This window comes from Pongo abelii, chromosome X (assembly GCF_028885655.2).
Source record: "Pongo abelii isolate AG06213 chromosome X, NHGRI_mPonAbe1-v2.0_pri, whole genome shotgun sequence".
In the NCBI taxonomy this organism is placed as follows: Eukaryota; Metazoa; Chordata; class Mammalia; order Primates; family Hominidae; genus Pongo; species Pongo abelii.
The window spans coordinates 89301481-89373569 of record NC_072008.2 but is presented as its reverse complement, the minus strand read 5'-3'; the positions used below and the strand labels follow the sequence as shown (position 1 = coordinate 89373569).

The 72089-nt window shown below is 35.4% G+C and overlaps 1 protein-coding gene across 6 annotated transcripts; it reads right to left on the bottom strand.

Annotated features, from left to right (window-relative positions):
• Positions 1 to 21502: 21502 nt before the first annotated feature.
• On the bottom strand, positions 21503 to 71197 carry CYLC1 (cylicin 1). Of its 6 annotated transcripts, none has more exons than XM_054544782.1 (7): positions 71126 to 71174; positions 60939 to 60992; positions 60096 to 60132; positions 38875 to 38915; positions 37209 to 37327; positions 34183 to 35910; positions 27264 to 27642 (listed from the first exon to the last, which is right to left on the bottom strand). In XM_054544782.1, the coding sequence occupies exons 2-7, from the start codon at positions 60970 to 60972 to the stop codon at positions 27565 to 27567; spliced, it is 2037 nt and encodes a 678-aa protein (XP_054400757.1). In that variant the 5' UTR covers positions 60973 to 60992; positions 71126 to 71174; the 3' UTR covers positions 27264 to 27564. The 6 variants fall into 6 exon arrangements, with proteins under 6 accessions (XP_054400760.1, XP_054400759.1, XP_054400757.1 ...); XM_054544780.1 differs by having other exon boundaries at positions 71129 to 71152; XM_054544785.2 differs by lacking the exons at positions 27264 to 27642; positions 60096 to 60132 and adding an exon at positions 21503 to 21651 and having other exon boundaries at positions 71129 to 71197.
• Between the last annotated feature and the right edge of the window lie 892 nt (positions 71198 to 72089).

Genomic DNA, 72089 nt, shown 5'->3' with positions numbered 1-72089 from the left:
TTAATTTGATGTGATCCCATTAGGTCTAGTTTCTTTCTTCTACATATGGATATTCTATTTTTCCAGTACCATTTATTGATGAGACTGTTTTCCCCAGTGTATGTTCCTGGCACCTTTGTCAAATGTGAGTTAACTGTAAGTGCATGGGTTTGTTTCTGGGCTCTCTATTCTGTTCCACTGTTCTATGTGTCTGTTTTTATGCCAGTTCCATACTGCTTTGATTACTATAGCTCTGTAGTATAATTTGAAGTCGGGTAATGTGATTCCTCTAGTTTTGTTCTTTTTCTTTCAGATAACTTTGTCTATTCTGGGTCTTTTGAGATTCCGTATAATTTTAGGATAGTTTTCTTCTATTTCTGTGAATAATGTCTTTGGTATTTTGATAGGGTTTACATTGAATCTGTCTATTCCTTTGAGTGGTATGGATATTTTAACAATATTGATTCTTCCAATCCATGAACATAAAATATATATATATATATTTTCATTTTTAGATGTCCTGTTCAATTTATTTCATCAGTGTTTTATAGTTTCTATTATAAAGATCTTTCACTTTTTTGGTTAAGTTAATTCCTAATGTATTTGATTTTATGTGTGGCTATTGTAAATGTGATTATATTTTTATTTCATTTTCAGATTGCTCACTGTTGGTATATAGAAATGGTACTGATTTTTGTATGTTGATTTTGTATCCTGCAACTTTCCTTAATTTGTTTATCACTTCTAATAGTTTTTTGTGGAGTTTTTAGGTTTTTCAAAATATATCATCTGCAAATGGATAATTCTCCTTCTTCCATTTCAGTTTGGATCCTCTTTCTTTCTCTTGTCTCATTGCTCTAGCTAGGACTTCCAGTACTATGTTGAATAACAATGGTTGAAAATGGGAATCTTTGTAGTGTTCCAGAACTTAGAGGAAAGCCTTTCAGTTTTTTCTCCATCCAGTATGATACTAGCTGTGGGTCTGTCTTATAGGGCTTCTATTATATTGATGTATGTTTCTTCTACCCCCAGTTTTCTTAGGGTTTTTATCATGAAATTATGTTGAATTTTATCAAGCACCTTTTCAGCACGAATTGAAATGATCATATAATTTTCATCATTCTGTTGATACACTGTATTACAGTGATAAATTTGCAAATGTTGAACTATTCATTTCAAAGTGTTGAAGTCAGTTTGCTAGTATTTTGCTGAAGATGTTTGCATCAATGCTCATCAGGTATATTGGCCTATAGGTTTCTTTTTTTGAGATGTCTTTGATGGTTTTGTTGTCAGAATAATACTGGTCTTGTAGAATGAGAATACTTGGCAGTATTCCCTCCTCCTCTATTTTTTGAAATACTTTAAGTAGGATTGGTATTAATTTTTCTTTAAATGTCTGGTAGAATTCAGCAGTAAAGCCATGAGTCCCTGAGCTTTTCTTTAGTAGTAGACTTTTTTATTACAGCTTTTTACCTTGTTATTTATTTATCTGTTCAGGTTTTTTGTTTCTTCCTGGGTCAATCTTAGTAGGTTGTATGCATCTAGGAATGTTTCACTTCTAGATTTTCTAATTGACTGGCATATAGTTGCTCATAGTAGCCACTAATGAGCCTTTGAATTTCTGCAGTAGCAGTTGTGATGTCTGCCTTTTCATTTCTGATTTTATTTTCTTTCTTTCTTTCTTAGTTGTCTGGCTAAAGTTTTGTCAATTTTGTTTAACTTTTCAATAAAACAAGTTTTTCCTCATTGATCTTTGATATTGTTTATTTTCATTTTAGTTTCATTTATTTCTGCTTTGATTTTCATTTTTTAAATAATTTTACTATATATAATGATATATATTATACATAGTATATAGCATATATATATATATATATATAACATTTTCTTTATCCATTTGTTGATTGATGGGCATTTGTACTGGTTCCCTATTTTTCAAATTGTGAATTGTGCCACTATAAACATATATGTGCAATTTATTTATTTATTTTTTTTGTATAATGACATTTGTTCCTCTGAGTAGATACCCAGTAGTGGGATTGCTGGATCAAATAGCTTTCCTCCACTTTCCTGGTGACCTGTGTGATGCAGCAGACGCAGCCATAATCCTCCTGGGAACATAACTCCAGTGGCCTTAAAACCACTTAAAACCACACCCCATCCTATACAGCAGTGGCAGCAAGCCCTGTCTCAAGAGAGTTTGAGTTTAGACGTACCTAACCCTGCCCCCACCTGATGTTCTTTCTCTACTTGCACTTGTAGCCAAAGACAAAGGCATGCACCAGTGAATAAAATGTATATTTTGCAGTCGTGGGGCAGAATGTTCTGTAAATATCTGTTTAGTCAATTTGTTCTAGAGTATAGTTGAAATCCACTTTTTCTTTGTTGACTTTCTGGCCTGATGACCTTTCTAGTGCTGTCAGTGAAGTATTGAATTTCCCCACTATTATTGTGTTGCTATCTACCTTATTTCTTACATCTAGTAGTAATTGTTTTATAAATTTGGGAGCTCCCCTCTCAGGTGCATATATATTAAGATTGTAATATTTTCCTATTGGACAAGACCTTTTTTCATTATATAATGTCTCTCTTTGTTTTAACTGCTGTTGCTTTAAAGTTTGTTTTGTCTGACATAGAAATAGCTACTCCTGCTCATTTTTGGCATCCATTTGTATAGAATGTCTTTTTTCACCCCTTTGTCTTAAGTTTGTGTGAGTCTTAATGTGTTAAGTGAGTCTCTTTAAGGCAGCAGACACTTGGTTGGTCAATTCTGCAATTCTGTATCTTTTAAATGGAGCATTTAGGCCATTTACATTCAATGCTAGTATTGAGATGTGAGGCACTGCTTCATTCATCATGCTATTTGTTGCCTGAATACCTTGCTTTTAAAATTTATTTATTGTATTTATGTTTTATACATCCTGTGAGATTCATGCTTTAAAGGGTTCTTTTTTGATGTATTTTCAGGATTTGTTTCAAGATTTAGAGCTCCATTTAGCAGTTCTTGTAGTGCTGGCTTGGTAGTGCCAAGTTCTCTCAGCATTTGTTTTCTGAAATAGACTGTATCTTTCCGTCATTTATGAAGCTTAGTTTTGCTAGATAAAAAATTTTTGCCTGATAATTGTTTTGTATAATGAGGCTAAAGATAGAGCCCGAATACCTTCTAGCATGTAGGGTTTCCGCTGAGAAATATGCTGTTAATCTTATAGGTTTTCCTTTATAGGTTACCTGGTGCTTTCGCCTCACAGCTTTTAATATTCTCTCCTTCGTTTTGACTTCAGATAAGCTGATTACTATGTTCTTAGGTGATGATATTTTGCAATGAATTTCCCAGTTGTTCTTTGAGCTTCTTGTGTCTGGATGTCTAGATCCAAATACAAGCAAGGCTAAGAAAGCTTTTCTCAATTATTCCCCCAAATATGTTTTCCAAGCTTTTGGATTACTCTTCTTCCTCAGGGATGCCAATTATTTTTAGTTTGGTTGTTTGATATAATTCCAAACTTCTTGAAGGCTTTGTTTATTTTTAATTTTTTTTGGCTTTGTTTGATTGAATTATTTGAAAAACCTTGTCTTCCAGCTCTGAGGTTCTTTCTTCTTCTTCAATTCTATTGCAGAGATGTTCCAGGCATTCTGCATTTTTTTGCGTGTGTCCTTTATTTTTTTCTTTGTCTTTGTTGGATTGGGTTATTTGAAAAACCTTGTTTTCAAGCTCTGAGAATTTTTCTTCTGCTTCTTCAATTCTATTGCTGAGAGATTCCATACATTCTGCATTTCTTTGTGTGTCCTTTAAGCTACCTATTCCACTGACGATTTCTCTTCTCATATCTTGTATCTTTTTTTTTATTTCCTTATGTTGGACTTCACCTTTTTCTAGTGCCTTCTTGATTTGCTTAATAATCAACCTTCTGATTTCCTTTTCTGGCAATTCAGGGATTTCTTCTTGATTTGTATCCATTGCTGGTGAGCTAGTGTGATATTTTGGGGGCATTAAAAAACCTTGTTTTGTCATATAACTAGAATTGTTTTTCTGTTTCCTTCTCATTTGGGTAGGCTATGTCAGAGGCAAGATCTGGGGCTCAAAGCTGCTGTTCAGATTCTTTTGCCCAACGAGGTGCTTCCTTGATGTAGTATTCTTTTTCTTTTTCTAAGGATGTGGCTTCCCGAGAGCCAAATTGTAGTGATTGGTATTTGTCTTCTTGATCTAGCCACCCAGCAGGGCTACCAGGCTTTGGGCTGGTACTGGGGGCTGTCTGCATAGAGTTCTGTGATGCGAACCATCTTCAGATCTCTCAGCCACGGATACCAGCACTTGTTTTGGTCGAGGTGGCAGGGGAGTGAAAAGGACTCTGAGGATCCTTAGTTGTAGTTGTTTAGTGCAGTAGTTTTGTGCTGGTTGGTCTACTGGCAGCAGGTGGTACTTTCAAGAGAGCATCAGCTTTGGTAGTATAGGGGAGGATCAGGCAGTGGGTAGGTCCCTAGAACTTCCAAGAGGAAGTTACTTTTTTCTTTATCTATCAGGGTAGGTAGAGAAGGACCATCAAATAGGGTCAGTGTTAGGCATGTCTGTGCCCAGACTCTTTGGTGGGGCTTGCTGCCACTGTTGTGGGGGATGGATTTGTGTTTCCCAGGTCAATGGAGTTATGTTTTCAAGAGGATTATGGCTGCATCTGCTGTGCCATGCAGGTTGTCAAGAAAGTGGAAGAAACCCAGCAGTTACAGTCTTCACCAAACTCCCATGCAACCCAAAAGGCTGGTCTCACTTTAACTTTTCTCCCCCCGACATCACCAAGTTTGTTACCAGACAGTGGGTGAGCAGGGCTGAGAACTTGCTCCAGGTTACCAGCATCCCAGCTAAGAAAACAAGCAGTGCTTTAGCATCTCCCTGCCTGTCAAGTCTGCACACTGGATTGATGCCTTCCCACAAGTTCTGGCCAGGAAACTTCGTGTTTGGTTGAAATTGTTACAACGTCTAGCTCTAGGTTTCCTTCTCCCTGTGGTCTTTTTCCAGTTTTTCTGGCAGCCCTCCCCAAGGACCTCTGTGAGAGAAGTAAGAAATGACTTCCTTGGGGACCCAGAGATCCCACAGGGCTTTTGCTGATTTTCCTCTACCCCTATATTTCACTCGGCTCTATAAATTGTCTCAGCTTTAGGTAAGGTCAAATCCTTTTCCCATGATTTGGACATTCAAGTTCCTTAGTAAGGATGTGTATTCGGGAGTGGATGATCCCTTTTTCCCACCTTCACAGTTTGGGCAATTACAGTATTTGGGCTGTCTCCCACATCCTGCAGGAGCGATCCACTTCCATCAAAGGGTCTGTGGATTCTTTTGGCTTTACTAGTATATTCCTGCAGTAGTTCTTAGAGCAAAAGTTCATGATGTGAGTCCCCACACTCTGTTCTGATTGTCCAAGTTGGAGCTGTAGTTTAGTCCTGTCTCCTATTTGCCATTTTTCCTCAGCTTTCTCACCACTGAAAGTTTATACTGTTAATCTTTCTCCCCATCTTCCCCAAATGGCTTATTAATTTTTGCCAGGGTAGTTGTACATTGGAGAAAATAAAATAATCAAGGCTTTTGAGTGACTACTGAATCCTATTTATGAACTGACACTAATTCCAGGAGACCTAAAACATCACTGTGGTTTACTGGTTAAAGTTGGGAATTTATGGATGTCAGGTGATAAACGGAGTTTTAGCTCAGGTTTATCTCATGATGATACCAGTGGGTGTCTGACTCCATCCTGTAGTTTTCTAATTTCTGAAATTCATAATTGAAGTAGACACATATAGAAGCTGGAAGAACCCCCACACTTGTTCTGTGACTTGTAGCATGTTGGCTGTTTTGGTGGAAAAAGCCAAGTGGAAGCCATTAGATCTGCCTCTACCTGGGTAAATTATAAACAAAAAGCAATATTTCATTCCTAGAGGGATTTTAGCAATTAGTGCCAGCACCGATTAATTAAAAAATGCAGGGTTGGGTGATTCCCACCACATCCCCATTCAACTTTCCTGTTTTGTTTGTGAAGAATACATGTGGATCTTGGAGAATAACAGTGGACTGTTGTAAGCATAACCAACTAGTGACACTAATTGCAACTACTATACCAGAAGTAGTTTTATTTATTGAGAAAATTAATACATCCCTGGTACTGGGTTATCAGCTACTGATCTGGCAAATGCCTTTTCTCTACATTGGTCCATAAAGCCCACGAAAATCAGTCTGTTTTCAGGTGACAAGGTAGGCAACACAGCTTCACTGTCTTATCTCAGGTGTTTATCAATTTTTCTATCCTAACATTATTCTTTAGTTTTCAGGGATCTTTATTTCCTTTCCCCTCCCCAAGTTATCACACTGGTCTGTCACAGAGACATTTTGCTGATTAGACTTAGGGAGTAAGAAGTAGCAACTACTCTAGACTTATTGGGAAGACATTTGTGTGTCAGAGCGTGAAAAATAAATCTGACTAAAATTCAGAGGCATTCCACCTCAGTGAATTTTCTAGGAGTCCAGTAATGTTGAACCTATGGAGATATTCCTTTTAAAGAGAAAGAGAAGTTGTTGCATCCAGCCTTTTCTACAACAAGAAGAGGCACAAAATCTAGTTGGCTTTTTTTTTTTTTATTCTTAAGGCAACATATGCCACATTTACTGATCTATTTACTGAGTAAACTAAAACCTCCTAGTTTAAAGTGAGGCCCAGTTTAAAAGAAGGTTCTACAACAGATCAAGCCTGTTGTGCCAGCTGTTCTGCCACTGGGGCCATATGATCAGGCAGATACAATGTTGCTTGCACAGTGTCATTAACCTATATAGGTGCTGTTTGGAGCCTTTGGAAGACCCCTACAGATGGATTATAGCACAGGACTTTAGGATTTTGAAGCCAGGCCATGCTGTCATCTTACAATAACTACCTTCCTTTAGAGCAACAGTTGTTGGCCTGCTACTGGACCTTTGTAGAAACTGAATGCTTAACCATGGACCACCATGTTACCAAGGGATCTGAGCTACAATCACAAACTGAGTGTTACATAATCCACCAAGCTATAAAGTTGAGTGTACCCAGCAACACTGCATCATCAATGGAAGTGTTGTACACATAATCAGGCCCAAGCATGCCCTTAAGGCACAAGTAAGTTACATAAAGAAGTGACCCACATTCCCATCGTTTCCAATCCTGCTACACAGTCGTCATTCTCCCATTCTGCACCTATTGCCTTATGGGGAGTTACCAGTCATTTGACAGAAGAAGAAAATACTAGGGGCTCTTTTACAGATAGTTCTGGTAGATAAGCATGCACCACCAGGAAGTAGACAGCTGCAACATGACAGACCACTTCTGGGACATACCTGAAGGACAGTGGTAAAAGGGAAATTCTTTCTATGAGAAGAATTTGGAGCAGTGCACCTGGTTGTTCACTTTGCTTGGAAGGAGAGAATGGCCAAATGTACAATTGTATACTGATTCATAAGTTTTGGCCAATGGTTTGGTTAAGGACTTGGAAGGAATATGATTGGAAAAATGGTGACAAAGAAATTTGGGGAAAAGGTATATGGATAGACCTCTCTGAGTGAGCAAAAAATGCGAAGATATTTACATTCTATGTGAATGCTCACCAAAGGGTAATCTAAGCAAAGAAAAATTTGAATAATCGAGTAGATAGGATGACCTGTTCATTGGATGCTAGTTAACATCTTTCTTCAGCCAACTCTGTCATCATCCAATGGGCTCATAAATAAAGTGACCATGGTGGCACATATGGAGGTTATACATGAGCTCAGAGTTATAGATTTCCACTCACCAAGGTGAACGTGGCTATAACCATCACTGATTGCCCAATCTGCCAGTGTCAGAGACCAAATTAAGCCCCCAATGTGACACTATTTTCTAGGAAATCAGGCAGATACTGGTGTCAGTTTGATTACATTGCACATCTTTCATCATGGAAGAACCAGTGCTTTATTCTTACTGGATTAGACAGTTACTATAGATACATATTTGACTTCCTTGCATGCAATGCTTTTGTCAAAACTACAACCTGTGGACTTACAAAATGCATTATTCACTGTCATGATATTCTACAGAGTATTCCGTTTTAACTGGGAACTCACTTCACAGCAAAAGTTGTGCAGCAATGGGCCCATGTTCATGGAATTCACTGGTGTCACCATGTTCTACACCATCCTGAATTAGCTATCTTGATAGACCAGTAAACAATCTTTTGAAGACTCAGTTACATTGTGTGCTAGATGAAAATACCTTGCAGGGCTAGGGCAAGGTTCTCCAGAAGGCTATATGTGTTCTGAGTCAGTGTCTAGTATACAGCGCTGTTTCTTCAATAGTCAGGATTCATGAGTCCAGAAATCAAGGGGTGGGAATAAGAGTGGTACCACTCACTATTACCCCTAGTAACTCACTAGCAAAAAATTTTTGCTTCCTTTTCTTGTGACTTTATGCTCTACTGGTCTACAGATCTAATTCCAAGAGGAAAGAATGCTTCCACTAGGAGACATGACAATGATTCCATTGAATTGGCAGTTAAGACTGTCAACTGGCCACTTTGCGCTCTTCATGCTTCTGAATTAACAGGCAAAAAAGGCTCCAGTGTTGGCTGCAGTCATTGATCCTGACTGCCAAGGAGGTATTTGACTACTACTTTACAATAGAAGTAAGAAAAAGTATGACTGAAATATAGGAGATCTCTTAGGGCATCTCTTAGTATTACAATGCCTTATGATTAAACTCAATGAAAACCACAACTACCCAATCAAGGCAGGACTACTAATGACCTAGACCCTACAGGAATTAAAATTTGGTTCACGAGACACATAACCATAATCACCTGAGGTGTTTGCTGAAGGCAAGCAAATACAGAATGGGTAGTTTAAAAAAGTTATAAATACCAACAATGACCACACAACCAGTTATTGAAAAAGAAACTTTAATTGTAATGAATCTTTCCTCCTTATTTTACTATGAATACATTTGCATGTGTATATATCTATATTTTCTTATTTCCTTACACTCTTATTGTCTCACCATGTAATATTAAGATGTATTCATTTTATATCATAGGGTGCAAGTATTATTAATTTTACATGAAGAAGAATAAAAATCACTAAACAACTTTCTTTCCTTTCTGGGGAATGAGTTAGTGTATTTTTGGTTGTACACAAGATGGTTGTTTGATATTAGGAAGAATTATGACATTTATTTGGAGATTATGGTTTATGAAGATGGGTAGGTGTGCCAAGATGACGAGAAGTAGACTTGCAATAGTTAGTTATATGTATCAACTTGAGTGGGTTCCAGGGTGTGTTTCCGAGTGTGCTTCTGAGGGTGCTTCTGGATGAGATTAGCATTTAAATGGGTAAATTCAGTAATGTTTTCTCCCAAATGTGGTTGGGCATCAACCAATAATTTAGAAATTAAATAGTACAAATGGCAAAGGAAAAAGGAATTGGTCCATTTGCTTTCTGCCTTACTTCTTGAGCTAGAACATTTCATCTTCTCCTGACTTTGAACTGAGATTTCCATCATTAGCTTCCCTAGTTCTGAGGATTTTAGACTTGGTCTCTAGTTTCTAAAGGGCAGATCATGGGATTTTTTAGCCTCCATAATATGGTGTACCAATTCCTCATAATAATTTCTCTGTATATCTCTCTGTTTCTCTCTATATATATCTCATATATCATATATAGCAATCATAAATATCAATTATATATAATAAACCATATATATTATATGTATATAAATAATACACACATACATATGATATATTCAGCCTATTGTTTCTGTTTCTCTGCAGAACCTCCATTAATAGAATCACACTAATTAGATTCCTGTATATATTCTTTCTAGAGTTTGGTTTACAAATACAGCACATATAAATACACATCCCTAGGTCCCTTATATTTATGATATAAAACTATCATATTATACACATTGCTATGCACTTTAATTTTTTCATGTTAACAGTTTTCTCATTCTTAGTTATAACTGCATTGCATTTCATTGTCTTTGTGTACCATAATATTAAGCCAGTAGGCTATTGGTGGTTATTTGAATTGTTTATGACCGCTTCTGATAACATTTTAACTAATAAATGTTCCCTGCCATTATTTTGTCTGTGAATATATCTGTAGAACAAATATAAGAAGTAGCTTTGCTGAACCAAAAAAAAAAGGGCATGTGCAATTTGAACGTATGTTGACAAACTACCCTTTTTGGGGGTTATGCCAATTTATATGCCCACCAGCAGTGTATAAGAGTGCCTACTTTTCCACAGCCTTACCAATGGAATCTGTTGTCAAACTTAAGATTTTTATTAAAATGGTACTTTTTAAAATTGCATTTTGCTGTTATTTTAAATTGTTCTTCCTCATAAGTAACAAGTTTACATGTTATAGGGATGTTTACATTTTATTTTTGTAGGTGGTCTTTTCATGTCTTATGCTTATATTTTATTGTGTTATTGGACTTTTATAAAGACCCATGCTTGGAACATTCTCCAAGGTAGACTATAAGCTGGGGCACAAAAAAGTGTCAACAAAGTTTTACAAAAATGAAATCAAATAAGGTATTTTCTCAGATCAAAGTTGAATAAAACCAGAAGTTAGTATCAAGATAAACACTGGAAAATATGCAAATACATGAAAACTAAACAACATGCTCCTGAATGACCATTGAGTCATTCAAGAAATTAAGAAGAAAAGTAAAAAAAATAAAAAGAGTAAAATATAAAAATTAAAACACAACATACCAAAACCTGTGGGATAAAGCAGATGCAGTGCTAAAAGGGAAGTTTATAGCATTAAGTGCCTACATAAAAAAAGTAGAAAGACTACAAATTAACAATCTAATGACACACCTCAAAGAACTAGAAAAGGGAGAAGAAACCAAACCCCAAATTAGAAGATGAGAAATAACCAAATCAGAGCAGAACTAAATGAAACAGAGACTGAAAAAGAATACAAAGAATCAATGAAAGCAAAAGTTTAGTGGTGACAAAATCTCTCAGCATTTGCTTGTCTGTAAAGGATTTTATTTCTCTTTCACTTATGAAGAGAATTTAAAATAGCTGTTTTGAGGAAATGCAAAGAAATTCAAGATAACAAAAGAATTCATAATTCTATCAGATGAATTTAACAAAGATTAAAATAATTAAAGAAAATCAAGCAGAAATTCTGGAGCTGAAAATTGAAATTGGCATAATGAAAAATGCCTCAGAGTCCCTTAATAACAGAATTGATCAAGCAGAAGAAAGAAACAGTGAGCTGGAAGAAAGGCTGTTTGAAAATATGCAGCCAGAGGAGACAAAAAAAAAAAAAAAAAACAATGAAGCACACATATGGAATCTAGAAAATATCCTCAAAAGGGCAAAGTTAAGAATTATTGACCTTGAAGGAGAGGTAGAGAAAAAGATAGGTGTAGAAAGTGTATTCCAAGAGAGAAGAACACAGAACTTCCAAAACCTAGAGAAAAATATTGATATCCAACTACAAGAAGGTTGTAAAATACTAAACCAATTTAACCAAAGACTACCTCAAGACATTTAATACTCAAACTTCCAGAGATCAGGAATGAAGAAAAAAATCGTAAAAGCAGCAAGAGAAAAGAAACAAATAGCATCCAATGGATATCCAAAATGTCTAGCAGAAGTCTTTTCAGTGGAAGCCTTACAGGTCAGGAGAGAGTGGCATGACATATTTAAAGTGCTGAAGAAAAAAAAAGACCCTAGAATAGTACATCTGGCAAAACTATTCTTCAAACCTGAAGGTGAAATAAAGACTTTTTCAGACAAACAAAAGCTGAGAGATTTCTTAAACACCAGACCTGTCCTACTTATAATGTGAGAACTTTAATTAGAAAGAACAGGACATTAATGAGCAATAAGTAATTACCTGAAGGTATAAAACTCACCGGTAATAGTAAGTACACAGAAAATCACAGGACATTATAACACTGTAACTGTGGTGTGTAAATTACTTTTGTGCAAAGTAGAAAGACTAAATAACCATACAAAAATAATAACTACAACAACTTTTCAAGACATACTACAATAAGATACAAATAGAAACAACAAAAAGATGAAAAGCAGGAGGATGATTTTAAGGTATAGCATTTTTATTAGTTTTCTTTGTGGTTGTTTGTTGGCTTGTTTATGCAAACAGTGTTAAGCTGTTATCAGGTTAAAATAATGGGTTTTAAGATAGTATTTACAAACTTCAAGGTACCATAAAACCAGAAAATACACAATAAATACAGAAATAATAAAAAGCAAGAAACTAAATTATATCACCACAGAAAATCACCTTCACTAAAGAAAGTAAAAAAGGAATAAAAAGAAGGAAGACAAGATCACAAAACAACCAGAAAACAAAGAAAAAAAATGTCAACAGTAAGTCCTTACTTGTCAATAGTAACATTGAATGTAATTGTCTAAACTCTCCAATCAAAAGACATAGAATGCTGAATGGATAAAAATACAAAACTCATTAACCTGTTGCCTACAATAAACACACTTTACCTACAAAGATACACATAAACTATAATAAAGGTATTGAAAAAGCTATTTTATGCCAATGGAAAGCAGAAAAGAACAGGAGTAGCTATATTAATATCAGAGAAAATCGATTTCAAGACAGAAACTATAAGGATAGACAAAAATGTCACTAATGATAAAGGGGTCAATTCAGCAAGAGAGTATAACAATTTTAAATATACATGCACCCAACACTACAGCAACCAGACATATGGAGCAAATATTAAAGATACAGATACAGATAGGTCCCAATACAATAATAGCTGGAGACTTCAACACCCCACTTTTAGCACCGGACACATATTCCAGACAGAAAATCAAAAAGAATCATCAGAGTTAATTTGTCCTGTAGACCAAATGGATCAAATAAATATTTAAAGAGAATTGTAACCAACAGCTGCAGAATACACATTGTTTTTTCTTAGCACATAGATTATTATCAAAGATATACCATATGTTAAGCTACAGAACAAGTCTTAAAGTATTAAAACAAATTATAATAACATCAAGCATCTTCTCTGATGTTTGCTGACCACAGTGGAGTAAAACTAAAAATCAATTACAAGAGGAATTTTGGAAAGTAAACAAACACATGAAAATTAAACAATATGCTCCTGAAAGACTAGTAGGTCAATGAATAAACTTAAGAAGACAATTGAAAAACTGCTTGAAAAAAATAATGGAAACACCACATACCAAAACCTAGGGGATACTGCAAAAGCAGTACTAAGACATAAGGGTATGGCTATAATTGCCTACATGAAAAAAAGAAGAAAATTTTCAAATAAAAATATTTAATGGTACATCTTAAAGAACTAGAAAAGCAAGAGCAAAGCAAAACTAAAATAAATAGAAGAAAATAAATAAAATAATGGCATTTTAAAATGACCACTTAATTCACTGTTTACAGTTCCTATTTGATGACTAATGATATTAAAATATGTCCAATTAAAAAAAAAAAAAGATTAGAGAAAAAAATAAATGAATTTGAAATGAATAAAATAGAAAACATCAATGAAACTAAAAGTTTTTTGAAAAGTTAAACAAAATTTTAAAAACTTTATCTAAGCTAAGTAAGAAAAAAGAGAGAAGAGTCAAATAAATAAAACCAGAGATGAAAAAGGAGATATTTCAACTGCCACTGCAGAAATTCAATGAGGCATTAGTGGCCACTATGTGCAACAATATGCCAATAAATTGGAAAATCTGAAGAAACTGGAAAAATTCCTAGACACGTACAACCTACCAAGATTGAACCAGAAAGAAATCCAAAACCTGAATAGACCAATAACAAGTAATGAGATAGAAACCATAACAAAAAGTCTCTCTGTAAAGAAAAGCCTGGGGCCCAGTGGCTTCACTGCTGAATTCTACAAAACAAAGAAGAACTAATACTGACCCTACTCAACCTATTCCAAAAAAACAAAGGAGAAAGGGATACTTCCAAACTCATTCTACGAGGCCACTATTATTCTGAAACCACAGCCATACAAAGACAAAAAAAAATCTAGTGGGCAATATCTCTAATGAATACTGTTGTAAATATCTTGAACACAATACCAGCAAAACAAATTCAATAATACGCTAAAAAGTTCATTCACCATGAAGAAGTAGGATTTATCCCTGGGATGCAAGGATGGTTTCACATATGCAAATCAATCAATGTGATAAATCACATCAAGAGAATAAAGAACAAAAACCATATGATCATTTAAATGGATACTGAATAAAGCATTTAATCAAATCCAACATCCCTTCATGACAAAAACCATCAAAAAACTGGGTTAGAAGGAATATATCTCAACATAATAAAGGCCATATATCACAGACCCACATCTAGTGTCATGAATGGAAAAAAAGTGGAAGGCTTTCCTCTAAGATCTGGAAAACGACAAGGACACCCACTTTCACTACTGTTATTCAACATAGTACTGGAAGTCATAGCCAGAACAATTAGACACGAGTAAGAAATAAAGGATATCCAAATTGGAAAGGAAAAAGTCAAATCATCCTTGTTTGCAGATGATATATATTTTTTATTATTTGGAGAAACCTAAAAAGACTCCACGAAAAATTACTAGAAGTGATAAATTCACAAAAATTGCAGGATACAAAATCAACATACACAAATCACTAGCAGTTCTATATGCCAACAAACAACAAGCTGAAAAAGAAATAAAAATGTAACCCCACTTGCAATACCACACATCAAATTAAATACCTAGGAATTAACCAAAAAGTAAAAGATCTCTATAATGAAAACTCTAGGACACTGATGAAGGAAACTGAGGAGAATCAAATCATGTTAAAAAGCTCCTGCACAGCAAAGGAAACAAACAACATAGTAATGGGAAAACCTACAGAATGGGAGAAAATACTTGCAAACTACCCATCTGACAAGGGATTAATAAGCAGAATATATAAGAAGCTCAACATAATACTAGAAGTCCTGGTAAGAGCAACCAGCCAAGGACAGTAAATAAAAGGCATCCAAAAAGGAAAAGAAGAAGAAATTATTCATGTTTGCAGAAGATATGATTCTATAACTAGAAAATCCCATAGTCTCTGTCCAAAGGCTTTTTGATTGGATAAATAACTCAGCAACATTTCAGGATTCAAAATAATCAGGTCAAGCACCAAAGGAGTGACAACAAAGCCTGACAACAGTTTGCCTCCCAGAGAGAAGTAGCACAGTTGGTTTGGGTTTGCGTCGCCACAGTTTCCGAGTTAAAACTACAAGCCATTCCGCCTTGCAAACCTTACACGGCCTCTCATTTCATTGTGAGTGTATCCACTGGTGGCCCGAGCCGATTTTTTCAGCTGCCCCAAGAACTGGGATCCAAGACTTCATGAAAAAGGCCCAAGCACAGTATTCACTCTACAAATCCTCTACCTAAGATGGTGAGTGCCAGTGCAGTTTTGTACAAAGTCTCAATTTCCCATCACTCAGGGTAAAGTGCTGGTGCAGCCAGAGGACCTGCCCCAGCAAGATTTTTCTCAAGAGCAAGACGCCATCAGCCCCGGCAGGCTGAAGCAGATTCTCGTCCCTTCTAGAGAGCAGCAAATAGAAGAAGGGAAGCCATTCTTGCCGCATGCTCCTCGTGGCAGGTATGGCCAGGCCCTCAAGAGGAGCAGGGACAGTGGGTGCCTGGAAACGACCTGCCCCTTGAGGGAAACTAGGCCTCGTTTGTATTTTGTGGTGTTAGTTAGGAAATTATTTATTTATTTACAAGACAAGGTTTTAACTTCACGCAGACAAGGTGGGAAATGCAGTCCCTATCCCTTCCAAAGCACAGAGCAAAGAAACGAGCGTGTTTAAATCGTAAGTCTACACGCTGGTGTTTAAGTCATTAAAAAGAAGATATTTGAAGAGAAAAAAAATCAATGTAGAAACATCAGTGGCGTTCCTACACGCAAACAAACATCCAAACTAAGAGCCAAATCAAGAATGCAGTCTAATTCACAATAGGCATAAAAAGAATAAAATACCTAGGAATACAACTGACCAGGTAGGGAAAGATCTGTAAAATGAGAATTACAAAATACAACTCAAAGAAATCAAATATTACACAAACAAATGGAGAAACTTTTCATATTCATGAATAAGAAGAATCAATATTGTTAAAATGTCCATACTGCCCAAAACCATTTACAGATTCAATGCTATTCCTATGAAAGTACCAATTACATTCTTCATAGAATTAAAAAAAATATTTTAAAATTCATGTGGAACCAAAAAACAGCTCAAGTAGCCAAGGGAATCCTAAACAAAAAGAACAAATCTGGAGGCATCATATTACCTGACTTCAAGCTATCATGCAAGGCTAAGTAACCAAAACAGCATGGTACTGGTATAAAAACAGAAGCATAGACCAATGAACAGAACTGAGAGTCCAGAAATAATCCTACACACCTACAATCATGTGATCTTTCTCAAAGTTGACGAGAACAAGCAGTGGGAAAAGGACTCCCTATTCAATAAATGGTTCTCAGATAACTGACTAGCCACATGCAGAAGATTGAAACTGAACTCCTTCCTACACCATATACAAAAATCAACTCAAGATGTATTAAAGATTTACATGTAAAATGTAAAAGTACAAAATTTCTGAAAGATAACCTAGTAAATGCAATTTTGAATATAGGAACTGTTAAAGATTTCACCGATGAAGATATCAAAGGCAATTGCAACAAAAACAGAAATTGACAGATATGACCTAATTAAGGAGCTTTTGCACAGCAAAAGACGCTGTCAACAGAGTAAACAGACAACCTACAGAACAGGAACAAATATTTGCAAACTATGCATCCAACAAAAGTCTAACATCCAGAATCTATAAGGAACTTAAATTTACGAGCAAAAACAAACAGCCCCATTAAAAAGTGGGCAAAAGACTTGAGCAGACATTTCTTTAAAGAAGACATACATGCGGCTGACAATAATATGAATAAATGCTCAATAGCACTAGTCATTAGAGTAATGCAAATTCAAACCACAAAGAGATATCATCTCACACCAGCCAGAATAGCCATTATTAAAAAGTCAATAAATAACAGATGCTGGCGAGGGTGCAGAGAAAAGGAATGGTTTTACACTACTTGGGGGGGCGGTGTAAATTTGTTCAGCCTTTGTGGAAAGTATTGCTGTGATTTCTCAAAGAACTCAAAACAGAACTACCTTTCAAATCAGCATTCCAATTATTGGGTATATACCCATAGGAATATAAATCATTCTACCATAAATACACATGCATGCCTATGTTAATCACAGCACTATTCACACTAGCAAAGATATGAAATAAAACTAAATGTCCATCAGCTGTAGACTGCGTATAAAACATGTGGTAATATACACCATGGAACACTACACAGCCATACAAAAGAAAGAGATCATGTTCTTTGCAGCAAGATGGTGGAGCTGGAGGCCATTATTATAAGTGAATTAAATGAAAGCAGAAAACTAAATCCTGCATGTTCTCACTTATAAGTGGGAGATAAACATCAAGTATATATGGACCCAAAGAAGGCAACAACAGGCATTGGGGACTACTTAAGAGTGGAGGGTGGGGGGAGAATGAGGACTGAAAAACTACCTATCAGACACTGTGCTCATTATTTGTTGATATGGTTTGGCTATGTCCCCACCCAAATCTCATCTTGAATTGTAGCTCCCATAATTCCCACATGTCATGAGAAGCACCTGGTTGGAGGTAATTGAATTATGGGGCAGGTCCTTCTCATACTGTTCTTGTGATAGTGAATAAGTCTCATGAGATCTGTTGGTTTTATATATTGGAGTTCCCCTGCACAAAGCTCTCTTACCTGCCACCACGTAAGACATGTCTTTGTTCTTCCTTCGTCTTTGGCCATTATTGTGAGGTTTCCCTAGCCATGTGAAACTGTGAGTCCATTAAACCTCTTTCCTTTATAAATTACCCAGTCTTGGATATGTCTTTATTAGCAATGTGAGAATAGACTAATACAGTAAATTGGTACCAGGAGTGTGATGCTGCTGTAAAGATACCCAAAAGTGGAATATGGTCACTCTGGGATCATGTGTGAGTAGGACTAGAGGGTATAAGTAAGCTTCATGAGCAGGTACCACAGACCTCCATATCGTCTATTGTGCTGGCTCCAGCATCCTTCTTCAGCTTGCACCTATGGCCATCCGAAGGAGGAAAAAAATGCCTGAGCTTGGTTTATAAATATTTTGGCTGAGTATGTGGGTTCTAGCTGAAAATGAACAGCACCTGCATTACAGCCAAACTCAGGGGTATCCTTGAGGAAGAATAGCATCTGACCAGGGTATTAAACTGTAAAGGAGGTACGGAAGTGGGCCCATGACCATGAAGTACACAGTCATGCTACATACTGCACCACTGAGAAGCAGCCAACTTCACAGAGAGCTTGAATGGCCTACTGAAGTCACAGTGATGAAGTATTAGCTCGGATGCAACACTCTGCAAGAAGGAGTGCTGTCCGTGAGATGCAGTATAAGAATTAAAACAGATATTTCTATATGGTGTTTTATCCTCAGTAGGAAAAACACATATGCCGAAAGGGATAGAATCAAGAGTGGCCCCACTTGCCACCACTCTCAAAATAACTCACTGGGAGTCCATGTGCTTCTTGTCACAGCAGCTCTGGGCTATACAGAGTTATAAGTCCTTATCCCAAAAGGGGGACATAAAGCTTTCCAAGAGACATACAAGAGTCCCATGGAAGGACAAGTTACAGCTGTTGCTAGGGATCTTTGGACTCCTTATACCTAGAAACCAGATGTTGAAAAGAATCACCATTTTGAGAAGGCTAATTTAATCTGATAAGCAGAGGGGAGGTGGAGTTGCTTTTTCCAATGTGGAAAGGAAAGGATATTGGTGGAAGCTACATGATCCATTTGAGCTTCTCTTTGAATCCCTTGCCCAATTTTAACTGTGAATGGAACCCGAGAAGGTTACAATTACTAAGGGTTCAGATCCTTCAGAAATGAAATTTCAGATTATAACACCAGGTAAGACACATAGGAGAATGAGAGGAATTTAAGATGAACAATGTAGGAGACCAGACCGGACCAATTGTGGCCCTAAGATCGACTGGAAGGATAAGGACTGTGGTTTTTCCTCTACCCTTCCTCTTTTAAGTTTTCCCTAAGGAGGAGAAGATCATAGAACTTTTGAGGAGTGAATATGGATAAAGAAATGGATTTGTGCTGTGATGGTTAAGGGAAGTTGCTGCTCAGATCTCACTTCAGGGGAGATTTTTCTGAGGAGTAGCGTCAGCTGACAGCCTCTGCTCATTTGGGATTCACCAGTATTCAAGCTGCAGCTACACTCCCACTGGACTTCTCCCAGACAATGATTAAGCACTGTGACAGCACTAAGGCCTGGCTATTTCTGCCCAACACAGATTCCTCTAAAGAGCAGTCTTTGCTCTGGGCTCCCCATTGGCCTGGCTGAGATTTTCCCTGAGCTGCAATACAGCTGAGGCTCTTTTGTTTCCTTTCTCCTTTCATAGATGCCAGCTTGCATGGCAGTCTACAGTCTCTTCTTACCTGCTTCGGCTCTCTCTCCTTTTACCTTTCACAAGTGTTTCACTGAATACGTCTTTTATACTTGTAATTATGTCTTTGCTTTTGATTCCTGGAGGATCCCTGATGTTCCAAGAGAGAAGACTGGGCAGCATTCAAGGTGTCGAGGGGAAGGGGTGGTGAAGAGTGTAGTTGCCATTTACCAAATGATTTAGAAATATTGTAGTATTTTATCAACCATTATGGCTCATTCAATGTGTACTGGCTGAATATTAGTATTAGGTCTAAACTTCATCTGTTTCTCTAACCTGTCATTTCTCCAAATACCACTCCTTTGTTATAGGTAACCACTTTTATTATTTTATTTTTTATCCTACCAGAGTCTCTTTATGCAAATATAGGCAAATGCAATTATATGTCAGCTCTTCCCTTCTTTTAAAAACACTATAAATAACATAGCATATCCTCTCTTTTGCATATTGATTTTTTTCACTTAAATTTATATTGAAGCTCTTTCTAGGTCACTACATAGAGAGCTTTCTTATTCTTTTTCACATTCACAAGGCATTCCATTGTGTTGAAGAACTGTCATACATTCAGCAAATCATTTATTGAGGGCTAATTGGATTGTTTCTAAACTTTTCTTATAACTTTTTAAAGTATATATCATATAGACATATGTAAAGTTATTAAATGGCTTAGAAAAATAACACCTCTTTAAGAATTGGATCTGAAATGTTGTCACTTCTGAGAGCAAACTGAAGTGAGATATACCTAATGTAAATGACGAGTTAATGGGTGCAGCACACCAATATGGCACATGTATACATATGTAACAAACCTGCACGTTGTGCACATGTACCCTAGAACTTAAAGTATAATAATAAAAAAAAGATTATAACCAAAAGGCACAAAGCAGACTGGGTGAAGTGAAGGAGGCCTCCATACTTATCTCTGTCTATTTCTCTCTCTCTTTCCTTCCATACCAGTATCCTGTTCTCAGGAAATAATGTGACAAGCATATTCACAGAAATATGTAAAATGATTGAGATATGTATGTTATTATCTCATGAACATTTGCAGTTTATCAGTAAATAAATAAATAAAATAAGGAGAAAAAGAAATAAAAGTAAATAAGTTTAGAATTCTATATGTGTATGTGTGTAGAGGAGGTAAGGTATTAAAGAAAAACATATTAACTGACACTCATTGAAGATGGTAAGCAGACTTTCTTCAAAGGGAAGCTATCATGATAGGTATAGGGACCATGGGAATGGGGTATTTCACTGGAGGAGAGAGATTGGGCTCAACTCTGAATATAGCATGAGCAAATAGGAATTTATAGTCAAAGAGCAGCGTGCTAGTCAGTGGATGGAAAATTACTGAGAGGTAACATCGGGGATAAGGGGGGATTCTGGCTATACTGACTTAACAGGATTCTAGGGTGATGAGAAATCACCTGGAAGATGGCGGATGATGAGAAACCTGATCATATATTGAAGGATCAGTTATTAAGGGTGTAAGACTCTTGCTAAACTGATTTAGCAGCTTTTTGCTAAAACGGATTTTACAAGGGAAATGCCTAGATAGGCCTAGGAGATGGTTCAGGAGCATGATGAAAGTTTGGTCAAACAAAAAATTTTTGTCAGGGGTTAATATCTATGTATAGTTCTCTATTTCTCTTAAGGGTGTGGAAGATCTGCTTCCTCCCGTTCATTCTCTACTTACTTTTATTTTGAATGCTAAGTAAAAGAGAAATTTAATGAAATATAGTAAGACTATTGAAGCGGAGTACATTTGAACTCAAACTCAGAAATAGTTTCCAGACTGAAGCTTGAGAACATGGGGTAAAATGCTAAATTATTTTGGTCTGAATAATTGAGACATTTGATAAATAATAAAAAAACATGTCTATAAATCACTTCTGTAAATTATATGCAAAAAAGCAACTCTTGATACTCATGGAAGACTTGTTTTTATTTCAGTTCCACAGAGGTAGAAATGCTCATTTGAGAGTAGGTGGTGCTTACTGTGGTAAGGCCATTCTGTGAAACCAAGTGCTCAGTTGTTCTTTAAAGCAGCTTATGAATCCATGGTGCTTCAGGCTGAGGAGCAAAGTAGAAAAATGCAAATAAAAAGAAAGCCTTTATTTGTCTATTAATCAAGACAACTATGGTGTGTAGGGATCACACGAAAGCACAGACTGTCATAGTTGAAAGGGAACTTGGATATCATTTTTATTATTTCTTATTAAAAACGCAGATCCCTGGTCTCCACCCCAGACCTACCAAGTCAAAATCTGTGAAGATATAGTCTAGCAATATGCACATTCAACAAGCTCCCTGAATAATCTTAATGGACACTGAAGAGTGAGAAGTACTGAATGGTAGTCCAACCATCAGTGTTTGTACAGGAGCCAAGGCCCAGCAATGTTACACCATTAGCCTAAACTTTCACAACTACATTAATGGATTAGAAGTTTTAAAAATATCTCATTGTGGTTTTGATTTGCATTTCCCTGATGGCCAGTGATGGTGAGCATTTTTTCATGTGTTTTTTGGCTGCATAAATGTCTTCCTTTGAGAAGTGTCTGTTCATATCCTTTGCCCACTTTTTGATGGGGTTGTTTGTTTTTTTCTTGTAAATTTGTTGGAGTTCATTGTAGATTCTGGATATTAGCCCTTTGTCAGATGAGCAGGTTGTGAAAATTTTCTCCCATTTTGTAGGTTGCCTGTTCACTCTGATGGTAGTTTCTTTTGCTGTGCAGAAGCTCTTGAGTTTAATTAGATCCCATTTGTCAATTTTGGCTTTTGTTGCCATTGCTCTTGGTGTTTTAGACATGAAGTCCTTGCCCATGCCTATGTCCTGAATGGTAATGCCTAGGTTTCCTTCTAGATACCATCTCACACCAGTTAGAATGGCAATCATTAAAAAGTCAGGAAACAACAGGTGCTGGAGAGGATGTGGAGAAATAGGAACACTTTTACACTGTTGGTGGGAATGTAAACTAGTTCAACCCTTGTGGAAGTCAGTGTGGCGATTCCTCAGGGATCTAGAACTAGAAATTCCATTTGACCCAGCCATCCCATTACTGGGTATATACCCAAAGGACTATAAATCATGCTGCTATAAAGACACATGCACACGTATGTTTATTGCGGCACTATTCACAATAGCAAAGACTTGGAACCAACCCAAATGTCCAACAATGATAGACTGGATTAAGAAAATGTGGCACATATACACCATGGAATACTATGTAGCCATAAAAAATGATGAGTTCATGTCCTTTGTAGGGACATGGATGAAATTGGAAATCATCATTCTCAGTAAACTATCGCAAGAACAAAAAACCAAACACCGCATATTCTCACTCAGTATCTCAAGATGCACTAAGAACTAATGGAAACATTTGGCAACAAATAGGAACCTCTACCAGTCTGGCATAAAATAGCATATTTATATTTTATGTTAAAAAAGAAAAAGAGGCCTATTATCTAAAAAAAAAAAAAAAAAAAAGAAGTTTTAAAAATAAAAATATAATGTAAAAAATGAAAATACATTTAAAATATCTTGTACTCACCCCAAATTCCACCACATTAACAAAATTATTTTCAGATTTGCATATTAATGCATACTCTTTATCCACAAACATGAAGATTTCTGTTTAGTTGCCATCCCATAGTATTTTTTCTTGCTTATTTCTCTTAGCCTTATAGTACAAACTTTTCCCTCTAATTTCCTAGGCTCCATCATTATTATTTCAATGAATACATACTAATCTGTTTCAGATCTTACTAACCCCCCTCTAATTTTATACATTATGCAAATATATTATATACATTAATTTATAAGCATACATAATTTTATATATTATACATTTATACCAAAGTTTTTTGCTTATAGACAGTATTGCAATCATGTTCTTTATGCATAGAGTTTGTTTTTTCTTTTTATTTTCTTCTGAAAATTTTTTATTATATTTATAGGAGTGGGATTATTGAGTCAAATATTATTTTACCATTTATGACTCTTCCTACATATTCCTGTATAGGCCCAGAGGAAGGTTAAGCTGGTTTATATTGGTCCCCTTCTGAAGTCAGCAGTGAATAAATGTACTGCTGTCACTGAAGCTTCAACAGTTGTAAGATATATCTTATATATACAATACATATAAAAATTGTATTTTATGTATTGATATAGTCAATATATATAAGATTTATATATATATATAATAGTTGCATTACTAGGTGCAAAATGATCTCTTGGGGTTGTTCTGATTACTAACCATGGTCAATATATTTTTATGATTTTGCCTCATATTTATTTCCTCCTGTATAAATTATCTATTTCTATTTCTTGATTTTTTTATTATACGGATCTTGTTTTCATTCTCAGAAATATGTATTATCATAACACTCTTGATTCACAGTTCAGTCTTTTTTTCTATATCATTATGTATCCCAAATAATTGAAAGAAAACATTGGCTTGTTTTATCCCTAAATATATGTGGAATAACTTCTACCTGTATATTGTGATTTGGGAGAGGCACTAGAAATGTCACATTCTAGAGCATTTCACATTACCCCAAATTCAAACATTTAAAGTTCATTCATTTAGATTTTGAGTTTAAGATCTTTAGAGGCCTCGATTAAACCATAGTTATTATGGAAAGTGTAACCAAAATTAAACTTAATACCTTAGTGAGGAATTAGATTGATAGCTCAGAGAATGGTAGTAGGTAGCAGAATTTTTTCCATATAGGAAAGTGTTTGGGTAACGTCTAGAAAATAAGACATTTTCTAAGAAAGACAGAGTTTGTTCCCCTTCCTGTGTCCATGTGTTCTCATTGAGTGCAGCACACCAGCATGGCACATGTATACATATGTAACTTACCTGCACGTTGTGCACAGGTACCATAGAGTCTAAAGTATAATAATAATAAAGAAAAAAAAAGACAGAGTTTGGAATTAGAAATTATATTGACAGTCAGAGGTCAACAAGAAGACACCAAATCTCACAGCTGGTGATGAAGGAGTTTCTATGCTTGGGCACAGCAAAGTAGCAACACAGTAACACAGTAAAAAATAGGAAAAAAATTATTTGCAAAGAATGCAATTTAAAAATGCAGCAAAAAGTTATCATATCATAGAACAAACCAGAACTTCCTCCCACCTATTTTATAATTTAGTATTTGTTTTTTATTTTATTTTATTTTATTTTTTATTTCCATATGTTATTGGGGAACAGGTGGTGTTTGGTTACATGAGTTATTTAGTGGTTATTTGTGAGACTATAAACATTCCATAAGACAACATTGGAAATACCCTTCTAGACATTGGGCTTAGGCAAGGATTTATGACCAAGATCCCAAAAGCAAACGAAATAAAAACAAAGACAAATAGCTGGGACTTAATTAAACTACAGAGCTTTTGCATGGCAAAAGGAACAGTTAGCAGAGTAAACAAACAACCCACAGAGTGAGATTCTTCATAATCTATATATCTGACAAAGGAACAATATCCAGAATCTACACCAAATTCAAACAAATCAACAAGGAAAAAACCAAACAATCTCATCAAAAAGTGGGCTAAGAACATGAATAACATTTCTCTAAAAAAAACTTATTGTGAAGAGGCATCACAATATTCTCTGCTGCTTTTATTTCCCTTAGCCTGTCATCATGCTTATCATGCCACTTGCCAACTCTTTCTCCCACCATCCACTTTGACTGGCTTCTAGGCTGTAAACTGTTTTCTCCTTCAGTTAGTTTCACCCTTAGGCATCATGCTATAATACTGCATCTCATAATATAATTTCACAGACTGGTTCTGCTTTTAATTAGTTGGTAATTTTTGAATATAAACTTCTCCATTGTCTCTGTCAAAATCTTGCTTATCTTTTATAACCAAGCTGAAATATTACTTCAGCTTTGTGGTATGAATAAATAATTTAAGAACTGAACATACTTAATTTTGATATTACCTAGCTCCAGCTGTGTTTATACAACTGCCGAGAAATTCTTTCATTCATTTTTTGGTAGTCTTCTAACAAATGCCACATTCACTTTTTCAACAAATATTGAGTGTCCACTTTCTTGGGAATTTCAAATACATTAGTAAACAAATTAAAGAGCTTTGTCATCATGCAGCTTACTTTTTAGCAGAAGATAGATAGAATGTACAATCATAATAATAACTGAGCAAATTACACAGATGAGAAAAGAATGTAAAGCTTCTTGGTTTTGTATAAATTTAGAGTGTTCCTATTTTCAGAGAAGGTTACTTTATTTAGAGAGGACAACTAAAACAAAAGCTGCTAGAATTTTTATTCCCCAGATGAAAACTTTAACTTCCTTGAAAGAAATAGACATGCATTTTATATCTTCACTGATCTGAACAGTGCCTGACACAGAATATTTGCTCAAGGAATATTTATTGACAGATGAAACATAGATATAAAGATTGATAATTCTCCTAAATATGACAAAATTCCAAATATAAACTTTTAACTTATTGCCAAACTTTTAAGTTAATCAGTCAACAAATAGTTGTTAATCATCTTCTACATGCAGAATGATACTCTGAGTGTTACAGTAGTTAGAAAGAATTAGAACACAGTATTAATATCAACCCAACAAATAGAGAGCAATGTAAGTGTTACAGTGTTTTGAGGGAAAGTTGAGCTTTGAAGAAGACAACTGGAGAAGAAGGAGAAACCAATTGCAAGAAAAAAGAGGAGTAATATAAATGAAGGCATAAGGCAGTAATAGTAGTAATAAAGTCTTACATTTGTATAATGATTTGTCATTTATAAAACCCTTTCACACCTTTTTTTTAATATTTGAACCTAAGAACAATTTGTTACAATGAGTAGATTAGGTACTATATTTCTCATTTGCAAATGACTTTACCAGAATAACAGAAAAGGCCCCAATGGTGGATTAAATTTAAATTAAAAATGAAATTAAAAAATTTCATTTTTTTCTGATCTCTTGGAGCTTAGAAAGTGTTTGAATATAGGAGATAATAGACAAGATTTAGGATGAGAAAATAGTCTAGGGATATACAGTTTGAAATGTCTACAAATAAGTGAAAATTTAAGCCATAGTAGTAGATTAATGCTCCCAGAGTATATAGAGAAGAGTTGAGGTCTAATAACTGAGCCATAGAAAACAACTTTGAGTTGTATGTAGGAAGAGGAAGAAGTGCAAGAATTGAAGATAGGGAAACAGTAGTAGAAGAGGAAAAAGAAAAGTAGTAGCAAGAAAGAAAACCACAATAGTAGAAACTCAGGGAAGTTAAGGGAAGAGACATAATTTTTATAAAGGCAAGAGATTACAAGTTAATGTAGGTACAGACAAGACCATAATATTCAGTGAAAGGTCATTGCAGGGAACTATTAAAAGAGCACTTTTTAAAAAAGAACTAAAGAAAAGGTACAGAAATGAAGAACAGAAGAGAAAAGTAGGGAAAAAGGGTAGGAAAAAGGTTACAAATATCATATTTAATGTTATAAAGGTAATTGGCAAGTATATTAAAAACGAGTATAGGACCCAATTAGAGAGAAGAAGAGAGGATGATGTACACAACCTATATCTTTCTGTTATGGAAGAAAACCAATGGAAAATGTGTAAAATTGAAAAGTAGTCATATAAATATATTTTTCAGAGATATGGAAATAACCAGCAGAGGAAATAAAAACAGAAACGTATTAGTAGGCACTTATATCTTTCTGTCTGTCTGGGGCATTCAGTTACACTGGTACTTGACTGTAACTTTATCAAATACAGTGGGATGGCTTCAAATTAAAACAACTCCAGTATTCTTTTTAATAGATAAAATCAGGTGGCCAGGCGCGGTGGCTCACGCCTGTAATCCCAGCACTTTGGGAGGCTGAGGTGGGCAGATCACGAAGTCAGGAGATCGAAACCATCCTGGCTAACACGGTGAAATCCTGTCTCTACTAAAAATACAAAAAATTAGCTGGGCATGGTGGTGGGCACCTATAGTCCCAGCTACATGGGAGGCTGAGGCAGGAGAGTCGCTTGAAACTGGGAGGTGGAGGTTGCAGGGAGCCAAGACCGCACGAGACTCTGTCTCAAAAAAAAAAAAAAAAAAAAAAAAAAAAAAAAAAAAAAAATCAGGTAATGACAGTTTCATAAATAAATGACCTCCACAGTCATGATTATATATTGTACAAAGATCTCTAAAATGTTTCAAAAACGTTTAGAAATCAGTGGTACCCAATAATTCATGAATCCTCCTAAGAATAATTTCTTGTGGTAATAATTTCCGTTCAATGTTACCACTATTTTTTTGTGCTCTAGTGTGTCAGTCACTTCTACTATCTGGTTAGCCTCATATTCTATCCATAGTCCATCACTGTTATGGGCAGACATATGACCTATATCCTTCAGGCAGGCACAACTAAGAAATGACAAATTCATCCCACTATGCTAGCCATACAATTTGAAATTACAGCTCACCTAGTTCAATTTCTCATTTTAGAGATGAGAAATCAGGCCCAGAATAAGAGAGGGATTTACTTGCTTTATTTTATTATGAAGCAACATGTGTCCCAGAAAAAAAAAAACAAAAAGTATAAAGTGAACCAAGTTCGACAGTTCTTATGTGTTTTACTTCAATTTGCGTTTTGACTGATTTCACCTGAAATAAGTACTTCCTTGAAGTGCTTTCCAGTTTAATACAAAACAACGACAACAACACCCACTTTCCTTGAATAGGAACAGTGAATCAACTTGCAGTCTCCTTAGTTTGGGTTTTCTGATTATTTAGTCTGTCTTCTTTTGACTCCTAATTAACTATAGAAATTGAAAGATAAGCTTTTTAATCAATTGCCCAGTATTGAGCATAATGTCATGTAACCTCTGCATGCTCAGAAAATGATAATTCCTCCTGGAAAATGAAATATGCTATCAATTAATTAATTTTATTGAGGAGAGGGTGGCAGTTAAAAATATTGATTGGTTTGTTTGTTGAATTAAACATGTTCTAATACATTGGTTTCTTTTACATTGTGCTCATATAACCTGGATGAAATTAAAAGCCACATGCATTGTTATTTGAGGGATGTTGATAGGAGTGGTGCTCCCTGAATATGCATAATAAAATAGCAGATAATATACTAAACATCTTACATGTTTCATTTTCCTATAGGGAAGGTCTTATTAATATCCCATTTTATACTTGAGAAAAAATAATATTTCAAGTGATTAAGAAAGATACTTTTGGGGAAAAGTATCCTGCTAGTAAGTGATAGAGCAAGGATTTAAATCCAAACTATTTGACTCCAAAGCTGTATGCAGTAGCCACTAGATTATACAACTTGCATGGGACTTTTGATTTTTCAAATAACATATTTAATTCTTTTGGGAAAGACATTAGGACATCTCCTTTGTTAACTCATTTCAGTACAATAAAACCTTGAGTGTCACAATGCTCAATTTGGACATCGATGACAGTTTATTATTTACTAAGGACTAGTTTTTGTTTGTTTTAGTCCCTGTTAAAAACTACTCTGTGGAGAAGATAATTTTCACTAATATGGACAGCCAAGAAACAACCAAATAAATTATAGATGTATTTGACTATGTAAAAATTTAGCATTTGTGCACAGCAAAATACACTGCAAAATAATTAATAGACATGAAAGTTAGGGAAAATACAACAAGGAAGACAGATGAAGGAGTAATACCTATAATATGCAAAGATACTTTAATAAATGCAAGAAACATACAAATAACCCGTGTGAAAAATGGACAAAGAATACAAAGAAATAATTCTCAAAAGATCAAACCTATGGCATGACAAACATTCAAAAGATATTTAAACAAACTAGCACTTAGGAGAATGCAAATTAAAGTACCAATGAGATATCATTATGCATCCATTAGAATGGCAAAAGTTAGGAGGAGCTGTAACAACTATTGCTGACCAAGATGCAAAGAAGTATGTATTATTTCTTTATTTTTAAATGAAACAATAAGAAAACCTCACTTCCTCCTGCTCCCAGCTACTATACACTTTCTCTCCTGCTGCCAGATGCTACCACTGTGTGCGTGTGTGTGTGTGTATGTGTCTGTGTGTGTTTGAATGTTTGATATGATAAAGTGAACCTTAGAGAGAAGTATGGAATGAAACATAGTAAGTTGTTGATAAGTGTTACCTAGAAAGGAGAAAAAAAGCAATGGGTGAAAGTGGGAATGAGAAGTAGAGAGATAAGCAAAAATAAAAACTTAAAAGATGGAAGGAAAACAAATCAGAATGTATGGTATTGACACATAAAATTCTGTGTGTGTTTTCATAAGCAAGTTGGAAATAAGAACAATAACAATAGATGTATGTCTAACGACTTATATGGATGACCATGATATTGTCAAGTGAGAAAATAAGTTGTACTTTACTACATGTGCATGATTGTATTTTGGTCAAAACAAATTAAGTAATTCCCTCTCCCTCTCTCTCTCCCTCCTTACATTTGCTTGTACAAGGAAATGGTTTAAGAGAGAAAAATGGACCCCAGGCTGCTAACATTGTTTACCTCTAGAAGATGAGAAAATAGGGAGATATGGCATCAGAAAGTGGACATGAGGATCTAAATGATTAGCTTTTCTTTACATATTTTATATTGTTTCTGTTGTTGTATTTGTATTTTTGTTAATAAAGATTATATATACACATACAGAATGGAAAACAAAACATCCTAAACATAACACCCTACTTTTCTACCTTAGCATCTGGAATATAAAGAATTCTTCACTTATGTTTGAGAATATTGCTAAGATTTATAAACATAATATCAAATGTAAATAATCTTAATACAGGAGTGTAAACAGTGCTGACCCTGAAACACAGCACTGCTTATGTGGTTCTTATGTGCTTATGTGCTACTGTGAGAATCACTAGGACTCCAGTGGAGGAGAAAAGGAGAAAAGCCATCACTCTTCAAGCCCATATTATTAAAAAAAAAAAAAAAAAAAAAGGAAAGGAAGGAGAAAACTCCATAAGATTCAATAACAAAGTTTGTTCATAAGTTCCCCATACACAATTGAGCAGGATACATAGGTATTCTCTTCCAGACATCCAATTAGAATGTAAAGTACATTTTTGTGACTACCCTCACTTAAAAAAATATTTGTTTTAATGACATATCTAGAGTAAAAATGCTTGGAAAAAGGGATATCCGAATGTCTCCTACTGTGATATGTAGCTCTTTAGAGGGACCGAATTCTCAACCAACTAAATATAACATAGATGCTGTTTTTGAATTTGTGGACATATATTAACATATATATTTTCATATATCTAGGTGCTGTTTTTGAATCTGTGGACATATATGAAATATATATATATATATATATATATGAAAAAACAGGCGAGATTCACTGCCTGCATAGAACCTGAATTCTGATGGTGAATATAATTAACAAACAAATGAATAAAATATAATTTTAGATAAATATAAATTCGGTGAAGCCAAATAATGTATGATGCAGTGTTCGGAGGGTGACTGCATAGTGGTGGAGGAGAGGGTAACATAAAGTAAGGTAGTCAGGGAAGGCTTCTCTAAAGAGAACACTTAAGCTGAAAAACGAAATAATGAAAAGGAATAGACATGCAAAGATCTGTGGGAGGAATATTCCAATCAGAGGAAACAGCACACGAAAAGGCTTTGCAAGGAAACAATCTTGGTGTTTATGAGAAACAAAAAGAATGCCAGTTTGGCTAGATGACAAGAGAAAAGAGAAAAAGTGCTACATGATTATGGTGAAAAATGGGTAGGGGCTAAAGATTGTAGACACTGGAAGCTAGGGTAAGAAATTTTATTCTGCCAGGCATGGTGGCTCACACCTACAATCCCAGCACTTTGGGAAGCCAAGGCTGGAAGATTGCTTGAGCCCAGGAGTTCAAGACCAGCCTGGGCAACATAATGAGTTAATGGATAGCTAGATGCTAATGATGGTGATGACTGGAGCAACGAAGGTGGTAGTAATGGAGATAAGGAAAGTGGACTCAGTCGGGATATATTTTGGAGGTAGAGTAAATAAGTCTTGCTGATTGATTACCTGTGTAGGGTGAGAAAAAGAAGTGAGAAAGAGATTATGTCCAGGCTTAAAAAATTCAACTGGCTGGATGGTGGTGCCATCTGATAAGATGAAGACAGCTAAGGGAGGAATAGAATTTAGTGTGGGGTTAAAAGTATTATTTAAACATTTTAAGTATGAGATGCCCAGTAGATACTATAGTGGAGATTTCAAGTAAGTGGCTGGAGAGATTTTGGAGCTCAATTGGAAGGTCATAACTGGAGATATTAATTTTGGAATCATCAATACATAGGTAATATTTAAAGCCATTTAACGCTATAAACTCACAAAGGGAGGACTGTAAATAAAGAGTGTCCAGGACAAAGACAGGATCATTCCAATTTTTAATAATGAGGCAGAGAAGGATACAATAAAGGTGGTTAAAAGCTACCAGTATGTAGAAATAAAGACAGGAGAGCACAGTCATAGAAGTGAAGTAATGCAAGTATTTCCAGACAGAGAGGTTAGTTTAAATGCTGTTGAATTATGAAATAAGATGAGGAAGGAGGAAAAGCCTATAGATATGGCCACAAGAAGGTATTTGGTAACCTTTAAAGGCAAAGTTTCAGTGGAGTAGTAGAGATAGAAAAGCCTAACTGAATGGTGGCAATGCATATGGAAGTTTATTAAAGAGACTTGGCATGAATTGTACAAGCCTAGAACATACCCTGAAAGATTTTTTTTAATTAAAATTAATCCTTGTATTCAATTTTTTTCTTATATTTTATTTACTTTTCCTAAAAACTGCCTGTGGAAAAGAGTCTAGCTATTTGGGAGTCTTTCTTCTTATTTATCTTAAAAATTATTCCCCAATGTACTTTTATTTCTTATAAGTGTTGTCACACTAGTGGCTAGCCATCCATTAACTCAATCTGGTGGAGAGAGAAGATATCACCTAAAGCAAGGGGGTCATTAATCAACTTTGAGTCTCAAAGCAGAGTTTTGGGGTCTGCTGGGAGAAAGCTAGACTTGAAACCCAGGCTTTCTGAGAGTGATAAAAGGTGTTTTTATCTTCCAAAAATATTAATATATGAGGAGTAAATTGATGTACATATGTAAAGTTTTATTATAAACCAAAGATAGAAAATATTTGGAATATAAGATCAAATAGATCTCTCTGAGCCTAAAAGAGGAAATATAAATTTCTTGAGTTAGAAGAACAAGAAGGTGACAAAGAGGAGAAATGAGGAGAAGAAAGGGAGGAGGAAATTAATGAAAATGAGAAGTTTAGGGTCAAGAACTAGCCATATATACAGAAGCCCTGAGTTTAACAGGTCAGAGGGCAGCAGTCCTACCATGCTTAGAATAAACAATGAATACCATGCAAGCATAGGAAACAAAGGTTGATGCCCAGAAATCATGTAAATGAGTTACACCCAACCAAAAATCATAGAGACAGAAAGGGAGGAAACATGTAGAATATGGACTTGATGTGGTTTGGCTGTGTCCCCACCCAAGTCTCATCTTGAATTGTAACCTCCACAATTCACACATATCGTGGGAGGAGCCCAGTGGAAAGTGATTGAATTATGGGGGCAGGTCTTTCCTACACTGTTCTTGTGATAGTGAATGAGTCTCAAAAGATCTGATGGTTTTAAAAACGGGAGTTTCTCTGCACAAGCTCTCTTTGCCTGCTGCCATCCAAGTAAGATGTGACTTGCTCCTCCTTGCCTTCTGCCATGATTGAGAGGCCTCCCCAGAAACGTGGAACCGTGAGTCTAATTAAACCTCTTTCTTTTGTAAATTGCTCAGTCTCAGGTATATCTTTATCAGCAGTGTGAGAACTAATCCAGAACTCCTCTGTCTAATGTAATATGTCTATTTATGCTTTCCCTTACAATCAGACTTTTGGGGAAGGGATTGAAGGGAGTCTCCTGGATGAGAGAAGTAGCAGCTTTAAGTTGACAGAGTATTTACCTCCTAATAGATAAAGTTAACATGAGATTTATAAATTAGAGAAGATATAGTTATTTCTGAAAAGTTAACTTTTGTTTCCTGATATCAGTTATAATGAGGGCTCATAAAAATCCACTTGAGATATGGATTAAATAATTTAATTTTTTTGCATAGTTGAATCTTGGCATGTATTCCACCTGCTATGTATGAATTTTGGTTAATCTAGCTTTTACTGTATTCAGCAACTTCTCAGAAAATGTCTTTATATCTTGCTTAAAACTGCCCCTGTAGAAGCTTTAGTCAATTTTCATTTTTGTTCTTTTCCAAGTCTAAAACTTAACCACTTTTTTTTTGCAAAATGACCTTTATACATAACTTCACATGTTTTCTTAAATTGCAAGTCATTTCTCTCTTCTCCAGTCCAAATAATTTCTATTCTCTTAAATTTATAACTTTTTTGCAGTATTTTGCATCCTTGTGAGGTATTCTTTATTTTTCTTACCTTTGAGTCACAAAGTTGTCAATATTCTAGTAAAAGATAACTATAATTTGGAGAAAACATAAATTTAAACTTTAAAAAGTCTTTCATTTTATATGCATTTCAGCCTAAATATAAAACAGTAGTAAACTTACCAAAGGAGCATATCTTTGTTTTGGAGGTGGAGGAGGCATCTTGCACCAACAAAGACGTCTGACCTTTGGTGATGGTAGAGAAGGCTCACAAGCAGGGAGTGGTGGTCTTTCTCTTGATGGAGGAACTCTACCTGTACTTGCTTTTTCACCTTTTTCCTTGAATGTAGTCTTTTTGGATAACATTCTGAATCCTCTCTTTAATTCCAGTCCTTCCATCTTTGAATTTGCAGATGTGCCATCTGATTCATCAATTTTCTTCTTAGCCCCAGGTTTATATAGTGACTCTTCAGATTCAGTATCTGAACCTTTGATTTTTGTAGATGTTTTAAAGCCTGTCTTGGAAGATTCATCAAATTCAGCATCAGTAGACTCTGTGTCCTTCCTTGCATCCTTCTTGACATGTTTCTTTGAACCTTTCTTTTCCTTTGAGTCTTTCTTGTCCTTCTTTAACTCCAAATCAGATTCCGTTTCAGTAGATTCTGCATTTTTCTTTGCATCCTTCTTTTTGTCATCTTTCTTTGAATCTTTCTTCCCCTTCTTTTCATCCTTTTTACCCTTTTTTGAATCTCCTTTCGGTTCAGAGTCAGCATCAGAAGACTCTTCATCATTCTTGACAGACTTTTTATTATCTATCTTTGAATCTTTTTTATACTTTTTTTCATCTTTCTGACTCTTCTTTGACTCCAGTTCAGATTCAGAATCAGTAGAGACTGTAATTTCCTTTGCATCCTTTTTCTTGTCATCATTCTTTGAAGCTTTCTTCAACTTTCTTGAATCATTTATTGCATCCTTTTCATCTCCTGATTCAGTATCAGTAGACTCTGGGTACTTCTTTGTGTCCTTTTTCTTGTCATCTTTCTTTAATTTTTTCTTATCCTTCTTTGCATCTTTCCTTTCATCATTTGAGTCTCCAGATTCAGCATCAGTAGACTCTGTGTCCTTCTTTACATCCTTTTTCTTGTCATCTTTCTGGACATTTTTCTTAACTTTCTTTGAATCTTTCTTAGCATCCTTTGAGTCTTCAGATTCAGCATCAGAGCTTTTCTTTGCATTCTTTTTTGTGTCCTTCTTTGTAGGCTTCTTTGAATTATTCTGTGAGTAATTCCTTAACCATACATCAAAATTTATGGATTCATCATCAGACTGTCCCACTAACATGAGGAAATCAACATTTAAACTATTTTCTGAGCAAATCTCTGATATGGCATCATTACTAGTCTTTGACCTCTTCAAATCTTTCTTTGGATTGTTCTTTGTATGTAGGAATTCAGTGTTTGTCTTCTTGGAATTCTTTGAATCTTTCTTATATTTTTGTGAACAATTTTTCGAGACTGTCTTAGAATTTTGGGATTCTGGATTTCTTTCTGAACTGGATTTTGACTTCTTGGATGGCTCATTTTTATGTGATGATTTTAAGGGAGTTTTATCTGCCTCATTTTGTCTTTTAGTTTTCTCCTCTTCTACTATTTGCTTGGATTCTGGATTTGTTGCATATGAGCCTCCTTTTTTCTTAGAATCTTTCTTCAAAGGTGTTCCTCCTTTTTCATCTTTGGACTTTTTATATTCTGCTTTCTTAAGATGGGTTTTGGAAGTATAAAGATGTCTGAATGGAGTCTGTTCCCTGGCAGCTGTGTAAATAGGTGGCCATTGCAAAATTTTTCTTAAAGAATGCCTTATCCATATATGAGCTGGTTTCTGGCCTTCCTCTAGTTTTCTTCTGTCATGTCTCTGAAAAGATTGGTTAGAATAATAAGCATTTGTGAAAGAGTTTTATCTTTCTATATTGAAACATAAAAAAGTTAATATTTTTATTAACCATCTATTTAAACTTAGTTTTTTTTTCTCTTTCAAGGTTGTGTGTGTGTGTGTGTGTGTGTGTGTGTGTGTGTGTAAGAGAGAGACAGAAAGAGACACATAACTCCACTTTGGAAATAAAATGACTTTAGTGGGAATTTTATGATTCTATTAATGATTCATATTGAGATTAGAGCAGGCCCACAGTGACTCATGACATTCCAGGACTTGTCCTCAAAAACCAACAGTAGGCTTTTGGGACTTCTATATGGGGAGAAACTTTTGGAAAATATTGAACACTGTTTATCCCCAAGTTAAATCAGAAATAAACTGATCCACTTGAAGTTTGTTATGACAGTTCCTGTAATAGTTGTAAAACCCTAGCCTAATTTCTACTCCTGCTTTTAAAGTGTCTTGTCAAATTGAGAGTCTGTGACCCCAACTGCACTGCACAAAAACAAAGAAACAAAGACATAAACTGAATGAAATAAACAGTGCTTGATTCACATTAACTTGTGCAGCAGTGGTGTAATTTATTTTCAACTCTCACCCAAATATTTGCCAAATCTTGTAGTCACAAATAACCATAAAGACTGATTTTAAAATTACTTCTTATTTTCCCTCAATTATTCAGTAGAGGTGCCAACAAGCAAATGGTAATATGGAATTAAAAGATGACCTGAAGAGAAGCATGAAAGTTGGATCACTAAAAATGTAATAAATGACACTTGAATAAATGCATTGACTGTAACTTTGCTCTGGGAGATGCTTTAAAAATTGTTTGATATCATAATAGGTGACCTATATATGCTTATTTTTCCTTTTGCTAATTGATAGGATAACTCGACTTTAGAAAAACAGTAGAAATCTTGAATCTCTTAATATCAAGTCTCCTGAATTTCATATTTTGTAAAATAAGGAGGCCTTGAAACCTCATCAAGATCAGTTTCTGCTCTAATATTTAAATTTTAGCTGCTTTTTGCAGTTGGTAAACATGTCCTGATAGAACTTGCCAGGTGCAGTATTAGGTTCTCCAGCTTGCTTAGATAATGTCTTTGATGTGGATAATTATGTACAAATATGAGCTTAATCTAAAGCAGGTAGGGGCAGTCTGTTGTACAGAGAATTACAAATTTAAAAATATCTTCCAACAGGTAGTAAAATTCAAGTTACATAGGCCTTACTTTACCAACTTAGATTTTGTTTTTAAAAATGACTTTTTCTATACTTACAGTAACTGTTATTTGTGATTTCAAAGGTCTTGATTTATCATCTGTACCTCTCTGGAGAGGTTTGGGAAATGTCAAAGCAAAGTGTTTTTGATTCCATGATTTTCTGCTTGATTCACTGACTAAATTAGAAAGGATAATAAACAATTTGGAGTTAATGTCAGATTTTCCACAGACCTGAAATATTCTTGAGTAAGAAACATATTATTTAAACTAAGTTATACATTAAAATATAGACTTTTTTCCTCAGAGTTCCTAGTTTATTTGCGTAGCAATCAGAGAAAATAAAAACCATTTTTCTTATTTATCATTGAATTTTATTTAAATTAAATTTGTAATTTTATTTTCTACATTAAACTAATTTTCACAGATACTTAAATCATGATGGTAAAATAATATAATCAGACAGTAGGAATAGAAAATAGAGATTTACTGTTTCCATGAAAATATCTACATCATCTCCTCTATCCTGTTTTTTTTTTTTCTTTATGTCACTTTAGTTAGATTGCAGACAATATAACTTCTGCTATAGTCTTCATAGTAACTAGCACGGTGTTGACAACAGTCAGTAAAAGTCTTGATTGATTACATCTGAGTGTTTCTTTTAGCACCTCTCTGACCTCAGTGACATCCCAAACCACAGGAATTAGTGACCTAGGTGGAAATACTGCATTCCATTCTGGGGATTCTATTTAAAGAAGGGCATATACATACTTGAGGACAACAAGAATAGGGTGATCAGGAAGATCAAACTATCTGTAAACTATGTCAAAAGTGGAACTGGTAACGAAACACAACATAGCTCTCTTGGAGATGGAGAGACTAATCAGAGATACCGTTATTATATTTAGATTTTTAAAGAGCTGCTATATTGGCGAAAAGTAGTCATAGTAATAACAGCATAGCTGCAACCACTAACACTTATGTAGTGTTTACTATGTGCCAGACTGTGTTCTAAGCATTTTAGTAAACTTGTTTAATCTTTACAACAATGCTTTGAATTAGATAATACAATTGTCTCCATTTTACAGATATGGAAAAATAAAGCACAGAGAGAGGCAGAGGTTAAATTAATTGCTAGTTTATTAATTATTTATTAATTAAAGCTAGTAAGTAGCAGAATTGATTTGAACACAGGTACTTTGGCCCCAGAGCCCATGCTCTTAATCACAATGCTATAGGCTTCTTTTATATGTATCCTGAGGGGTGGGCTAGAACCAATGGGTAATATTTATAGCAGTGCAGGCAGATTTCAGCTCAGTATATTAACGTAAACGTTCCTAAAGTTGCAGCTGTTTAACAAATGGGCTGTTCATTAACCGTTTTCATCTCTCTGACTATATTTGCCTTCTTTACTGTAATTATGAATTCTAAACACAAGGGAATCTTATACAAGTAAAATTGGTTTGTATTATGAAGGAGAACAAACTAAATAAATCTTTCTTCAAAACCAGTGCGTGCAAATCTACATCAAGGCCTGAAATATACAAACACATATACACCAACCAACATACACATACAAATATCACACATACATGCTTTTATAAAATTTTTATAAAAATTCATAGCAGTTTCTGCTTTATCACATTTAATGGAATATACTAATCATTAGTTCCTAAAATTGTTTTCCAATCTAAGAAATATTAAACTTCATTAACTAAATTCTTACTTGGAATGGAATTATCATATGTTCTGATGTTTACTTCTAGCCTATTAAAAGAAGAAAATGCTTTAATTAAATGTGTATTATGGGCAATAAATAATAATAACTATTTTTTTAAGTAATCTATCCTTTATTTCTAAGAAACAAAGACCAATGTGATGTTTAATCAGTGATTTGGAACTGTCTTATTGTCACTCATTATTATAACAAATTCTTCAATTGCAACACTTCAAAAAATTGTATTCATTCTCTTATCTCCATTTTTAAAGAATGTCTACCTTTAATTCGTATTAATCTCCCTATTATAAACCAATTGTATTTTTACCAGAAACTTAAAAACCTGAAATAAAAATACTAACTTAATTAAGTAATCTGTTACTTAATAACAAATAAGTAAATTGAATAAGTTCAACCTCAAAGTATTCTCTAGTGAAAAATTCTGAGTCAGAATTTTTTTTAGTTTATTTTTATTTTTTTAATTATTATTTTACTTTAAGTTCTAGGGTACATGCGCACAACGTGCAGGTTTGTTACATATGTATACACGTGCCATAGTGGTGCGCTGCACCCATTAACTCCTCATTTACATTAGGCATATCTCCTAATGCTATCCCTCCCCCCTCCCACCAATCCCTAGCAAAGACTTGGAACCAACCCAAATGTCCAACAACGATAGACTGGATTAAGAAAATGTGGCACATATACACCATGGAATACTATGCAGCCATAAAAATGAAGAGTTCATGTCCTTTGTAGGGACATGTATCAAACTGGAAACCATCATTCTCAGCAAACTATCACAAGAATTTTCTTAATTCACTAAAAAAGTTCTAAAGTAAACTCACATTTTAATGTTTTCACAAATTACATCAAATCACTAATGATGTGTTATGGGGGGTACATAGAAGTGTTGACCTGGATTTTGAATTGTCTCTCCATACAGGGATAATTGATCCACGATATTCTCCATTTGGAAGGTGCCCATTTGATTTGGTACTAATAAGTATTGTCTACCAAAAATAAACATGGCATAATGTGTTTTTAAAATGTTACTTCCTTATTAGCTGGAATGGTGAATACAACCATTTCCACAATTGAGGTTATGCTTATATAAACGCATGTCCCAGTAAGCTTGTCCACCCCATGGCCCGCAGGCCACATGTGGCCCAGAAGGGCTTTGAATGAAACCTAACATGAATTTGTAAACTTTCTTAAAACATTATGAGATTTTTTTTTTGAGATTTGTTTTTTTTAGCTTATCAACTGTCATTAGTGTTACTGTATTAGGTGTGTGGCCCAAGACAATTCTTCTTCTAATATGGTACAGGGAAGCTGAACGATTGCACACCCCTGCCTTAGAGCTTGACTTTTTTGACTTACCTAAATCATCAAGTTTTAAAACACAGAACAAAAATAAGTCAAAGTGATAAAATGTATTTATATTTGATGCAAATCTATTTTCATTTTCTAAAGTAAAGCTCTAGTGCCCAGCACAAAACCTGACCCACACTCATCATTAAATAACAACTGACTTACTTATTTAGGAAGAACTTTGGAGACACTGAGCAATAAAATATCTAGTCCAGTGATTCGTAACTGGACGTAAACATCAAAATTAATTCGGAAGTTTTAAAAACATAAACACATCTGAGAACTGCTCTCAGAACCATGAATCAAAATTTCTGGGTTGAGTCAATCAAGTCTGTATTTTAAAACTGTCTTAGACTATTTTGATACTCAGCTCTATTTAAGAACTACTGCTCTGAATTGTTTTGAAAAAGAAAACTACAGATGTCTGAAATAGTTCAAGTTTGTGCTTTTGGTTTTTCCAAAAGCAATTGATCAATGATCCCCTATTTGTCTATAGTGAAACCATTTCATTCAATAGAGTAGCTAGAAGATGTTATGACCTGCATCCCTAGAAATTTAATAGTTTAGTAGTCGGCCATGCTGACTTGATCACTGCTTTTATATTCTAAGAAAAAGACTTTGCACCTGCATTGATTTTTACTTTCTTCCCACAGTCTAAAGTAGCATTTTCTAAACTTCCTTTTTCAAACATTTTATCAGTAAACAATTTTGAACACATCAACTTAATATGTGTGTGAATAGTTCATAGTCTACTATAATTATATATATTATAAATTATTTATTATAAGATAGAACATTTCAAAATATGAAGTGAAACATGTAAATTCAAGTTTTACTATCTTATTTCTACACTTCAATTGTCTTGCACATACATCTCACTTGGGATATCACTAGAAAAGACAACAAAGAACCAGTGAGAAAAGGGATAATTTAGTCAAATATGAAATGCCTGCTTTATATAGACAATATTTCAGTCTCAAATTATTGGAAATTGAAACATAGTTAAACTTCTGAGCAGTTTTCTTCATTTTCAAAGTGTAGTCTTAGTTATTATTTATTTTATAAATGGATATGTACATACTCCTTGATATATAGTTGATGGTAGCCTATCTCTTGATACAAAGGAGAAAATTAGTGATATAAGCCAAAAGTATAACTACATAAAGTTTTAAAATAAAATAACTCCCAGCTCAAGATTTTAAACACAACACAAATATCCTTTTAAAAATCAGATAAAATAAACACATTTTTTTTTTTTACTTTCATTTTAGGTTCATGGGTGCACATGCAGGTTTGCTACACAGGTAAACTCGTGTCACAGGGGTAAGTTATACAGACTATTTTATCACCCAGATACTAAGTGTAGTACCCAATAGTTATTTTTTTGATCCTCTCTCTCTTCCCACCCTCCACGCGCTAATAGGCCCCAGAGTCTTTGCTCCCCTCTATTTTCATAAGTTATCGTTTAGTTCCCACTTATAAGAGAGAACATGCAGTATTTGGTTTTCTGTTTCTTTGTTAGTTTGCTAAGGATAATGGCCTGTAGTTCCATTCATGTTCCCACAAAAAACATGATCTCATTCCATTTTATGGCTGCGTAGTATTCCATGCTGTATATGTACAATATTTTCTTTATGCAGTCTACCATTGATGGGCAATTAGGTTGATTCCATGTTTTTGCTATTGTGAATAGTGCTGCACGTGTCTTTGTGATAGAATGACTTATATTCCTGTGGGTATAAAACCAGTAATGGGATTGCTGGGTGGAATGGTAGTTCTGTTTTTAGCTTTTTGAGGAATTGCCACACTGCTTTCCACAATGGTGGAAGTAATTTACACTCCCACTAACAGTGTATAACCTTTTTCTTTTCTCCACAACCTCATCAGCATCTGCTATTTTTTGGCTTTTTAATAATAGCCATTCTGACTGGTGTGAGATGGTATCTTATTGTGGTTTTGGTTTGCCTTTCTCTAATGATCAGTAATGTTGAGTTTTTCATATGCTTGTTGGCCGTCTGTATGTCTTCTTTTGAGAACTGTCTGTTTGTGTCCTTTGCCCAATTTTAAGTGGGATTGTTTGTTTTTTTTCTCGTACATATGTTGAAGTTCCTTTTAGATGCTGGATATTAGACTTTTGTCCATACATTGCAAACATTTTCTCCTATTCTTAAGGTTGTCTGTTTACTCTGTTGATAGTCTATTTTGCTATGCAGAAGCTCTTTAGTTTAATTATTACAAAAGTAATTGTGGTTTTTGTCATTACTTTAAAGGGCAAAAACCACAATTACTTCTGCACCAACCTAATAGGTCTCATTCATCAGTTTTTGCTTTTGTTGTGATTGCTTTTGGCACGTTTGTCATGAAATCTTTCCCAGTTACTACAACCAAAATGATATTGCCTAGGTTGCCTTTCAGGGTTTTTATAATTTTGGGTTTCACATTTAAAGCTTTAATTCATCTTGAGTTGATTTTTTATATGGTGTAAGAAAGAGGTGCAGTTCCAGTCTTCTGTGTATGTCTAGTCGGCTATCCCAGAACCATGTATTGAATAGGGAATCCTTTCTCCATTGCTGGTTTTTGTTAGCTTTACAGAAGTTCAGATGGTTGCATGTGTGTGGCCTTATTTCTGGACTCTCTATCTGTTCCTTAGGTCTATGTATCTGTTTTTGTATTAGTACCATGCTGTTTTGTATTTTTGTTACTGTAGTCCTGTACTATAAAGTTGGCTAACATTATGTCTCCAGCTTTGGGTTTGTGTGTGTGTGCATGTGTGTGTGGGGGGGGAAGAGTTTTTTGATTATGCTTTTTGCTTAGGATTGCCTTGGGTATTTGGGCTTTTTATTTGGTTCTATATAAAATACAAAATAGTTTTTTTCTAGTTTTATGAAGAATGTCATTGGTAGTTTGATAGAAATAGCATTGAATTTATGAATTGGTATGGACATTATGGCCATTTTAATAATATTGATTCTTCCTAACCATGAGCATAGAATGTTTTCCACTTGTTTGTGTCATCTCTGATTCCTTTGATCAGTGTTTTGTAATTCTCACTGTAGAGCTCTTTAACCTCCCTGATTAGTTGTAGGCCTACATATTTTATTCTTTTTCTGGCAATTGTGAATTGTATTACTTTTCTGATTTGGCTCTTAGCTTGACTGTTTTTGGTTTATAGAAATGCTAGTAATTTTTGGACATTGATTTTGTGTCCTGAAATTTTTCTGAAGTTGTTTATCAGCTTAAGGAGCTTTTGGGCTGAGACTACAGAGTTTTCTAGATATAGAATCATGTCATCTGCAAATAGGAATAGTTTTACTTCCTCTATTTCAATATGGATGCCTTCATTTCTTTCTCTTGCCTGATTTCCCTGGCCAGGACATCCAATACAATATTGAATATGAGTGTTGAAAGAAGGCATCCTTGTCTTATGCTGGCTTTCAAGGAGAATGCTTCCAGCTATTCCCTATTCAGTATGATGTTGGCTGTGTGTTTGTCATAGATAACTCTTATTATTTTGAGGTATGTTCCTTCAATACCTAGTTTATTGAGAGTTTTCAACATGAAGAGTGTTAAATTTTATCGATAGCCTTTTGTGCATCTATTGAAATAATCATGTGGTTTTGGTCTTTAGTTCTGTTTATGTGATGAGTCACATTTGTTAATTTGCATATGTTGAACCAACCTTACATACCAGGGATGAAGTCTACTTAATCATGGTGGACTAGATTTTTTTGACATGCTACTGGATTTAGTTTGCAAGTTGATTTTATTTATTTTTTTTTGAATGTTTGCATCAATGTTTATCAAGAATATTGGCCTGAAGTTTTCTCTTTCTGTTGTGTCTCTTCCAGGTTTTGGTATCAGGATGATCTTGGCCTTATAGAATGAGTTGAGGAAAAGTCCCTCCTCCTCAATTTTTTAGAATACTTTCAGTAGGAATGGTTCCAGCTCTTCTTTGTACATCTGGTCAAATATGGCTGTGAATCCATCTGGTCCTGGCCCTTTTTTTGGTTGATAGGTTATTTATTTATTACAGACTGAATTTCAGAACTTGTTATTGGTCTGTTATAGGAATCAATATTTTTCTGGTTCAGGTAGTCTTAGGAGGATGTATGTGTCCAGGAATTTATCCATCTCTTTCACGTTTTCTAGTTTGTGTGCATAGAGGTGTTTGTAGCAGTTTCTGATTTTTTTTCCTGTGGGGTTAGTGGCTCTATCTCCTTTGTTGTTTTAGCTGTGTTTATTTGGATCTCGCCTTTTTTCTTCTTTATTAGTCTAGAGAGCAACCTATCTTATTAATGTTTTGAAAAAACTTTTGGATTTATTGATCTTTTCAATGTTTTTTCATGTCTCAATTTCCTTCAGTTCAGCTGTGAGTTTGGCTATTTCTTGCCTTCTGCTAGCTTTGGGTTTTGTTTGCTCTTGCTCCTCCAATTCTTTCGCTTGTGATAATAGGTTATTCATTTGATACCTTTTTTATTTTTAATGTGGATGTTTAGTGCTATAAATTTCCCTCGTAACATTGTTTAGCTCTGTCTCTAGCACTTACTTATTTCTGCCTTAATTTCATTATTTACCCAAAATTCATTCAGGAGCATGTAGTTTTATTTCCTTGTAATTGCATGGCTTTGAGCTATTTTTTAGTCTTGACGTCTATATTTTTATTGTGCTGTGGTCTGAGAGTGTTTCTGGTATAATTTTGGCTCTTTTGCATTTGGTGAAGATTGTTTTATGTCTAATTTTGTGGCCAATTTTACACTATATGCCATGTTGCAATTAGAAGAATGTATATTCTGTGGTTTTTGGTTGGAGAGTTCTGTTGAGGTCTGTCAGATCCATTAGGTCGAATGCTGACTTCATGTCCTAAATATCTTTGTTAATTTTCTGACTCAGTTATCTGTCTAATACTGTCAGTGGAGTGTTGAAGTCTTCCTCAATTATTGTATGGGAGTCTAAGTCTCTTTGTAGGTCTCTAAAAGGTTGCTTTATGAATCTGAGTGCTCCTGTGTTGGATATATAATATTTAGTTCTTCTTGTTGAACAGAACCCCTTTCCATTATGTAATTCTCTTTTAAAATGTTTATTTTATTTTATTTTAGTTCCAGGATACATGTGCAGGATGTGCAGGTTTGTTACACAGGTGAACGTGTCCCATGGTGGTTTGCTGTACCTACAAACCCATCACCTAGGTATTAAGCCCAACATGCATTAGGTAATTTTTTCTGATGCTCTCCCTCCCTCCGCCCCTCCAGATAGGCCCCAGTATGTGTTCCTCCCCTTCCTGTGTCCCTGTGTTCTCATTGTTCATCTCCCACTTATAAGTGAGAACATGCAATGTGTAGTTTTCCATTCCTGCATTAGTTTGGTGAGAATAATGGCTTCTAGCTCCATCATGTCCTGCAAAGGACATGATCTCATTTATTTTTGTGGCTGCATAGTATTCCATGGTGTATATGTACCACATTTTCTTTATCCAGTCTATCATTGATGGACATTTGAGTTCATTCCATGTCTTTGCTATTGTAAATAGTGCTGCAATGAACATACACTTGCATGTATCTTTATAATAGAATGATTTGTATTCTTTTGGATATACACCCAGTAATGGGATTGATAGGTCAAATGGTATTTCTTTTTATTATTATTATTATTATTATTATACTTTAGGCTCTATGGTACATGTGCGCAATGTGCAGGTAAGTTACATATGTATACATGTGCCATGCTGGTGCGCTGCACCCACCAACTCGTCATCTAGCATTAGGTATATCTCCCAATGCTATCCCTCCCCCCTCCCCCCACCCCACAACAGTCCCCAAAGTGTGATGTTCCCCTTCCTGTGTCCATGTGTTCTCATTGTTCAATTCCCACCTATGAGTGAGAATATGCGGTGTTTGGTTTTTTGTTCTTGCGATAGTTTACTGAGAATGATGATTTCCAATTTCATCCATGTCCCTACAAAGGACGTGAACTCATCATTTTTTATGGCTGCATAGTATTCCATGGTGTATATGTGCCACATTTTCTTAATCCAGTCTATCATTGTTGGACATTTGGGTTGGTTCCAAGTCTTTGCTATTGTGAATAATGCCGCAATAAACATACGTGTGCATGTGTCTTTATAGCAGCATGATTTATAGTCCTTTGGGTATATACCCAGTAATGGGATGGCTGGGTCAAATGGAATTTCTAGTTCTAGATCCCTGAGGAATCGCCACACTGACTTCCACAAGGGTTGAACTAGTTTACAGTCCCACCAACAGTGTAAAGGTGTTCCTATTTCTCCACATCCTCTCCAGCACCTGTTGTTTCCTGACTTTTTAATGATTGCCATTCTAACTGGTGTGAGATGGTATCTCATTGTGGTTTTGATTTGCATTTCTCTGATGGCCAGTGATGGTGAGCATTTTTCTTTATCTAGGTCTTTGAGTAATCACCACAATTGCCACACAATGGATGAACTAATTTAGATTTCCACCAACAGAGTAAAAGCATTCCTATTTCTCCACAGCCTCGCCAGCATTTGTTGTTTATTGACTTTTTAATAATCGCCATTCTGACTGGCATGAGATGGTATCTTATTGTGGTTTTTACTTGCATTTCTTTAATGATCAGTGATGGTGAGCTTTGTTTCATATGTTTGCTGACTGCATAAATGTTTCCTTTTGAGAAGTGCCTGCTCATGTCCGTTCCCTGGTTTTTAATGGGGTTGTTTGTTTTTGTCTTGTAAATCTGTTTCAGTTTCTTGTAGATTCTGGATATTAGACCTTTATCAGACGGATAGATTGCAGAAATTTTCTCCCATTATGTAGGTTATTTGTCCACTCTGATGATAGTTTCTTTTGCTGTGCAGAAGCTCTTTAGTTTAATTAGATCCCAATAGTTAATTTTTGCTTTTGTTGCAATTGCTTTTGTTATTTTCATCATGAAATCTTTGCCTGTGCCTATGTCCTAAATGGTATTGTTTAGATTTTCCTCTAATGTTTTTCGTTTTGAGTTTTACATTTAAGTCTTCAATCCATCTTGAGTTAATTTTTGTATAAGGTGTAAGGCAGAGTTCCAGCTTCAGTTCTCTGCATATGGCTAACCAGTTATCACAGCACCAATTATTAAATAAGAAACCCTTTCTCCATTGCTGGTTTGGTCTGGTTTCTTGAATATCAGATGTGTGGTCTTATTTCTGAGTTCTCTATTCTGTTCCATTGGTCTATGTGCTTGTATTTTTGCCAGCACTGTGCTGTTTTGGTTACTGTAGCATTATAGTATAGTTTGTAGTCTGGTAGCATAATGCCTCCAGTTTTGTTCTTTTTGCTTAGGATTGTCTTAGCTATTTGGATTTTTTTGTTCCATATGGATCTTAAAATAATTTTTAAATTTTGTGAAGAATGTCAATGGTAATTTAATGGGAATAGCCTTGAATCTATCAGTTGCTTTGGGCAGTATGGTCATTTTCACGATGTTGACTCTTCCTATCCATGAATATGGAATGTTTTTTCACTTGTTTGTGTCCTCTCTTATTTTCTTGGGCAGTGGTTTGTAGTTCTCCTTGAAAAGGTCCTTTGCTTCTCTTGTTGGATGTATTCCTAGGTATTTTATTTTCTTTGCAACAATGGTGAATGTTAGTTCATTCATGATTTGGCTCTCTGCTTATATATTGTTTGTGTATAAGAATGCTTGTAATTTTTGCACATGGATTTTTGTCCTGATACTGCTGAAGTTGCTAATTAGCTTAAGAAGCTTTTGTGTTGAGATGATGAGATTTTCTAGATATAGGATCATGTCATCTACAAAAAAAGGTAATAGCTGAATCAATTAAGTGGAAGAAAGGATACCAGAGATTGAAGATCAACTTAATGAAATAAAGCAGGAAGACAAGATTAGAGAAAAAAGAATGAAAAGGAACAAACAAAGCCTCCAAGAAAAATGGGACTATGTGAAAAGACCAAATCTCCATTTGGTTGGTGTACCTAAAAGTGATGGGGAGAATGGAACCAAGTTGCAAAACACTCTTCAGGATATTATCCAGGAGAACTTCCCCAACATAGCAAGGCAGGCCAACATTCAAACTCAGGAAATACAGAGAACACCACAAAGGTACTCCTCAAGAAGAACAACCACAAGACACATAATCGTCAGATTCACCAAGGTTGAAATGAAGGAAGAAATGTTAAAGGCAGCCAGAGAGAAAGGTTGGGTAGCCAAAAAGGGAAGCCCACCAAACTAACAGCAGATCTCTCTGCAGAAACCCTACAATCCATAAGAGATTTGGGGCCAATATTCAACATTCTTAAAGAAAAGAATTTTCAACCCAGAATTTCATATCCAGCCAAACTAAGCTTCAAAAGTGAAAGAGAAATAAAATCCTTTACAGACAAGCAAATGCTGAGAGATTTTGTCACCACCAGGCCTGCCTTACAAGAGCTCCTGAAGGATGCAGTAAATATGGAAAGGAAGAACTGGTACCAGCCACTGCAAAAACATACTAAATTGTAAAGCCCATTGACACTATGAAGAAACTGCATCAACTAACCAGCAAAATAGCCAGCTAGCATGATAATGACAGGATCAAATACACACACAACAATACTAACCTTAAATGTAAATGATCTAAATGCCCCAGTTAAAAGACACAGACTGGCAAATTGGATAAAAAGTCAAGACCCATTGGTGTGCTGTATTCAGGAGACCCATCTCACATGCAAAGATGCACATAGGCTTAAAATAAATGGATGGAAGAATATTTACCAAGCAAATGGAAAGGAAAAAAAAAACAGGGGTTGCAATCCTAGTCTCTGATAAAACAGACTTTAAACCAACAGAGATCAAAGGAGACAAAGAAGGGCACTACATAACGGTAAAGGGATCAATGAAACAAGAAGAGCTAACTATCCTAAACATATATGCACCCAATACAGGAGCACCCAGATTCATAAAGCAAGTTCTTAGAGACCTACAAAGAGACTTAGACTCCCACACAACAGTAGTGGGAGACTTTAACACCGCACTGTCAGTATTAGACAGATTAACGAGACAGAAAATTTACAAGGATATTCAGGACTTGAACTCAGCTCTGGACCAAGCAGACATAATAGATATGTACAGAACTCGTCACTTAAAATCAACAGAATATACATTCTTCCCAGCACCACATCACACTTATTCTAAAATTGACTACATAATTGGAAGTAAAACACTCCTCAACAAATGCAAAAGAATGGAAATCTTAACAAACAGTCTCTTAGACCACAGTGAAATCAAATTAGAACTCAGCGTTAAGAAACTCACTCAAAACCATACAACTACATGGAAACTGACCAAGCTGCTCCTGAATGACTACTGGGTAAATAACAAAATTAAGAAATATATATATATACGTGTATATATATACACGTATATATATATAGATAGATAGATAGATAGATAGATAGATAGATAGATATTCTTTGAAACCAGTGAGTACAAAGACACAACATACCAGAATCTCTGGGAGACTTTTAAAGCAGTGTGTAGAGGGAAATTTATAGCACTAAATGCCCACAAGAGAAAGCAGGCAAGATCTAAACTTGACACTCTAACATCACAATTAAAAGAGCTAGAGAAGCAAGAGCAATCATAATTCAAAAGCTAGCATAAGACAAGAAATAACTAAGATCAGAGCAGAACTGAAGGAGATAGAGACATGAAAAACTCTTCAAAAAACCAATGAATCCAGGAGCTGGTTTTTTGAAAAGATCAACAAAATTGATAGACCGCTAGTCAGGCTAACAAAGCAGAAAAGAGAGAAGAATCAAATAGATTCAATAGAAAATGACAAAGGGGATATCACCAGTGATCCCACTGAATTACAAACTACCATCAGATAATACTATAAACACCTCTATGCAAATAAACTAGAAAAGCTAGAAGAAATGGATAAATTGCTGGAAAATACACCCTTCCAAGTCTAAACCAGGAAGAAGTCGAATCCTGGAATAGACCAATAAAAAGTTCTGTAATTGAGGCAGTAATTAATAGGCTACCAACCAAAAAAGTACAGGACTAGATGGATTCACAGTTGACTTCTACCAGAGGTACAAAGAGGAGCTGGTACCATTCCTTCTAAAACTATTCCAAACAATAGAAAAAGAGGGAATCCTCCCTAACTCATTTTATGAGGCCAGCATCATCCTGATAACAAAGCCTGGCAGAGCCACAACAACAACAAAAAATTTCAGGGCAATATCCATGATGAACATCATTGCGAAACTCATCAATAAAATATTGGCAAACTGAATCCAGCGGCATATCAAAAAGCTTATCAATCATGATCAAGTCAGTTTCATCCCTGGGATGCAAGGCTGGTTCAACAAATGCAAATCAATAAACATAATCCATCACATAAATAGAACCAATGACAAAAACCATGTGATTATCTTAATAGATGCAGAAAAGGCCTTTGACAAAATTCAACACCCCTTCATGCTAAAAACTTTCAATAAACTCGGTATTGCTGGAAAATATCTCAAAATAATAAGAGGTAATTATGACAAACCCGCAGCCAATATCATACTGAATGGGCAAAGACTGGAAGAATTCCCTTTTAAAACCTGCACAAGAAAAGGATGCCCTCTCCCACCACTCCTATTCAACACAGTATTGGAAGTTCTGGCCAGGGAAATCAGGCAAGAGAAAGAAATAAAGGGTATTCAGATAGGAAAAGAGGAAGTCAAATTGTCTCTGTTTGCAGATGACATGATTGAGTATTTAGAAAACTGAATCAATATCGTGAAAATGGCCATACAGCCCAAGGTAATTTATAGATTCAGTGCCATCCCCATCAAGCTACAAAAGACTTTCTTCACAGAATTGGAAAAAACTATTTTAAAGTTCGTATGGAGGCAAAAAAGAGCCCACATTGCCAAGTCAATCCTAAGCCAAAAGAACAAAGCTGGAGGCATCACACTACCTGACTTCAAACTATACTACAAGGCTACAGTAACCAAAACAGCATGGTACTACTACCAAAACAGAGATATAGACCAAGAGAATAGAACAGAGCCCTCAGAAATGATACCACACATCTACAACCATCTGATCTTTGACAAACCTGACAAAAACAAGAAATGGGGAAAGGATTCCCTGTTTAACAAATGGTGATGGGAAAACTGGTTAGCCATATGTAGAAAGGTGAAACTGGATCCTTCCTTACATCTTATACAAAAATTAATTCAAGATGGATTAAAGACTTAAATGTTAGACCTAAAACCATAAAAACCCTAGAAGAAAACCTAGGCAATATCATTCAGGACATAGGCATGGGCAAGGACTTCATGTCTCAAACACCAAAAGCAATGGCAACAAAAGCCAAAATTGACAAATGGGATCTAATTAAACTAAAGATCTTCTGCACAGCAAAAGAAACTACCATCAGAGTGAACAGGCAACCTACAGAATGGGAGAAAATTTTTGCAATCTACTCATCTGACAAAGGGCTAATAACCAGAATCTCCAATGAACACAAACAAATTTACAAGAAAAAAACAAATGACCCCATCAAAAAGTGGGCGAAGGATATGAACAGACACTTCTCAAAAGAAGACATTTATGTAGCCAAAAGACACATGAAAAAATGTTCATCATCACTGGCCATCAGAGAAATGCAAATCAAAACCACAATGAGATACCATCTCACACCAGCTAGAATGGCGATCATTAAAAAGTCAGGAAACAACAGGTGCTGGAAAGGATGTGGAGAAATAGGAACACTTTTACACTGTTGGTGGGACTGTAAACTAGTTCAACCATTGTGGAAAACACTGTGGCGATTCCTCAAGGATCTAGAACTAGAAATACCATTTGACCCAGCCATCCCATTACTGGGTATATACCCAAAGGATTATAAATCATGCTGCTATAAAGACACATGCACATGTATGTTTATTGCGGCACTATTCACAATAGCAAAGACTTGGAACCAACCCAAATATCCATCAATGATAGACTGGATTAAGAAAATGTGGCACATATACACCATGGAATACTATGCAGCCATAAAAATGATGAGTTCATGTCCTTTGTAGGGACAAGGATGAAGCTGGAAACCATTCTCAGCAAACTACTGCAAGGACAAAAAAACAAACACCACATGTTCTCACTCATAGGTGGGAACTGAACATTGAGAACACTTGGACACAGGAAGGGAAACATCACACACTGGGGCCTGTCGTGGGGTGGGGGAGGGGGGAGGGATAGCATTAGGAGGTATACCTAATGTAAATGACGAGTTAATGGGTGCAGCACACCAATATGGCACATGTATACCTATGTAACAAACCGGCACGTTGTGCACATGTACCCTAGAACTTAAAGTATAATTATAAAAAAATAAAAAAAGAAAACCCCATTGTCTCAGCTCAAAATCTCCTTAAGCTGATAAGCAACTTCAACAAAGTTTCAGAATAGAAAATCATTGTGAAAAAATCAAAAGCGTCTATATACACCAATAACAGACAAACAGAGAGCCAAATCATGAGTGAACTTTCATTCACACTGCTACAAAGAGAATAAAATACCTAGGAATACAACTTACAAGGGTTGTGAAGTACCTCTTCAAGGAGAACTACAAACCACTGCTCAAGGAAATAAGAGATGACAGAAATAAATGGAAAAACTTTCCATGCTCATGGATAGGAAGAATCAATATCATGAAAGTTATTTATAGATTCGATGCTATCCCCATCAAGCAACCATTAACTTTCTTCACAGAATTAGAGAAAACTACTTTAAATTTCATATGGAACCAACAAAGAGCCCATATAGCTAAGACAATCCTAAGCAAAAATAATAAAGCTGGAGGCTTCACATTACCTGCCTTCAAACTATACTACAGGGCTACAGTGACCAAAACAGATGGCAGTGGTACCAAAACTGATATATAGACCAACGGAACAGAAGAGAGGCCTCAGAAATTACACTACACATCTACAGCCATCTGATCTTTGACAAACCTGACAAAAACAAGCAATGGGGAAAAGATTCCCTATTTAATAAATAGTGTTGGGAAAGCTGGCTAGCCACATGCAGAAAACTGAAACTGGACCCCTTCCTTACACCTAATACAAAAATTAACTCAAGATGGATTAAAGACTTAAACGTGAGACATAAAAACGTAATAAAAACAAAACCCTAGAAAAAAACCTAGGTAATACCATTCAGGACACAAGCATGGGCAAAGACTTCGTGACTAAAACACCAAAAGCTATGGCAACAGAAGCCAAAATTGACAGATAAGATCTAATTAAACTAAAGAGCTTCTGCACTATAAAAAACTATCATCAGAGTGAACAGGCAACCTACAGAATGGGAGAAAGTTTTTTCAATCTATCCATCTGACAAAGGGCTAATATCTAGAATCTACAAAGAACTTAAACAAATTTCCAAAAATAAACAAAAAACAAAAAACAAAAAACAAACAACCCCATCAAAAAGTGGGTGAAGGATATGAACAGATACTTCTCAAAGGAAGACATCTATGCGGCCAACAAACATACAAAAAAAGCTCATCGTCACTGTTCATTAGAGAAATACAAATCAAAACTTCAATGAGATACCAACTCACACCAGTTAGAATGGCGATCATCAAAAAGTTAGGAAACAACTGATGCTGGAGAGGATGTGGATAAATAGGATTACTTTTACACTGTTGGTGGGAGTGTAAATTAGTTCAACCATTGTGGAAGACAGTGTGGCGATTCCTCAAGGATCTAGAATTAGAAGTACCGTTTGACCTAGCAATCCCATTACTGAGTATATACCCAAAGGATTATACATCATTTTACTATAAAGAAACATGCACACGTATATTTATTGTGGCACTATTCACAATAGCAAAGACTTGGAACCAAACCAAATGCCCATCAATGATAGAGTGGATAAAAAAAAAATGTGGCACATATACACCATGGAACACTATGCAGCTGTAAAAAAGAATGAGTTCATGTTCTTTGCAGGGACACGGATGAAGCTGGAAACCATCATTCTCAGCAAACTAACACAAGAACAGAAAACCAAACACTGCACGTGCACACTCATATGTGGGGGTTCAACAATGAGAACACATGGACCAGGGAGGGGAATGCCACACAATGGGGCCTGTCAGGGGTTGTGGGGCTTGGGGAGGGATAGCATTAGGAGAAATACCTAATGTAGATGACGGGTTGATGGATGCAGCAAACCACCATGACACGTGAATACCTATGTGACAAACCTGCACATTCTGCACATATGCCCCAGAACTTAAAATATAATTTAAAAAATATAATTTGACTCCCTCTCTTTCTATTTGAATATGCTTTATTTTTCTCTCTTTTCTTATTGTCCTGGGCAGACATTCCATTGCTTTGTTGAATAGAAGTTGTGAGAGAGGCTATCCTTTTCTTGTGCCAATTTTGAAGGAGAATGCTTCCAGCTTTTGACCATTCAGTATGATATTGGCTGTGGGTTTGTCATATATGGCTCTTATTATTTTGAGGTAAGTTTATTCAATTCCTAATTTATTGAGAGTCTTTAACATGAAGGAATGTTGATTTATATTGAAGGCCTTTTCTGCATCTATTGAGATAATTATGTGTTTTTTGCCTTTAGTATTGTTTATGTGATGAATTACATTCATTGATTTGTGTATGGGGAACCAGCGTTGCATCCTAGAGATGAAGCCGACTTGATCGTGGTTGATAAGTTTTTCGATGTGCTGCTGGATTTGGTTTGCCAGTATTTTATTGAGAATTTTTGCAATGATGTTCCTCAGGGATACTGGCCTGAAGTTTTCTTTTCTTTTCTTTTCTTTTTTTTTTTTATCTCTGCCAGGTTTTGGTATCAGGATGATGCTGGTTTCATGAAATGATTTAAGGAGGAGTCCCTCTTTTTCAATTGTTTGGAATATTTTCAGTAGAAATGTTATCAGCTCCTCTTTGTACCTCTGGTAGAATTCAGCTGTGAATCCATCGATCCTTGGCTTTTTTTTTTGGCTGGTAGGCTACTTATGACTGCCTCAATTTCAGAAATAATTATTGGTCTATTCAGGGATTCAACTTCTTTTTGTTTCAGTCTTGGGAATGTATATGTCCAGGAATTTATCCATTTCTTTTAGATTTTCTAGCTCGTTTTGCATAGAGGTGCTTATACTATTCTCTAATGGTCATCTGTGTTTCTGTGAGGTCAGTGGTGATATGCCCCTTATCATTTCTGATTGTGTCTATTTGATTCTTCTCTATTTTCTTCTTTATTAGTCTAGCTAGCAGTTGATCTATTTTATTATTACTATTATTTTAAAAAAAAGAGCTCCTGGATTTCTTGATTTTTTTAAGGGCTTTTTTTTTGTGTGTCTCTATCTCCTTCAGTTCTACTCTGATCTTGGTTACTTCTTGTCTTCTGCTAGCTTTGGGGTTTGTTTGCTCTTGGTTCTCTAGTTATTTTAGTTGTGATGTTAGGGTGTTTATTTGAGATGTTTCCAGCTTTTTGATGTGGGCATTAAGTGCTATAAGTATCCCTCTTAGCCCTGCTTTACCTGTGTCCCAGAGATTCTAGTACATTGTCTCTGATCTCTTTGGTTTCAAATAACTTCTTGATTTCTGCCTTAATTTTATTATTTACCCAGTAGTCATTCAGGTGCAGGTTGTTCAATTTCCATGTAGTTGTGTAATTTTGAGTGAGTTTCTTAATCTTTAGTTCTAATTTGATTACACTGTCGTCTGATGGACTGTTTGTTATGTTTTCAGTTCTTTTGCATTTGCTGAGGAGTATTTCACTTCCAAATATTTGATAGATTTTAGAGTAAGTTCCATAAGGAACAGAGATAAATGTATGTTCTGTTAATTTTGGATGGAGAGTTCTGTAGATATCTACCAGGTCAACTTGATCCAGAGTTGAGTTCAAGTCCTGAATATCTTTGTTAATTTTCTGTCTTGATGATCTGTCTAATATTAACAGTGAATGTTAATGTCTCCCACTTTTATTGTTTGGGAGTCTAAGTTTCTTTTTAAGTCTCTAAGCACTTTTTTTAATTTGAGTGCTCCTGTATTGGGTGTATACACATATTTAGAATAGTTAGCTGTTTTTGTTTAATTGGATCCTTATGTAATGACTTTTTTGATCTTTGTTGAGTTAAAGCCTATTATGTCAGAAACTAAGACAGCAACATCTACTATTTTTCTGCTTTCCATTTGCTTGGTAGATTTTCCTACATCCCTTTTGTTGAGCATATGTGTATCTTTGCATGTGAGCTGGTTCTCTAGAAAACAACACCAATGATTCTTGACTCTATCCACCTTGCTATTTTGTGTTTTTTTCATTGAGACATTTAGCCCATTTACATTTAAGGTTAATATTGTCATGTGTGTATTATATCCTGTAATCATAATGCTAGCTGGTTACTTTGCAGACTTGTTGAGGTAGTTGCTTCATAGTGTTATTGGTCTGTGTACTCAGTGTGTTTTTGTAATGGCTGGTAACAATTTTTCCTTCCCATATTTAGTGCTTCTCTTAGGAGCTCTTGCAAGGCAGGCCTGGTGGTGACGAATTCCCTCAGTATTTGCTTGTCTGTAAAAGATTTTATTCCTCTTTTGCTCATGAAGCTTCATTTGGCCAGATATGGTATTCAGGGTTTAAAATTTTTTCTTTAAGAATGGTGAATATTGGCCCCAATCTTTTCTGGCTTGTAGCATTTCTGCTGAGAGCTCTGCTGTCATTCTAATGGGTTTCCCTTTGTAGGTGACCTGACTTTTCTCTCTGGCTGCCCTTAACATTTTTTTCTTCATTTTAACCTTGGAGAATCTGATGACTGTGTCTTGGGGGTGGTCTTTTCATAAAGTATCTTACTGGGGTTTTCTGGATTTCCTGAATTTGAATTTTGGCATGCCTTGTTAAGCTGGGGAAGTTTTCCTGGATGAGATCCTGAAGTATTTTATCCAGCTTGGTTTCAATCTCCCTGTCTTCTTTAGGTTCCCCAATCAGTCTCAGGTTTGGTCTTTTTCCATAATCCCATAATTCCCAGAGGTTTTGTTTGTTCCTTTCATTCTTTTTTTCTTTAAATCTTGTCTGTCTGTCTGCCTTATTTCAGCAAGATAGCCTTGAATTTCTAAAATTCTTTCCTCCATTTTGTCTGTCTGGCTATTGATACTGTGGTTGCCTTGTGAAGTTCTCATGTTGTGTTTTTCAGCTTTATTAGCTCATTTATATTTCTCTCTAAACTAGTTATTCAGGTTAACAGCTCTTGTAATGTTTTATCATGGTTCTTAGCTTCTTTGCATTGAGTTAGAACATGCTCTTTTAGCTCAGTGAAGTTTGCTGTTACCCACATTCTGAAGCCTACTTCTGTCAGTTCATCCATCTCAGCCTCAGCCCAGTTCTATGTCTTTGCTGATGAGGTGTTGTAATCATTTGGAGGAGAAAAGGCACTCTGGATTTTTGAGGTTTCAGTTTTTTATTTATTCTTTTTTATCTTCTTGAGTTTATCTAGTTTCAATCTTTGAGGATGCTGATGTTTGGATAGGGTTTTTGTGGGGACTTTTTTGTTCATGCTGTTGTTAATTACTGTTATTTTTCTTTTAACAGTCAGGCTTCTCTTCTGTAGGGCTGCTGTGGTTTGCTGGGGGTCCACTCCAGGTCCTATTGGCCTGGGCCTCTCCTGTCCCTGGAGGTGTCACCACTGGAGGCAGTAGAACAGCAAAAATGGCTGGCCTGCTACTTCTTCTGGGAGCTTCAGCCCAGAGGGGAACCAGCCTGACACCAGAGGGAATGCTCCCGAATAAGGTGTCTGACGACCCATTGTGGGGTCTCACACAGTCAGGAAGCATGGGATCAGAGACCCACTTAACACAGCACTCTGACTTCCACTTGGCAGAGAGGATGCCCTGCGCTGGGGGGAATCCCACTCTTGTGGACTGTCTGAATTTCTCAGAGCCAGCAGGGGAAAAACTAAGCCACTGATCGTAGAGACTGTGGCCACTGCTCCTCCCAAAGGCATCTGCCACAGGGGGATCGGAGTTTTGTCCATAACCCCCTGTCTGGAGTTGCTGAAATTCCTACAGGGAGGCCTTTTACCCAGTGAGGAGGAGTGGGTCTGGGTCCAGCCAAAACAGGCAGTCTGGCCATGATCTGTCACAGCCACTGTGCTGTGCTGTGGGAAATTTCTTCTGGTCTAAACCACTCAGTCTCCCTGGCACCAGCCAGGGGACTGGAGCTGCAGTGGTGGCTGCCACACCTCTGGCAAGGAGCTCAGTCATCCTAGGCAGCAGGCAGCCACAGTGATGGCTGTCACCCATCCTTTCAGGAGCTCAGTCATCTTAGGCAGTCTCCAGCCATGTGGCCTTTGAGAATCTGCACAGCTCTGTGCTTGGGATCCAAGGCCCTGATGGCATGGGATCATGAGGGAATCTCCTGATCCTTGGGTTCCATAGATCTGTGGAAGAAGTGTGGTTTCCTGAGTGGGGTTGCACAGTCACTCACTACCTCCCTTGGGTGGGTGGGAACTCCCCTTGCACCATGCAGCTCCCAGGTGGGCTGTCACTCCACCCTGCTTTTACACACTCTCCATGGGTCCTGCTAACTGCCTAATCAGTCCCAATGAGAAAGAACCTGGATACCTTAGTTGCTGGTGCAGGATTCAGTCTCCATTTTTGTTCTTGGTGGGAGCCTTCAACCGTAGCTGTTTCTAGATGGCTACTTAGCCCCTCTCTGCTGTAATGCTCTTATTTTTTATCTTTGTTAGTTTAAAGTCTGTTTTATCTGAAATTAGGGTTACAACCCCAGCTTTTTTTCTGATTTTCATTTGCTTGGTTTATTTTCCTTCATCCCTTAATTTTGAGCCTATGGATGTCATTGCATGTAAGAAGGGTCTCTTAGAAACATCATACCATTGGGTCTTGCTTTTTTATATAGCTTTCTACTCTCTGTCTTTTAAATTGGGCATTTAGTCATTTACATTTAAAGTTAGTATTGATATATGTGGATTTGATCCTGACATGGTGTTGTTAGCTGGTCATTATGTTGGCTTGTTTATGTGGTTGCTTTATAGTGTCACTGATCTGTGTATTTAAGTGTGTTTTTGTATTCATTGGTAATGTTTTCTTCTTTTCACATTTAGAGTTTTTTTCGAGATCTCTTGTAAGGCATGTCAGGTGATAATGTACTTCATCAGCATTTGCTTATCTGAGAAGGATCTTATTTCTTCTTTGCTTCAGAAGCTTCTTTGGCTGGAAGTGAAAGTCTTGGTTGAAGTTTTTTTTTTTTTTTTCTTTAAAAATGTTGAATATAGGGTCACAATCTCTTCTGGGTTTCAGGGTTTATACTGAGAGTTCCACTGTTAGCCTTATGGGGTTTTCTTAGTAGGTTACCTGCCCTTTCTCTCTAGCTATCTTTAGCATTCTTAAAGAAAGATATTTTTAAACAAACAAAAAATCATGATAATTTCATTGCAGGCAAAAAGCACTAAAAGAAATATTAATGAGATTTCTCCAGGCAAGAAAATATGACCTGAGATGATCCTCATTTAACACAAGATAAAATAAAGACCATCAAAAGAGCAAGTATAGAATATAAACATTATTTACAAATGATAGTAATAATAATCTACCAAGTTTGAGATACATAAGTGTATAATAATAGTGTAAGAATGTGGGTGGAATAAATTGAATTAAAGTGCAAGGTGCTTGGATTTTTTGAGAACTGATGGGAATATTAATTCATACTAAACTAAAGATGTCAAAGATTAATGTAAACCCTGGAATAATCACAAATTAATAATAAAAGAATGCATAAATGATAATACAGGGGAAAATGCAATTAAAAAATATAAAACTAAAAGTAGTACTATATAAACTCACCATTGCAGTTGGAGCTTTAGCATACCTATCTTAATAACTAATCAAACAAAAATAAAATATATCAGTGGAGATATAGAAAACTTGAATAACGAAATTTGACATCCTATAAAAACATTACACCAAACAATTGCATAAAACATTATTTTTTTCAAATTCACATAGAACATTTAACAAAAGTGACCATATACTGGGCCATGAAGCAAGTCACAATAAGTATCAATGTATTGAGTTTATATGGCATGTAATTGCAGACCTGCTCCAGTAAAACCGGGCACCATGCAGGATCCCATGGCCCTAGGCTCCAGACTGTCCTGGTAGACTCAGTCTCCAGGCTTGCCCCCACCGCAGATGAGGCTGAAACCTGCAGACTCAAGGCCAGCACCCATGGATTGAGCAGCCAGGCCTATCTCAGTGCCAGACTAGCCCCCAGAGCTCTGGCTTGCTCCATAGACTCAGATTCCAGGCCTGCTCAAAGCTTCAGTTCTGCCCTACTGCCAGGCTGGCTCCCACAGCTCTAGTTGCCAGGCTGGCACTTGAAGACCCCAAGTCCAGACATCCCCCACAGACTTAGGCATCAAACTGCCCACAGAAGACTGCCAACATAGGCCAAAACTTCAAGCCTGCCCCAGCCCTAAGATTGGCCCTCATAGTCCTAAAATATGGGCTGGCACTTGCAAACCCAAGCTCCACACCAGCCCCCATGCCCTCAGGCCCCTGGTGAGCACCCACGGACCCAACCTCCAGGTTGGCCCCAATACACGGGCTTAAGACCTGCTCAGTGCCAGGCTTAGTCTTAATAATTAAAAGTCTTAATAATTAAAGTTTTAATAATTAATAACTTACCGACACAGTGAATGCCAGGTCCACATGTCTTCATTGATCATTTCTTCCAAATTCCTAAAAAAAATTGTTTACAAACTCATTCAGAGAATAGAAAAGGAAGAAACGTTTATGATTTTTTTTTATGAAGAGAGCATAACCTAGATACCAACAGCTGATAAATTCTTTAATACAAAGTGGAATTATAGGCCTACGTCTTTCATAAAAGTTTATGCCAAAATTCTTTTTTCTTAATTTTTTTGAGACAGATTATCTTTCTGTCACTCAGGCTGGAGTACAGTGGCATGATCATTGCTCACTGCAACTCCTTTAACTCATGGACTCAAGTGATCCTCCTGTCTCACTCTCCCAAGTAGCTAGGAGTACAGGTGTACACTTCAATACCTGGCTGATTTTTATTTATTTATTTATTTTTTGTAGAGACAGGGTCTGACTATGTTGTCTAGGCTGCTCTCAAATTCTTGGCCTCAAGCAATCCTCCTACCTTGTCCTCCCAAGGCACTGGGATTACTAGCATGAGCCACTGTGTCAAGCTGATGCCAAAATCATTAAATATTTTTGGAAAATTTAATACACAGAAAGGATATTATATCATGACAAAGTGGAGGTTATTTCAGGTTGGTTTAACATATGAAATTGACTACATAAAGACAGTAAAGAAGAAAAAAACTATATGATCATCTCAACGTGTAGAAAAAAATTTGATATCTAACACTATTTATAATAAATTTTTAGCATAAAGAAGAAAAAAATTATATGATCATCTCAACATGTAGAAAAAAATATTTGATAATATCTAACACTTATTTATGATAAATCTTTGGCAAACAAGGAATAGACAAGAACTACCTTAATCTAATAAAGGGAACCTACAGAAAACCTACAACAAATGTATTACTCTATAGCGAAAAGTTGGAAAGTTTTCCCTGACCTCAGAAACAAGAAAACAAAGTTCACTAGTATAATTTTAATTTAACATGGTAATGGAAATTTTAGTGTGATAAGAAGAAAGATAAGGCAAGTAAAAATAAGTTAAAATCATAAGAAGAGAAAAAGAAATAAAACTGTCATTGTTTAAAGGGAGCATGACTGTTTACATAGAACATTCAAAATATCTATAGGGTCACTATTAAAATTAATGAGTGAATTTAGTAAGATTATTAGAGACGAAGATAAAATGTAGTAATAGCCATTTTGACTGGTGTGAGATTGTATCTCATTGCGGTTTTGATTTGCATTTCTCTATTGATCAGTGATGTTGAGCTTTTGGCTATTACTAAAAATTCGGAAAATAACAGATGCTGGCAAGGTTGTGGAGAAAAAGGAATGCTTAAACACTGTTGGCAGGAGTATAAATTAGTTCAACCATTGTGAAGGAAAATGTGGCAATTCCTTAAAGACCCAGAGGAAGAAATACAATTTGACCCAGCAATCCCATTACTGGGTATATACCCAAAGGAATATAAATCATTCTATTATAAAGATAAATGGACACTTATGTTCATTGCAACACTACCCCCAATAGCAAAGACATGAAATGAACCCAAATGCCCAACAACAGTAGACTGCATTAAAAAAATGTGGTGCATATCCACTATGGAGTACTATGCAGCCATAAAAATGAATGAGATCATGTTCTTTGCAGGGCTATGGATGGAGTTGGAAGCTATTATCCTCAGCATACTAGAGCAGGAACAGAAAACCAAACACCACCATGTTCTTACTTATAAATGGGAGCTGAATGATGAGAACACATGGACACATAGAGTGGAACAACACACATTGGGATCTATCAGAGGGTGGAGGGTGGGAGGAAGGAGAGGATCATAAAAAGTAACTAATGGGTACCAGGCTTAATACCTGAGTGATTAAATAATCTGTACAGTAAACCCCCATGACACAAGTTTACCTATATACCAAATGTGCACATGTACTCCTGAGCTTTAAAATTTAACACAAAGATAAACTATAATTACCTTTCTATATACCAGTGAAAAAACATTTAGAAAATATTTTAATAATATCATTTATGAAATCAAATAAAAAATAGCAAATACCTAGAAATAAATATAAAAATATATATGTATAATAGCTTTATACTGAATAGTAGAAACTAATGTTAAGATAAAATTTAAAAAAATACACAAATAGAAATATATACCATGTTAGAGCGTGAAAGGCTCAGTAATACAAAATGTAGCAATTATTTTCAAATTCAAGTATTAATTCAAAGCAATCCCAATAATTTTTAAATGTTTTTGTGATTACTGTCTAGTGATTCTACCTTTTATATGGAAATAAAGGATTCAAGAATATACAAGACAATTTGGAAGTAAAATAACGTGAAATATATATAATGCCATATATTAATATACCAAGTTATTTTAAAGTGACAGTAATTAAGATAATGGAATATAGATACTAAGACAAATAACTAATGAAGTGGAATAGAAAGCAAAATAAGAGACCTATATAGATAAAGTCACACAAATTATACCAAAGTTTTCATGCACTGGGGAAAAATGTTGTTTTCAATAAATGATTTTAATCAATTAAGTATCTACAAGGGGAAAAGTGTGATTCTTGACCACCATTTCACAATAAGTACCAGAATCAGTCTCAGATAGACTGAAGACCTAAAGCTGAACTGTAAAATAATAAAACTTCTTGGAGGTAACAGAGGAGAATATCTTAATGATAGTAGAGTAGACACATATTTATTAAACTGGGCATAAAATCTATAACCATAATGAAATATAGTGATATATTGAGCTCTCATTATCTAGTTATTACAAACTGTACCAGTTTTTCCTTCTCTAATAATGGAAATAGAAAATAAATAAATAAATAGAAGAAAATACACATTTCTTTGAACATCATGACAAAGATTCTTTAGAGAAATAGCATGGTTATGACAACAATATGAATAATAGGTAATATTTTCATTGTGCTTTTATAGTGTTTCAGTGTTCACAATAAACTTTCAAATATGCAATTTTTTAATATAGTTGAATAATTATATTTGCTTGATTTGATCTGGAGTGAAATCCTGCTCTTAAAATCTTTTATTCCTTTTCAGTTTATGCACTCTCTACTTCAAATCTACTATTTATAAACATAACTTTCTTCTTGTCCTATTGTTTTTGCACCATTTATGTTTAATTCATCACTTTTCTTTAAACTTTATTTCCTGATAATCAAATGAATTTAATCCTCAAACTTAGACAAGAAATTATGTTGTAATTTTCTCTAAATTATTCATTCAACAATTAAATATTAAGTATTGTTGAAGGCTGAATAATAAAAAATATCCATATTTTAATTTCTAGGACTTTTGCATGTTATCTTATATGACAAAAGGGACTTTGCATAAGTGGTTAAGTTGAGAATCTTGATACTGGAAGGTTATTCTGGATTGTTCAAGAGGGCACAAAATGTAACCACCAAAATTATTACAAGAGGAAGGAAAGAGGGTCAGAGGAGGAGAAGGCAAAGTGATTATGAAAGCAGAGATTGGAGTGGTGCACTCTGAAGGAGGAAGAATGGGGGCTAGTCAAAAATTATGAGCAGCCACTGAAAGCTAAAAATGGCAAAGAAATAGATTTTCCCCTCAGAGTTTAGAAGAAACCAGCCTTGCTAACACCTTGATTTTAGCCCAGTGAAATAGATTTTAGATTTTTGACCTCCAGAACTGTAAAACTATGTTGTTTAGGCTACTATGTTTGTGACAATTTTCCACAACAACAATAGAAAATTAATACAAATGTTGGTACCAGGAGTGGTTGTTGCTGTAACATATATTTAAAGATGTAGAAGTGGTTTTGGAACTGGGCATTGGGAAGAGGTTAAAATAATTTTGAGGAGTGTGATAGAAAAAGCCTTGATTGCCTTGAATAAAACTGCTAGAAAATATGGATGTTGAAGATTTTGTTGGTCAGAACTCAGAGAAAGTGAGGAACATTGTAGAAGAAAGCCTAAATCATCTTTGAGAATACGTAAATCATCATAAAAAGACTTGATGAAATATGGATTTTAAAGATGTTGCTGGTAAGTATTCAGGAAGTAGTGAAAAACATGTTGTTGAAGACTGGGGGAAAGATAATTCCGGCTGTATAGTGGCAGAAACAGCTGAACTGTGTTCTACAGTTATGTGAAGAACACAGCTTGAGTAATGAACTTGGATATTCAGTTGAGGAGATTTTCAAGGAAAGCATTGAATGTATAATGCAGTTTCTTCTTGCTGCCTATAGTAAAATGAGAAGGAAAATAAATATAATTAAGGAAAGAATTGCTATGCAAACAATCACCAGGACTTAATTATTTAGGAAATTCTCATTTTATGCAGATTTTAAAAAATGATAAATTAAGGTTCACTGTCAGGGAAGTGTTCTCCAGAGAGAATGTTGAGTGGGGCTGGACAATATTTTGCTAGTGCTGGAAGATAAAGCATGTGACTTATAGATCTGATCAACCATCTCAGCAAAAGCCAGGAATATAGACTAAATATATAAAAATATTTTCTGTATAAACATCTGTGGAGGAACCTTTTTTTTAATGGCTGGAATCCTCATAATATACACAAGAGAAGCATGAGTTTCTGAAAATGTTATGCCAGCAGAAACACTGAGAGTTTGGGATGAAAATGAACAGAGACAGGAAGGATGAAAGAATTAAATGGACAAATCTATACAGGCAGGAATCAGGCTGGCAGAGTGACTCAGTTGCAAACATGTGCTATACTTTAAGAAAAATGATGGCTAACTCTGAGGATAGAGCTGAAAGCCCAGGGGTGGAGCCATGGGCCAAGGTAGTGGAATCTCAAGCCGCAGTAGATTATTCACAGACATTGATATCTAACAGAGTTTACTCAGTTTGACTTAAAAATTGCTTGAGGCCAATGATTCCATTTTTCTTTTATTTTCCCATTTTATGGAGTTAAAATGTCTATGATTGTTATTCTATCCATGTTCAATCATTGTATTTTTGGAGCAGAAAATGTGTTTTCTAATTTTACAGTTCTACAGATATAGGGTAATTTCACCACAGGATGGAACACATACAGAATCTCACTATACCTGATTTAGTTGATTTACACTATAGCAACTGAGACTTTAGAGTTGATGATATTTGGATATGATATTGGACTTGAGTTAATACCGAAATGAGGTGATAGTTTTGTAGATGTTAGTTTAGTTTTGAGTGACTGTATTTGCATGTGGGATAGACATGAATGTTTGGGGTTCAAGACAGACTGTGGTAGGCTGAATAATATACCCTAAAGATATCAATTTTCTAATCCCTGAAAGTTTTGAATCTTATCGTACATTGCAAATGACAATTTGCAGGTGCGATTAAAATCTTAGATTATCCAGGTGGGTCCTAAGTGTTATTACAATTGTGCATATAAGAAATAGGTAAAAGAAGATTTGATTACAGAAGAAATGCAATATGACAACATTGCAGAGATTAGAATGATGCAGTCAAAAACCAAGACATGCTAGCAGCCACAAGAAGCTAAAAAAGGCAAGGAGTATAATAGCTTCTGATGCCTTCAGAAAGAATCAGCCCTTCCAATAACTTGATTTTAGCTCTGAATGACTCATTTTGTACTTATGTCTTCCAGAAATGTAAGAGATTAAATTTCTATCATTTTAATCCACAAAGTATATGGTAATTTGTTACAGAGGCAATATGAAACCAATCAAGGTAACACGCACAGAGGTTTTTGCAATAATCTAAATAAGAGATCAAAATGGTTTAGAGTTGGTGGCAGAACTGATGTTGAGACTAGATTCTATATATATATATATATATATTTAATTTTATTATTATTATACTTTAAGTTTTAGGGTACATGTGCACAATGTGCAGGTTAGTTACATATGTATACATGCGCCATGCTGGTGTGCTACACCCATTAACTCGTCATTTAGCATTAGGTATATCTCCTAATGCTATCCCTCTCCCCTCCCCCAACCCCGCAATTCTAGATATATTTTAAAGGTAAGCCCTATAGGATTTGGTGATGTACTGGATGTTCACTGCTAGAGAAAGAGGGCAATCGAGGATGATGCCAAAGGTATGTTGGGGTGTGTGTGTGTGTGTGTGTGTGTGTGTGTGTGTGTGTAGACATATTTACGTTTGCTTAAACAACTGAGTGAATAGTAGTGCCAATTTCTGAGATGCAGAATACTTATGGATGAGCAGGTTTAGAAGGGGTATAAAACAAGAATTTTGTTTTGCACATATTAAGTTTGAGGTATCTATTACACATCTAAGTGGAAATGTCAATAAATTAGTTGTACATATAAATCTGAAAATTAGAAGTGTGGTCTGGAACAGAGATATAAATTTAGAATTCATCAGCGTTTAGATGGCATATAAAATCATTGGACTGGATGATATTGTATACTAAATGTGTGCAGATAAGAAAAAAAGAGGTCCAAGGTCTAAGTTTTTGGGCTATTCAACATTTAAAGATTGAAGAGGTAAAGAGAAACCAGCAACAGAAGCTGAGAAGGAATAGATAATATGATAAAAGGGAAACCAAGAAAGCAGAGTGACATGATAACCAAGAGTAGAATATTTCATGAAGGGGCTCAGTTGTATCAAGTGCTGCTAGTGGAATTGTAAATGTGAAAGCCATTCCATGGAATGGTAAGGACAAAAATCTGAAATAAGTTTGGGAGAGAAAAGAAACTAGTAATAGTGATTATCTCCAGTAATGGGTCTGGGAATCTAGTATAGGAGAATGAATTTTGCCCACCCTCCTTTTGTTCTTTTTGAATTATCCACCATATATATGCATTCAATTTTTCAATTAAAATCTAGTTTAAAAAGAGATTGTTAATTGGAGAAAAGGAAGTGGAGATAACTAATATGAATAATTCTTTTGGGAAGTTTTTCTATATAAAGCTGACAGAAAATGGGGTGGGAGCTGGAAGAGGCTGTGAAGGAAAAGGGATTTTTTAAGTGGAAAAGGGATTTTTAAGTGGTAGGAGTTACTACTTTTTTTGAACACTGATGGGACAAAATCTACAAAGAGTTAAGAAAAAATGATGATATGGAAGAATATGAGTTAACAAAAAAGCTATATGCATAAATAGTGAAGAAAATCCAATCCTGTGTTATGAGTCGAATTATGTCCCCCAAATTTATATTTAAGTTCTAACATCTGGTACTTGTGAATATTACTTTATTTGGAATTGGAGCTTTGCAGATGTAATCAAATAAAGATGAGATCATACTGAATTAAGTTGTGCCCTAATCTAAGTGACTAGTGTTCTTATAAGAAAAGGAAATCTTTTTCTTATAAGAACAAAGGGAGAAACAGACATAGACAAAAAGTGGATGCCACATGATGATGAAGGCACAGATATTGGTGTAATGCATCTACAAGCCACACAATACCAGGAACTGTCAGACTAGGAGAGAGAGGCACGGAACAGAGTCTCCCTTAGAACCTCTGGAGTAAACCAATCCTGCTGACACCTTGATTTTGGACTTGTAGTATCCAGAATTGTGAGACAATATATGATGGTTTTAGCCAATCAGTTTCTGGTAGTTTCTTACAGTAGCCTTAGGAAACTAGTATGCCCAGTTAGAGGAGTTAAATGCAGCAAAAAGAAAGCATCTGCTCTAACAGGACTGAAGGTGGGGTATTGGGGTAAAGATGAACGCAGACTACTATATTTTCTGGTGGAGAAATGTAATTGCCAGGTAGCATTAATGGCCCACTTGAAGTTTGTCATTTTATATTTAAATTGAAGATAATTATTATGGTTACACATTTTTTTTTCTCATGCACATTTATCTTGCAAAGGTGTGTGGCATAATTGGAGGTTTAAATTTATTAAAAATTAAGTGTTTTTTTCAGCAAAGATGTCAAAAAAGAGAGTGGGGTAAAGGGAACTGAGGATGTATGCAAGGAAATATTTGTGCTAATTCACCATGAGCCTATAAAAATCTAAGATAGGTAAGGATTTATGGTGGGCAACAGAAGAAAAGCCACAGAAAGGTCATTAGCAAGGAACAGGGAAAAGGTAGTAGAATCAATGATCAGTCTTAGAGGTAGAATTGTTAGAATGGGGTTATTAGAGGTGCCTGAGGTATCAGTTGGAGAGTGAAATGTTTGAATTTGAGATTTTGGAGGGATATGTGCAGTAGTAAACCACTAAAGTAGGATGTAAGACAAAATAACTGGAGAAGAGAAAGTCAAATAATTAAAATGTTAGATATGAGATTGATCATCTAATAGTAAAATTACTAGGAATTAAGACAAAGGTACTTTTGGAGAAAGTGATAGCCAGACGGAAAATTATCACAAAATGAAGTAGAGTACTAGGAGTCAGGTGATGAATACAACAAGGAAAGGTCACAGGTGATACAAGTTGATGACATGAGATTCAAAGTTGGCTATTTTTGGAAGTAAGAAAGGAGAATGACCTGGAAATAGCATTGAGGAATAAAGCAGACTCTATTGCATTTTTGGGTTCAGTGGTAGGAGAGGATGTAGGGAGGAAAACATCACCCCCTCTTGAAGGCTGCAGGAAAAGCAATGAATTTGAGAGAGAGTTGGGTTTCAGATACAGCAAGAGGACAGAGTTATCATTCAGATTGGAGTCAGAGGAGGACATAGAGGGTGTTGCCGATGACAGTGAGTTTCAAAGAGATAATGCCTAATGGTGACATAAACCTAAGGTCTTTGTGATCTAAGAGGGAAGATCAGATGTAGGCAGCATCGAATTAGAAATGTCTTTGTAAAAGCGCTAGTGATTTGAGACGCTCACTTTGGGGAGCTCAGTTTTAATTTCTAGATCAAATCACTCTTTTTCTTTTCTTTTCTTTTCTTTTCGAGACGGAGTCTCGCTCTGTCGCCCAGGCTGGAGTGCAGTGGCGCGATCTCCGCTCACTGCAAGCTCCGCCCCCCCAGGTTCATGCCATTCTCCTGCCTCAGCCTCCCGAGTAGCTGGGACTACAGGCGCCTGCCACCACGCCCGGCTGATTTTTTTTTTGCATTTTTAGTACAGACGGGGTTTCAGCGTGTTCGCCAGGATGGTCGCGATCTCCTGACTTCGTGATCCACCCGCCTCGGCCTCCCAAAGTGCTGGGATTACAGGCGTGAACCATAGTGCCCGGCCCACTCTTTTCCTTTCTTTCAAACTTACTGAATTTTCATTTTCTAAAAGTAATACACACTAATAGAAAAAAATATGAACATTACAGACATGTATCATTTAAAGAGGGAAAATGTCTGCAATTCCTTTCCAGGGAATAATTCTCCAAAATTTGAATTTCTGAGTGAAATATTTTCTAAATTTTCTTTTTATTTCGAATTTGTGCACTTTTTAATGTTTACTGGCAATTAAGATTTTTTCCTATAAATTGCCTGGTCATATACCCCATATTTTTATTCCACATTAATTGTATTTTTTTCATAGACATTACAAGTGTTTTTTATTAGGTTGTACCATGAGAAATTTCCATTTTTGTAGGTCAAAATAGTTTAATATAAGCAATCTCATATAGTTCAATTTAATATATATGGGATATTATCTGGTAGATGTAAGTTAGCATGGTTTACATTATCTTAATTTTTAAATTATTTTCAGAAATATTCTCTAAGAGGAAATTGACTTTTAAAATAAAAAACAACACTACAGCAACTAAAGGCTTCAGAAAACTGTTTAATTCCATATGAATAATACTTTATCTTCTACTTAGTGAAGTCTTCAAAAAATAAACTTACTACACTTTCTTGGACATCATAATGTGTTTATCAGAAAAATAGAATGGTCTAATTTTGCCTACACATACAATTAAGTTTACCAAACTAGCATACAAAGTGTTACTACATTGTATCCTGCTTTACATTTTAAAGTGCTTTCACATAAGTTTATTCTTTCCATGATTCCTAAAACAAGATGTAGTTATAAGAAACTGAGACTCAGAGAGATCAAACAGTCAAGATTCGCAGGTATTTTGTAAACAAGACTGCACTAGTGAAATTTCAAAGCAAAACATCTAAGATATTATTGAAAATTCCATATCTCTGTTTAAAATACAAATTCTAATTTATAAATAAAATGACTATGAAAGAAACATTCTTTACAGTTAAACATATACATTTGTAACTAAATTGAGCATATTGGTTATTTAAAATACTAAAAAATATTAAAAAGAGGACTTACAACCTTGGAAGAGACATTTCCCCTGCCTGTATGTTGCCTGGACTTGAGCATAGTAAGTTGAAACTGGTGATGTTGAGTGATGACATCATAAAGGGATTGTAAATAAAAGAAATTTAAAGGGGACAGAGTAGTCATATTTTAAAGTGCGCAGGTGTTTTTGAAACCTATTCTTAAATTGTGGATGTGTTCACACTCAACTTTTTAAAGCCTGAACTGAATTAGTCAGTATTCATTAATTGAATCTACCTGTTTGGTTTATTAAATATGTAATTATTTCATAACCTATTTTAACACTAACTTTGAATGTGCATGTGTGCACAAAGATGTGTTTATGTGTGTATATTTGTGTGTGTAAAAGAGATATATGTGCTGAAAGGAAAATAGAAGAATATAAATTTTCCTCTAAAAAGAGCAGTGGTAGCTTACTACATTTTCTTCACTTTTAGGCTTTTCTCCTCTACAACCTTTTTGTACATTTACAGTGATATTTCCATAAAATAACTTGAAGATGTCTTATTCTTGGATATGTAAATTCAGCAAAAGTAAACTATCTATTAAACTACTATTGACAAATCTGAAAAACACTTTTCACCCAAAGCTTAAAACAACTCTTATTATGTACAGAGTTGTGTTAGAACAAGTTATAAACAGCTACTTGGTATATAAAACCCATAAATGTGAATTATTCATTATAGATAAAAAAACTTTCTGGGCAGGTAGGAATGTATACAGGTAAAATTGCCCATATGTGTTTTAGATAACAGTGACCATATTTCTAGCCACAGGAGAAAAAGCAATTCATTAGTTCTTATTTTTCACCACTTTTTGTCATTGAATTTTTATTTCATTTTTGAAAGTTTATATTTCTTATATAATAATGATATTGTATCTTTTAATGAAAAAAATGTGATCCAAGACACCAAGATAATTTTTACCTGAGCAGTACAAAGCAGTATATCTCATA

Excerpts from the sequence above, each read along its gene's own strand:
- CYLC1 (XM_054544781.1), bottom strand. Across the intron at positions 38,916-60,938 it reads ACCTGGCATTCACTGTGTCG|GCTAGAAGTAAACATCAGAA; the intron begins GTAAGTTATTAA and ends TTCTTTTAATAG. Across the intron at positions 27,643-34,182 it reads AACAAAGATATGCTCCTTTG|AGTCTCGTGCGGTCTTGGCT; the intron begins GTAAGTTTACTA and ends TTTTTGAGACAG.